The following is a 72089-nucleotide window of genomic DNA, read 5'->3' as shown; positions in this document are numbered from 1 at the left end:
AGGAGTATTGTATTGTTATATCAGAACATTATCGGGCGTCTTATTTATATACAGCCTAATTTCTGTTTTTGCTAATCTTTGAAGCTTGTGTGATGTTACAGTGATGTGTGAAGGATTTGTTAACTTATGGTTTTCTGAACCATTTGAATCAGTATCACAAAGGCCTCTTATGGATGAGATCATATGTGTTATGTTTGGTTGGTCCGTTTGTTGTTTAAAGCCGCACTCAGCAATATTCCAGCTATATGACGGCGGTCTGTAAATAATCGAGTTTAGACCAGACAATCCAGTGATTAATCTCACGAGCATCGATCCACGCAATTGGGATCGATGACAGGCATCATCCAAGTCAGTGAGCCTGACCACCTGATCCCGTTAGTCGCCTCCTACGACAAGCACAGTCGCCTTTCATGGGAAGCATGGGTTCACGGGTGTGTGTGTGTGAGTCAGTGAGTCAGTGAGTCAGTGTGTGTGTGTGTGTGATTTAATCATAAATTTTATGTACAAATGACAAAACAAGAATTACGTGTATGTATGTGTGTGAAGCAAGGCATGTGTGTATATGTGTGTAACATGTGTCTGTGTGTCTGTGTGTATGTATGTGTGTGTAAAGCACATGTGTATGTGTCTGTTTATATGTGTAGCAAGGCATGTGTGTATATGTGTGTAGTATAGCATGACTTTGTGAAAGTGACCTAATGTTTCATTTCAGATACCAACTATTATACCTTTCCTTACTGGATGTGAAACAAGGCAATATGACATATATTCACATGAGTAATCATTAAGTGTAACTATGTTTCATTGCTGATGACGAGAGAAGATTGTCATATGACATCAGCCTACTGTAAATCAAAGGATGACACGACAGTTATTGCTGATGATGAGGGAAGATTGTCATATGACATCAGCCTACTGTAAATCAAAGGATGTCATGACAGTTATTGCTGATGAAGAGGAAAGATTGTCATATGACATCAGCCTACTGTAAATCAAAGGATGACATGACAGTTATTGCTGATGACGAGGGAAGATTGTCATATGACATCAGCCTACTGTAAATCAAAGGATGTCATGACAGTTATTGCTGATGATGACGGAAGATTGTCATATGACATCAGCCTACTGTAAATCAAAGGATGTCATGACAGTTATTGCTGATGACGAGGGAAGATTGTCACATGACATCAGCCTACTGTAAATCAAAAGATTTCATGACAGTTATTGCTGATGAGGAGGGAAGATTGTCATATGACATCAGCCTACTGTAAATCAAAGGATGTCATGACAGTAATTGCTGCTGAAGTAACGGGTGTAACGATGTATGACTGGCCATTAGATGACAAATGTCCACTTTCATAACACTATTCAGAAATAAGATAATGCCACAAATTTGTGACTTATTAAGCGTCAATAAGCCTGGCGCTGTCAGGCATCCCCATTCCCCAATGCTGCACTTAGCTTACAATCAGCTTATAATGCCCATGTGTAGCCTTATACTGAGGAGGGCTAGTAACAAAGGGAGATGGGGATCTGTTACAGTGTGGCCAAGCTGATATGCATTATTCATGACCGACCTGTTTCTGACAAGCAGCATACAGAATCTTACACAGAGCTTCAATGTCCCTCTGACATGATGTGTCGGTATTTATATGCCTGAATAAACGGAAATAACAAGGAGGATATAAATAGATATTTCCCTGCTTGTGCCTTATAATGAGGTTGTAGTTTGTCACAATGTTTCTGGGTTTACATCTGACCAATAAACTCCTCCTATGTGAATTGAAGAACCTGGTGGCGATGGGGGTCCACATGGGTGGACATATTGACCAGATATTGGAGAACTGTTATTTCTTGTGTTATTTTGGCTTGTCAGTGGTTGAAGGAGGGTCTCTAGTGGTGGGATGCTGGTAGATTAAAATGTTTGGGGCAATATTTCCTCAGTAATGGGTAGGTGTGATTAAATCAGGGTGGACGTGAGTATCCAACAGCTACACGTTAAGTGCATCTGAATGCTAATCATCATTCACAAACAAATCAGTGATGTGAGAGAGGGTCTACACAGGTGGGTTAAAGGTTGATTTATTGAAAGCAGGGAAGGGATGGGAAGGCCAAAAGCCAGGAATGTCTGACTTGCTTCCATTATCTATGATTTTTTTACAACTTGACATTTTATAATTTATTTCAGTCAGGCAATGACAACATTAATTTACCTTATCACGAGGGCGTTACTGAGGCAGCAAAATAAGTTATGTATGTCCATGCATTAACTAAGGCTAGCCATTGCACTAACTGGATGCACTACCAATTCTGACATCGGCTGCAGTTATTTGATTAAATTAAAACAAATAGGCCAGGAAATTGTGATAGGGGCCTTTGCAAGTCTAGCTTAGTTGACTTACTTTTTTGACACATAGGTTTGTCACCCAGCACAGATAAGTGATGGGATCCAATGAGCTCGTTTCTTATTTGGGAATGGTATAGCTAGGGACCATCTGTACCTGATCTGGATCTCAACCAAAATTTAGGGATCTTTTCAGAAGAAACTGCAAATACTGAACTCTCATTTAGAGAGATGCCCCTGGCTCTTTTTTAAATTACTTATTTTTGCTTTTTTTCTAAATTTAGCTTAACTACCTCTGAACCATAAGCACCTGCTATATATAAATCTCGGGGCGGTCGGGTAGCCAAGTGGTTAAAGCCTTCGCTCGTCACGCCGAAGACCCGGGTTCCATTCCTGACATGGGTACAATGTGTGAAGCCCATTTCTGGTGTCCCCTGCCGTGACATTGCTGGAATATTGCTAAAAGCGGCGTAAAACCATACTCACTCACTCATTGTATATAAATCTCAGTAATTAGTGACTGAGGGATTTCCAGTGATGTTAACAGTTGTGGCGGGAGAACGACCATTAGGTGATACTTTATAATTCAGTTCAATGACTGATGATACACGTTTAATCCAGTTCAGACACAAAAAAAAGTGTTTCAAAGATTATCTGATCTGTTTCATAATATCTGGCCCCATATTTGACAAAAAATAACAATTCTCTGACAAAGATGTATACCGGTACATACCCTTGTTACTATAAATATAATATACATCCTGCTTTCTGAACATATTTAGTATGTGAGTTTTTCAAGGTAATTATGAACTGGCCACAAAATTCAAATGCAAAGAAACCCCTACTTTCAGATGTACAAATGTATTTTTATTTATATTTCTTTATCTTAATATATGTTGAATTGATAATCATAAATATGTATATTTTTTGTTGTTATTTTGGATAGTTATAAAAGCATGTTCTGAAAGCAGTAACATGGGTATTTAGATTGGATAGCCTTAAGTACAGTTACTCTAATAACCCCAAGGGGAATTGTTACTCTTAATATCAATCACTGGATTGTTTGGTTCAGATTTGAATATTTACAGGCCGTGGTCATATAGCTGTAATATTACTGAGTGTGGACATAAAAATACAACAACATTATTTCTAATGAATTATTTAAAAAACAATTGTTTTAATAGGAAAAGTTATATACTGAAATTAAAACATAATTAAAATGGTTGGTGGATCTGAATTCCCAGAATAAGAGAGTGTGGTCATGAGGTCTTACTACCTGTATTAAGAATGGCCTTTGCTAGTTCACATTGTATCGTGTATCACACGATGCCTGCTTCAATGGTGAGATCCAATATTTTGATTGAGGGTCTGTACTGATGGGTTGTGGTGAAGAGATTGATCATATGGAGCTGATGCTGGTCGGTGTGAAAGGAGTATCGATAATAAAGAGAGGGTCCACATGAATGCTTGTGTTATGAGTGAGTGAGTGAGTTGATATAATGTTGCTGTGAACAGTACTTTAGTTATATCAAGTGGTTTTATGAGTTATCATGGTGTAATATTTATACATCATTTCATATAATTAGATCCACATCAAGTGCTTTTATGAGTTATCATGATAGTTATCACGGATCTAAAGTTGTTGGTTTGTTGTTTTACACCGCACTCAGCAATATTCCAGCTATATGACGGCGGTCTGTAAATAATCGAGTCTGGACCAGACAATCCAGTGATTGACATCATAAACATCGATCCACGCAGTTGGGATCGATGACATGCATTAACCAAGTCAGTGAGTCGATCCCATTAGTCGCCTCTTGCGACAAGCATAGTCGCCTTTTACGGCAACGGATCTAAAATAACAGTTGACGCAGAAAGGAAAACCTCCACATCCCTCTTTCCTATTCTGGGTTTTCAGATCCACCAATCTATTATGTATGATATGTAAAAGTCCTTAGGATGGAACATTGAAGTGGTACTGTGGTCAGCTACCTTCATTGAAGGCCAAGGTCACTGGAATGGTCATTCTCAAGGCCATTCTGCTGCTTTGTGTACTGAACCAAGCTCAATGTTTATATGCCGTGTTTGTAAGAGAATATACCCCTGTCTTCAACTAGAAATCATAAATCATGTTAGTGGCTGATACTGTGTCAGGGTGCATAGATTTTCCATATTAAGGTAGCTAGAGGCAGGTAGAATAGGTCTTCAGCAACCCATGCTTGCCATAAAAGGGGACTATGCTTGTCATAAGAGGTGACTAACGGGATCGGGTGGTCAGGCTCGCTGACTTGGTTGATGCATGTCATCGTATCCCAATTGTGTTGATCGATGCTCAAGACATGTATATACCTGGAATATTGCTGAGTGCGGCGTTAAACAGCAAACAAACAAAACAAACAAAAGCTAGAGGCTTTTGTTTTCAAGTTGTCTTGTAGGGCTGGGATGGGTAACTCGGGTACTCGGGTCGGGTGGGTACCCACTGGGGTACCTGGACTCGTCGTTAGTCATGTGATATATTGTTTAATGACAATAACAATAAAATTCTGTCTATACACAGCAAGTTGCTAATGTTTGCAGTCTGACTGTGCACACATTTCCTCCGAATTTTATATCTTTGAGTAAAGGTAAAGCTTCAGTGTACGCATGAGCAGATCGTTTAATGCATATACTTAAATGGTATTTGCTAGGGCTGGGACAAGTCCAAATTTACTACTCGTGTACCCAACCCCCTATTACCAGACCCTACCCGCGTACCTGCTGTAGGCCTCAAGAGATAGGTACAAACTGTCCGATTGGGAAAAGTTTGACATTAGCCTGGCAAAATGTATTTAGATACACATGTAAAACAATCTGGTCATGCGTATACTGAAGTTGACTGAAGTTTTATCTTTACTCAAACAAATAGATAAGACGGAATGGGTGCATAGTCAGAAGGAAATGTGAACATTAGTGACTTGTAGTGTAAACATAGACTTTTAGATAACTTTTGTCATTAAACAATATATCATGTGACTAACCACGGGTCCGGGTAGTCCTGTGGGTACCCGGGTCCTACTCAGTATCCATCCGACCCGAGTACCCGAGTTACCCGTCCCAGCCCTAGTTTTTGCCATGGCTCTTATAAAATAATTCACAATCGAACACTTTGTACCCAACTCTTGATACCTACAGCGGGACCTACCCAGGTAGGGTTGTAAATAGGGGTCAGGTTCCTGGGAAGTTAAATTTGACTCATCCCAGCCCTTTTGTCTTGTATTAGACATATGTTTTCCCAAACCGGAATGTATGTTAAACAGAAAGTGCATTTGATTTTCTAATTAATGTAGTTACATACATAGTATTTTCTGTTTTGAAGTTTTCTTGCATTGGGCATATAATATGTTTTCTCAAACCATAAGTGATGTCATTAAGCTGTAAGAGCTTATTTTAGAGTATGTACAGGCACAGGACCTAGTATAGTTTGATAAGCATTTCTTAGAAGTTGACAGATGACAAAATAGACACAATTTATGGATAACAACTTCTTTAATAGTTTAATAGTTTAATTCTTTAATCGTGCTCTTGTCACATCATAGATGTTTACAGTATTAAAGAAGTTGTAAACCATAAATTGTGTCTACTTTGACAGGACTTAGTAGTACTGAATTTGACAGCATTAGGGATCGAAGATGAACGTGGAAGGTTATTGGTGATGTCAGCTGTCACATGATTTAGTCAAGTAGAAATGATTCATGATAACTATTTCTGGAGGGAAAGTTAGAGCATTCAGGAAAAGGTGGGTATGGGTCTGCTTCTGGTTTTGCACTAATTCAACAGCCTTGAGGTACTGACCGATCCATGGATGTATACTACTACTACTACTACTACTACTACTACTACTACTACTACTACTGTGCAGACCCGTGAAGATTCTGGGGTAGAATAGGTCTTCAGCAACCCATGCTTGCCGGAAAAGGGGACTATGCTTGACGTAAAAGGCGACTAACGGGATCGGGTGGTCAGACTTGTTGACTTGGTTGATGCATGTCATCGATCCCAATTGCGTGGATCGATGCTCATGATATCAATCACTGGATTGTATGGTCCAGACTCGATTATTTATACAGACCGCCGTCATATAGCTGGAATATTGCTGAGTGCGGCGTAAAACAGCTGAAGACCTATTCTACCCCCGGAATCTTCACGGGTCTATGAGAAAAGGCAGTGAGGAAAGGGGTAACAGAAATCAGAGACCATATACCATATCCGTATATGGTCTCTGCAGAAATTCACCAATATCCTACCTTCTTGGTTGATGAAGACACTGTGAGGACCTTGACATAATTGTCATACGCTGTACAACATATATCCTAGATGTTTACATTGTGTAGAACTAGACACACAGCTGCTTCCATGAAATACTAGCAGATATATGCCATATGTCCACATTAGTGTAACGCTGCATGTGCAGATTTTGACACAGTGGTTATACATAGAGATTATTATACGAGCATGTGTGTCATACTGATTTTCTTAAATGAGAGTCAGGATTCTTGTATATCCTGAGCAAGAGCAAAGGTAATACAAAAATTCTTACACAAGTTTTTAAAAAAATATGACACATATGCAATTTCTTCTTTACCATTATTTCTTAATCCCTTCAAGCTCCCCATTTGAAAAATGCACTGTTCATGATCGCCGCCTTAGAAAACCACAACTATTGAATGTTGTCGACATTCTTCAGCAAAGACGTTGTTTCTAGTGCGACATCATTCTGACGTGACGTCACAATAAGATTCAAGTGGTGTATCGGATGATGTAAACAATACAGTGTTTCGCGTGAAGTGATGTTTGCACGAGTGGACATACGATTTTTAGGAACTCAGTTATTTCTAACCATGTAATAAATCAACGATATTAGTTACATCTACCAACAGGACTTTCATGCATATTCATCATGGGATCTATGGCAGTTTTAATGTGTGAATTGAACACAAACAACAGCAGGTGTCCAAGTCTGCTGTACACTCACAGAGGGAAGCCTCTGACACAGGTCCTTGTTTACACTGCAATTACTATTGTGTTGCACAGTTTGTTTGACTGACATATATTTCCAGCTGAGTATTGCATTAAACTTTGTCCTGTATGGTTCCAGCTGTGGTTGTAATCTTCCATTGTGTTGAGCTGGGATCTGTGTGTAATGTGCTGGGGATCTGTGTGTAATGTGCTGGGAGATCTGTGTGTAATGTGCTGGGGATCTGTGTGTAATGTGCTGGGGGATCTGTGTGTAATGTGCTGGGAGATCTGTGTGTAATGTGCTGGGGATCTGTGTGCAATGTGCTGGGGATCTGTGTGCAATGTGCTGGGGATCTGTGTGTAATGTGCAGGGGATCTGTGTGTAATGTGCTGGGGATCTGTGTGTAATGTGCTGGGGGATCTGTGTGTAATGTGCTGGGGATCTGTGTGTAATGTGCTGGGGGATCTGTGTGCAATGTGCTTGGGATCTGTGTGTAATGTGCTGGGGATCTGTATGTAATGTGCTGGGGATTTGTGTGTAATGTGCTGGGGATCTGTGTGTAATGTGCTGGGGGATCTGTCTGCAATGTTCTGGGGATCTGTGTGTAATGTGCTGGGGATCTGTGTGTAATGTGCTGGGGATCTGTGTGTAATGTGCTGGTCCGTTGATCTGTGTGTAATGTGCTGGGGGATCTGTGTGTAATGTGCTGGGGATCTGTGTGTAATGTGCTGGTCCGTTGATCTGTGTCTAATGTGCTGGGGGATCTGTGCTGGTCGGTTGATCTGTGTGTAATGTGCTGGTCGGTTGATCTGTGTGTAATGTGCTGGGGGATCTGTGCTGACGGTTGATCTGTGTGTAATGTGCTGGTCGGTTGATCTGTGTGTAATGTGCTGGTCAGTTGATCTGTGTGTACTGTGCTGGTCAGTTGATCTGTGTGTAATGTGCTGGTCAGTTGATCTGTGTGTAATGTGCTGGTCGGTTGATCTGTGTGTAATGTGCTGGTCAGTTGATCTGTGTGTAATGTGCTGGTCAGTTGATCTGTATGTAATGTGCTGGTCGGTTGATCTGTGTGTAATGTGCTGGTCCGTTGATCTGTGTGTAATGTGCTGGTCCGTTGATCTGTGTAATGTGCTGGTCAGTTGATCTGTGTGTAATGTGCTGGTCGGTTGATCTGTGTGTAATGTGCTGGTCCGTTGATCTGTGTGTAATGTGCTGGTCCGTTGATCTGTGTGTAATGTACTGGAGAATCTGTGTGTAATGTGCTGGTCGGTTGATCTGTGTAATGTGCTGGTCAGTTGATCTGTGTGTAATGTGCTGGTCCGTTGATCTGTGTGTAATGTGCTGGTCCGTTGATCTGTGTGTAATGTACTGGAGAATCTGTGTGTAATGTGCTGGTCAGTTGATCTGTGTGTAATGTGCTGGTCAGTTGATCTGTGTGTAATGTGCTGGTCAGTTGATCTGTGTGTAATGTGCTGGTCAGTTGATCTGTATGTAATGTGCTGGTCGGTTGATCTGTGTGTAATGTGCTGGTCCGTTGATCTGTGTGTAATGTACTGGAGAATCTGTGTGTAATGTGCTGGTCGGTTGATCTGTGTGTATTGTGCTGGTCGGTTGGTCTGTGTGTAATGTGCTGGTCGGTTGATCTGTGTGTATTGTGCTGGTCGGTTGGTCTGTGTGTAATGTGCTGGTCGGTTGGTCTGTGTGTATTGTGCTGGTCTGTTGGTCTGTGTGTAATGTGCTGGTCGGTTGGTCTGTGTGTATTGTGCTGGTCAGTTGGTCTGTGTGTAATGTGCTGGTCGGTTGATCTGTGTGTATTGTGCTGGTCGGTTGGTCTGTGTGTAATGTGAAACACTGGGCAAAATCTGGTATAAACCAGTGAGAGTGTGTGAGGCAAAATGAGGCGTTAATGTTGCGATAAGGATTATTACGCTTATTTAGTTGGCGACTACGCTTCGAAACATATTTTGACAAATTATCGGTTACAAATTGAAAACCTGAACAAAAGAACATTCTGGAATGGCTAATAGATGGTCTAGATTGTATGGATTCAGTCGTTTTACCCATAACTATTGTTCGGAATACTCCGTGTATAAAGTTTTCGAGGTTGCATGGTTAGAAATCACATTCTGACTGTCACTTTCATAATCTGGTAAGCGACGCTCTGGTTAGTCGGCTGAAAGGTCGTTCTGACATGACCCCATATGGGATGTCTTCAGATCTTTGCTTAGCGGTAGCGAGAACTAAGGTCTGATTTTAATGAGGTATATTTTGGGCTCCTTGATCAGCTAGTTACAAACAATCCCCCAGGGCTTGGCTCTCTTATTGCCACCCTTGTTTGAGTGAGTGAGTGAGTGAGTTGGGTTAAAAGCCACTTTTAACAGTATTCCAGTTATATCGCGGCGTGTCAGCTTAATGTGGGAGGAAAGCCCGAAGTGATGCAGGTCTCAGACGTTTCCCACTTCGGTGAAACCCAAGAGCACGGGTATGGTGCTGACAAACCTAGAAACATAATCGGGGCGAACCGGGATTCGAACCCACAATCATAGGTTTCTGGCGTGTCCAAGGGACGCAGCTCTGCACAGCGAATTGCGGCGCCCCACCCTTGTTTGAAGAGGAGGACAATGGGGTTAACGTTCAAGATTATTACACTTGTATTATATGCATGTGTGTGTGTGTGTGTGTATGTGTGTAACTGCTTGTAATAGTTCAGACTAATGCTGTTTTCACATAGAGGTATCCCACTGAGAAACCATGCCGCAGTTAAACCTGCATACCCAAGTCAGACACAGTATGGCGACTCTGAGGTAGCCAGTCCTTGTTTTATCCCCTTTGGACCAAGCGCCAGGCAGGGTAACTACAAGTACCATCTTTTAACTTGGTATGACGTGGCTGGAGAACGAACCACCGACCTTCCAGGCGAACTCTCTATCCACTAGCCCACATAGGCTGTAAAGTGATATAGGTCATAGTTGTTTGCAGAACACACAAGTACAAGTATAGTTCTGACAAAGGATCTTGACCAGTGACATATTAAACACAGGGGTATATATTGTGCTCATTCATCAGCTGTGTACAAAGAGTACCCCAAGGTTGTTTCTCTCACTGAAACCTTTGGTTAAAACCTTGTCATGAGAACCTGCTGTTCTCTGATTTAAACAAAGAAGATTCATCCTGTATTCAGTGCAGCTTTTGATGCCTGTTTGTTTATTTATATCCTGCTCAACCACAGTGCAGAAAGGTCAATGTATGGACTTTTGATGAGAGAGGGTCCTGATGGGCGTGGCACCCTTTTTGAAATGACTATTTTGGGTAGTATATACTAATCAAATTTTGATAGGGGTATTTATATTTTTCCATTATGCAAAAATGATTCTCATAACATGTCTAGTGTAAATTTATATATGTCACATCTGATTATCCCTATCAAAAGTTGAGTCGTATAATTTTTTTGGTTAACTCAGCAGTATTTCAGCTCTGTCACACAGCATGTAAATATCCAGACAAACAGGTGATTGATGTTATGAGCAATGTTAGGTATACATGACAACACCAAGTTAGAATGTTTTTACGCCGCTTTTAGCAATATTCCAGCAATATCATGGCAGGGGACACCAGAAAAAGGGCTTCAAACATTGTGACCATGTGGGGAATCGAACCCGGCCCTTTGGCCTGACAAGCAAGCACTTTAACCAATAGGCTTCCCCATTGCGCCCCCAATTCTGCGAGGCCGATCAACCATTAAATTTTGTTGCCTTGTATGACAAGGCTTGCTGACTGGTCACCTACTCTTAACTCGGATCCTGAGGTTTGGATACACATATATGTAGTGATGATTTCATTTATCTACTGTAAATCTTGAAATTAATGCATCTCCAAATTAATATGACTGCTGACCCGTCGCCAAAAATGCGACTTAATATCAATGCGACTACCCCCACCCCATCCCTTGTGGAACAATGCATATCCTTACCTTAATACAACCTCACCTCAATCCAATCAAACAGCAATAAGCACCACTTATTAGCGCTGAGTAGAGCACTTCCGTAAAAACAATTTACAGTGTTTTCCTAAAAACAACACATAGTTTATATGTTTCTTCTGTTGACTGGCAATAAGGAAGTTCAAAGGCAAAAAAAATAATTGAACCAACAACAGTTCACTGATTGGTATGCGGAGAAGGTGGTCAATGATGTCTAGTTTGGGTAAAATTCTTGACCCCTCACCGGAGGCCTATTGTGTAATTCCTATTCTTTGAATGACATTGTTATATACTTGTTACAACTGCTGCTTAATAAACCATGTTTGTGTTTGCATTCAAGATTTGTACTTCTGCTATCCAAAATCTGCAGTGAGGCTGTCTTATTGTTGATAGTCATTTTAGAGGCATAAATGCGAAGTTTCATTAATGCGAACAAAGACCACTTACATTTTTCGCATTTAATTCACGCTCACAGTAATTTTAAGATTTACGGTTTTTAGAGAAGGGTGACTGTAACTTTGGGAGGGATGAGACTAAGGATAGTCCTGATATTAAAGTATCCCATTATCTGTCTGATTATACAAACAGTATTGTGATACTGTCATGGTTCAAAAACGTTTTACAAATGATGAACCACGACTGTCTGAATATGGTTTTAAATCATCTGGTGTCCCAGATCAGATGAAATGGGGTTTAACGTCTCGTTCAAAATTAATATGGCGAATACGGTAGTTCATCTTAGACGAGACAGGTAGATATTTATAGAAACATCCCACTCACCAATGATTGATATACGATTTTAAGATGAAATGGGGTTTAATGTCACGTTGAAAATTAATATGGCGAATACGGTACTTCATCTTAGACGAGAAAGGTAGATATTTATAGAAACGTCCCACTCACCAATGATTGATATATACAATTTTAAATAATGTGTATGCTTATCAATGAAATAGCAACTGCACCATTCATAAATATCCGTCTACAGATCACCCGTGAATAACGAAGTTATAAGTGTACACAGGTTAGAATATTTGTGGGGAAAATATTAATTAAGAACCCCAAGTGCACCATCCACTCAGTGGCTGAGACATGTATTCTGCCCCTGGTTTAATCCTCAGTGCACAGGGAGAATGCACTCTGTCCAGGGTTAGCCTCTGTTACTCACACCTGAAATCAATAGAGAGAGCCTCCACTTTCCCTCGCTCTCCCTGGCAGCCTCTGTGTGTAGGCAGGGAAGGGAGACAACTCCATGTCAACACCAACTTCTCTCATGCTGCCCCATAACACAATGTCCTGCCTTATAGCCTTGCAGATCCCAGACTTAAAGTAAAATTCCGACTCAAGTCTGGAATGATTTGGCAAGTTCTGAAATTAAGCATCCATTTGGGTTTAATTTTTATTTTTGTTGATATATACTTTTGATGATGGTAACTTTATTTCTGTGACTAAATATACTTCTCCAACCAAGGACAAATAATGCTGTTAATTTGCATAAGTACAGGTAGTGATGTATCAGCTAGAATGTAAGTGAAAGGATTACAGTGAGCCATTGTAGTCAGACGTCCGTCAGCATAAGAGGGAGAGAGAGAGAGAGAGAGAGCACTTGTATTTACCATGCACTGGCAGAGAGAGAGAGAGAGAGAGAGAGAGAGAGAGAGAGAGAGAGAGAGAGAGAGAAGGAATGAGTGGATAACAGCACGTATGTGGATAACAGCACATTATGCCTGCAGCATGGCCTAGTTTCTGCAGTCAATGCATTATTGCTCTCTATAGACACATGCCTGGTGTTCAAAGTCAGTATCATTTGCTAGTGCTCAACCTAATTCATCATGCATTTAAAGGTCATCATGACTTATGCAGAGTTGGGGCTCAAGATAATATTAGAGCAAACAAGAATATGTACATGTCTGGTTGGAGTACAACACTCCAGCCAGCTGACTGTAAACATGACATCCAGAGGGGCTGTAACTGTTGACAAAACTTGCTGACCTTGAAAGATACAACCCTCTTGATGTAACACGATGCCACTGAGGCATGCACCCCTCTCAATAATGGACTCTTCCTAGGACTGGTTTTAAGGGGTTTTGAACACACAGTTTGTGTGACTGATGAATAAATGGGAAAAAATATTGAAATCCAATATTTGCCATTTGATCAAACATCAAAGTTAATTGTTCTGAGCAACATTTCATATTCTGTTTAAATGTATGATTGCATGTTATTATTTTCTACCAAGAATGGATGTTCCTGATTGGTTGGTTTGATCATGTTACAAGAACAAGGTGTTTTTTCTACGACACAAGCATAAACATCAGCAAGTGCACAACTGGTGACAGATTCTAAATTTGCACGATGATAAGTGGCTATGTGCACAATGGCTGCTAAGCCAAGGCTGATGCATCTAGGTCATATCATCTCAGTTGTGGTAATCTTAAGGGTGGAATAGGATCATGTAAACGAGAATTTGTGATTCTTTATTCTTGTTTTCTTGTTTGTTGTTTTTCGCCAGCAATATTCAAGCTATGTCATTGCGGTCTGTAAAAAGTCCACTCTGGGCCAGACAAACCAGTGATTGATAGCATGAGCAACAGTCGGTAAACACAGAGAAGTATTGAATCAGAGTAAAAGACCGGATTTTGAAGAGACTGAATGAATCATGGTCAACAAGGTCACTAAGCCTTTCCACCAGAGCCACCGCCTCAGTGGTCTAGTGGTAGAGCGTCCACCGGGAGAGTGGAAGGTCCGGGGTTCGATCCCTGGGCCGCGTCATACCAAAAGACTTTAAAAGATGGTACTTGTTGTTACCCTGTCTGGCGCTCTGCGTTAAGGGGCTAAAACAAGGACTGGTCGGCTCGGAGTCAGTATACTGTGTCTGAGTTGGGTATTCATGTTAAACTGCGGCATGGTATCTCAGTGGGCTAGCACTATAAATCGGCATCAGTCTGGACTAGTACAAGCAGCCACACAAACACACACACGTACATGCACATCGCTATATAAGTGCAATAATCTTGGATGAGACATTAAACCCAATTTCACCTCACCTCCACCAGAGTCAACTTAGGGACTGATCATTTATCATCAGGGGGAGGGTAGGGAGCAAGTGGCAGTGGGATTGGTCTTGGGAATAAATCATATTTTGCCGACCCCCCATTTTATGTAACATTGCTTCAGGACTTCCCCCTCCCTATGATAAATGGCCAGTCCCTAAATAATTTAATTATTTAAAACAAATAAAGGAAAAAAATAGAAGTGTCATTTTTTTATGGCGCCCACATATATAGTTGTGATTACTTTTTGTGACCCCCTTTTTTTCTCTCATTTATTTCATGACCCCATCCCCTCTTCATCTCACCACCCAATGTCTGCAAATTCTGATTGGTAAAAGAATTCCATGTGATGAGGTGAGGTGAGGTGAAATGGGGTTTAACGTCGCATGCACTTATATAGCGACATGCATGCACGTGTGTGTGTGTGGCTGCTTGTACTAGTCCGGACTGATGCGGATATATAGGGGTAGCCAGCCCACTGAGATACCATGCCGCAGTTTAATATGAATACCCCACTCAGGTGCAGTAGACTGACTCCGAGCCGATCAGTCCTTATTTTAGCCCCTAAATGCTGAGCGCCAGACAGGTTAACAATAAGTACCATATTTTAATGTCTTTTGGTATGACGCGGCCAGAGACCAAACCCCGGACCTTCTGCTCTCCAGATGGACGCTCTACCACTAGACCAAGGAAGCGGTCTCCATGTGATGAAAAAAATGTTACAATAATGTATGTTTTGAACAAAAATAATTATAAGCCAGAATAAAGCATATGCCATTTTAAATCGAAGGCTCTTTACTTTGCACATAGTGTGATAATACAACCATTGTATTTCTTACAAATTTAGCTGACATATAGCTGGAATATTGCTGAGTGCAGCGTTAAACAACAAACAAACAAACTAAAAATTTAGCTCTACATATTCCCAGCAATAAGAACTTCAGATATGCTGCTTTGATTGTGAAATTGTTCCGAAAGTTCCGAAATTAAGCATCCATTTGGGTTTCATTTTTATTTTTGTTAATATATACTTTTGATGATGGTAACTTTATTTCTGTGACTAAATTTAATGTACTTCTCCAACCAAGGACAAATAATGCTGTTAATTTGCATAAGTACAGGTAGTGATGTATCAGCTAGAGGAAATGGAGAGAGAGTGTGTGTGTGAGAGAGAGAGAGAGAGAGAGAGAGAGAGAGAGAGAGAGAGAGAGAGAGAGAGAGAGAGAGTGTGCGTGTGTGTATGTATGTATGTATGTGTGTTTGAGAGGTAAAATCATACATTTTATGTACAAATGACAAATTAAAACAAGAATGACACCAACATGTCCTTTCAGAATAATATTGCTGTCCAACTTAGATAAACGACCAGGTTCAGGGTACATGGCTTGAAAACTTTGGCCCTAATCATGGACATGCATATCAAATAATGAGCCGACAGTTGTGCACCGAGACACGTCCTCTGACCTCTGCATGACTTCGTCTAGGACCCGGTAACGGCTACATGTTAATTCATCAGCCTAGCAACTCTCAAACATTGTTTATTTATGTGATCATGGTAATTTGTCAAACCACACAAGTTGCAGCGTATGCATTATAAAATACAAAAATCATATTTATCTGAAATATTTGGGAATATGACAGGCAGGTTCACTGAAGGCAATCTTTTCAATCCTTAAACACTTAAATAAATGGATCATTCTTGAGAAATAAAAATGAAATGTATGCTTTGTTGAATTAAAAATCTTTGTCTTTAAGATAGCTATTTTGGCAAGCTTTGTTTACAGAACAGTTTAGGCCGTGATGCAGCCTCAAGGTAAACTGAAATACAAACTGGGGGTAACTTTAAACAAAGAGCTTGTCATACATCATTTTTTCAGCCAGTTTAATTTTTAGCCTACGAATTACCAGATGTGATGTTATTATTATCGTTACAATTTTTGTGATGGCTATAGACACTTGCTTCTGTCTAACACAGATAATGGCCAACATATTCTCTCGTTATCTCACAAAGGGGGAAGATGTTACCATGATATATCGATACAAACAATAAAAAAATATTCATTACGGCTGGGATGAGCCCAAATTTACTACCTTGGGACCCGACCCACCTGACCATACCCACATACCGGGCTGTAGATCATGTGTACACTGAAGTTGACTGAAACTTTATCTTTACTCAAACATATACAAGTCAAAGGAATGTGTGCATCGTCAAAAAGAAATGCGAATATAAGCGACTTGTAGTGTAACCACTGAGCTTTAGTGAGTTTTTGTCATTATTAAAACAATATATCACGTAACCAACCACGGGTCCAGGTAGTATTGTGAGTACCCAGGTCCTACGCGGGACCCCCCTGGCCCGAGTATCCGAGTTACCCGTCCCAGCCCTAATATTAATATGTCTTCATGTTCTTCCAACTTCAAAATGCCTATGAAAGATAAGATATGTAATTTTGTGTTTTGTGTGAATGACAAGTTATGATAAGGACCTTCTGACCCACAGGGACCGCATGATATTTAGAAATGAGAAATGTTTGGAGATTTATGTAAAAGTTATGTAACAGCTCACAACTTATCAGGAAACACGTAGGCAAATATAATTTGATAATACCCTTATTTTGCGTAATGACGGGCTGTTATCAATCTTGTTGACATATTACATCCTTGCAAATGTACATACTAACGGGGGGCATGGGTGGCCCAGTCGTCTAAGGTGCCACGATTCGCTGTGCAGAGTTGCATCCCTTGAGCACGCCAGAATCCAATGATTTTGGGTTCGAATCCTGGTTCACCCCAATTATGTTTCTAGGTTTGTCAGCACCATACCCATGCTCGTGGGTTTCACCAAAGTGGTAAATGTCTGAGACCTGCATCACTTCCGCCTTTCTTCCCACATTAAACTGACACGCCGTGATATAACTGGAATACTGTTAAAAGTGGCGTTAAACCAAACTCACTCACTCCCATACTAATGTAAACAAACATGGCCTATGTGCTGGTACGGCTCTGTTCACTTGCATGATTGAGTGGCGCCTCACAAATCAGCTGATGATATGTGGGTCAATGATGCCACATGCATATATATTAATAAATAAAACATCCAATTCATTCCACAACAATTACAATGGGCTCATGAACAAAATCATGGTAAGGTTTGTGTTGGTGTTATCGAGAAAAATGGCCATAAATAGCTTTTTCAATATGACTGCCATGGCGGCCATATTGAAAATCAGATTTAAACATTCTTGAAAATGTTCATCTTTTATCATTATTGGGAACAATTCTGTGAAGTTTCAGCTTCATTGGTCCAGTGGTTTATGCAGAGGTCATGTGTACAGTGTGAAAAAATGCATTTTCAGAGAATCAAAGAGCAAGGACAAATGAAGGAAAAATATATATGTATCTCCCAAAATAGAACATATATGTTGAGCCTCACTACGAACTTAACATGAACCAAATTTCATGACATTTTGATTCCCTTGAAGATCCTGGTTGCTGTAAGAGGCAACTTTCAAGATCAGGTGGTCAGGCTTGGTTGATGCATGTCATCGTATTCCAACTGAGTAGATTGATGCTCATGATGTCAATCACTGGATTGTCTAGTTCAGACTTAATTATTTTCAGACCACAGTCATATAGCTGGAAAATTGCTGAGTGTGGCATTAAAAAACAGACAAACATTACATTTCACTTGGCAGCCATCTTGAAAATCAGATTTGATCCTCCTGAACAAATCGAGATGTCATCACTGATGGGAACAAGTATGTCAAATTTCAGCTTTATTGGTTCAGCAGTTTCTGAGGAGGGGTTAATGACGGAGAACAGATGATGGACAATGGACAATGGACACACATTCCATGAAATAAGCTGACTTGACTTTCAGTTGGCTGAGCTAGAAATAGGCAAGCCCAGCCAGCCATATTCTGCGGATGAAATCGTGTGTTAGGGTAGCCTTGTGGTCAAAGCATTTGCTCATCACGCCAAAGGTCAGGGTTAGATTCCCAACTGGTTCAATATTTTGAGCCCATTTCTTGTGTTCCCCAATGGGATATTGCTGGAATATTACTAAACATGACGTAAAACCAACCTAACTATCCTATGAAATCAGCATTTGAAAAAGTGAGTGAGGGAGTTGGGTTTAACGCCACTTTTAACAGTATTCTAGTTATATCGAGGGTGTGTCAGCTTAATATGGGAGGAAAGCTTAAGCGATGCAGGTCTCAGCTTTTGAAAAAAAAAAATCAGAAAAATATATTCTGTAATAAAAAATTCCATAGACCATGACTTGTAGTGTAACATCTACAAATTGATATGTACTCATCCTGTTGTGAATCACAGGACTAGGATTAGCACTGATAGGACAAGGAACTACCGGCAGCCGACCAACTGATCTCGGTCTGCTGTACTCCACATGATCGGAGTGACCAGGAAGTCTAGGGCTGGAAACAACAAACAGCTGCTATTACCTGGTTATAAATAACTTCTTCAGTCTACAGACTCTGATAGAGGGTGATGATGGATAGCAATACTTGCTTCTTGAACACCGCTACACTGTTCAATAATCAATGTCAGAGCACAGGATTAGAGTGTGTGGTCAGTGTTCGATGCCCCACTCAGAAACATTTTGAGCTATGTCACAGTGATCTGTAAATATTCAAGTCAGAACCAAACAATTCAGTGATTGATATTATTTTTGTTTTGTTAATTTGTTGTTTAACACTGCACTCAGCAATATTCCAGCTACATGGCGGTGGTCAATAAAAATATCGAGAACAGAAAATCCAGTGATTGACATCAGGAGCATCGATCCACACAATTAGGATACGATGACATGCATCAAACAAGTCAGCGTGCCTGACCACCCGATCCCGTTAGTCGCCTCATACGACAAGCAAAGTCGCCTTTCATGGCAAGCATGGGTTGCTAAAGACCTATTCTACCCTGGATGTTCACGGGTGATTCATAATAAGAGTAACAATTCCCACGGGGGGTTATTATAGTAACTATTATATGATATCCAATCTAACACCTATGTTACCTTTGCCATCTTGGAATGATGACACCCATTTAACAAAGTCACCGAGTCCGACAATCTGATCCCATAGCTTTCCGCTTAAGACCAGCTGAGGTGATGAGGTGAAATAGGGTTTAATGTTGTGTCCAAGATTATTGCACTTTTATAGCGACCTGCATGCACAGGTGTGTTAGTGTGTGGCTGTTTGTACTTGTCCTGAGTAATGCTGATGTTATAGTCCGAGCCCACTGAGATACCATAGTTTAACATGAATACCCCACTCAGACGCTGTAAACTGAGAGAATCTGACCTGACCAGTCCTTTTTTTAGCCACGTAATGCCGAGCACCAGGCAGGGTTACAAGTACCATCTTTTAATGTCCATTGGTATGACGCATCTGGGGATCAAACACTGGACCTTTTGCTCTCCGGGCGGACGCACTACCACTAGACCACGTAGACGGTCAGAAGTTGCTGGGGACTTTTCTATCCCAGAATTCCCAGGGGGTGTATTCATGTGACAAGCCAAGCTTCAACCACTATGCCATCCCACTGACCCAGTATCCGTCACACTGGTTCAAAATTCAAACACATGTGAGATTTATTTCGTCAACTCTCAGTATTACTGCATGACTGTTAGAGTGAATGAGTGAGTGAGAGAGGTGGGTTTAACATACAAATTATTTCCCTCATATCACTGCTTGTCAACTTGACGCCTGACGTTCTGCAGACCTTTACCGCTTTGGTTAAACCACAATCACGGGCATGGAACGGACAAAGTTACAAACTTAGAGTGAAGCAGAACTGGAACCACAATCATAGGCTTCTGCACTCTGCACAGGGATTTCTGGCGCCTTAGACAACCTGTGCACAAAGAATGAATAAAGATTTATATCCACCTGGAGACACCTGAAGGGGATTAGGCCTCGGCCAGATGGCAGTCCAAGCAAGTTTGCTTTAAGTATGACAAGGAGTGTTATCATACCTCCATGTCAGAATGATGAAATCTGATTGGTCCATGTGATCTTGATAAAGTACTGTGTAACCTACCTTGGAGGGGAATAAATTTCTCAGCGGGGAAATAAATCTCTTATACCCCGCCATGAGCATATCAGGCTGCACATGGGATTTCTGAGAGAAATTAATCTCTTACAACCCGCTCCAAAGCAAAAAGCTGCATGCTAATCCAGTTATATCTTCTTGTGTTAACTTCATGTTTGAGGAAAGCCTGAATTGATGCAGGTCTAAGACATTACCACTCTGCTGAAACACACGAACACGGGTATGGTGCAGACAGACCTAGAAACATAATCAGGGCGAAGTGGGATTCGAACCCACAACCATAGGCTTCTGGTGTGCCCAAGGGATGCAACTCTGCTCAGTGAATTGCAGTGTCTTAAACATCTTGGCCACCCATGCTCCTCTAATAATGTGAGGAGGTTCAATACAGCAGTTAATGTTTACTCAAATCATGTTGACTACATAGAGACAATGTCTTGGTTTCACACACTAAATAAGTCTCCACCTTCACTGGAGATTGGCATCAGATTGTTGTGTGGAGTCCCCCACAACCAAAACAAATATTAGAAACAAAACTATCGACATCAATTTTATTCATTGTATGTTATTTATTGAAAGTTATTTGGTGTCGCTGCCAGCAGTTACATAATTGTTTGGGCCAAGATTCACACCCCTGATCACAGGTTTCTTGCATGCCCAAGGAACGCAACTCTGCACAGCGAATGGTAGCACCTTGAGACGACTGGGCCGCCCGTGCCCTGAATCATATTGTGACTTAGGTATTGCAATATATACTTCATGAGGTGGGCGTACCATGACAACTTTAGTCAACTTTCTTCTTGTTCTTTTGTTGTTTAACGCTGCACTCAGCAATATTCCAGCTATATGACGTCAGTCTGTAAATAATTGAATCTGGACCAGACAATCCAGTAATTGACATGAGCATCAATCCATGCAGTTGGGATACGATGACATGCATCAACCAAGTCAGCGAGCCTGACCACCCAATCCCGTTAGTCGCCTCTTACGACAAACATAGTCGCCTTTTACGGCAAGCATGGGTTGCTGAAGACCTACTCTAACACGGATGTTCACAGGTCCTAAGTAAACTACACAGGCAACAATCCTGTCTGGGTAAGATGTCACACAGTCATCATGTCAGACATTGTAACCAACCAAACCTCACCCAAGTCCAATCTTTAAACATTCCACAAAAGAACAAAGACACCATTGTGTTGTATGAATTATTTAATAGAAACCTGTCTTGCTGATAGACTTTCTATATGTACAAAATGACAACACCAACTGGATATCAGCTTAGCAGAGCAGACAGAGCATAGTCCTGTCCTCACAGGCAATAGGAAATGTACAGGCTGGTGTGCAAATATATACAGACATGATTGAAGAGTTTATTGTAACATCACACAGTTTGCATAAGAGCACAAAGTTGCATCACAGAGAAGATAAGATCAGTGGGAGGCTGGAGGATTAGTGAATCAAAACCTTAACAATCATTATAGACGAGTACAGATGTAGGAGTGATCAGAATAGTTGGTCATTGTTGAGATCGGGGACGGAGCTGACATGAATTTCTTCTTCATCATTGCTTCAATGTAACATTTGAGTACAGGTGCTACTATCTTCATTAGACAAGAGGTCACTTGCTTGATGAAGGTACTACCACCTGCATATAGAAATGTCACGTTGAAATAAAGAAAAGGTGAAATACATGTCACCTGTCTGCATTGATTGTACAGATTCTAACTTCATATTTCAATTTTAGCTTTCCTGAAATCTCCATCTGACGTACATCATCTCATGGATATATTGCAAAGAAAAATTAGTTAATCGTAATGTTAAGATGGCTTCAACTGGGAATGAACAACACATACTTCTAACAGTAGAAGTAACATTGAATTTCACACTGCAAAACTCTCATCACCATGTTTAAGAGACTTAAGGGACTGTTTAAAACTTCAAGCTTGTGATAATGGAGAATTGTTTCCCAAACCTGACCAGCTGTTGCCTTCAACACCTGATTTTACTTATCATGGGACAGTGTATGGCTTGAACCATTCTCTTACATTACTAAACAATTGAATGTCTGAACTGAACAGAGAAAAAAACCAAAATGTTTGTACCGAGTCCATATCAACTGTTTCCTGTACAGATCCACGAAATCTTCACAGACCATTGCCACAAGCAACACAATGGGAGCAACGTTTCTAATCATAGCACAATAAGTACATAAACTTAACAACTTTTTTGTGTGGTGTCCTGATTTAAAATCGCACCAATCAACCACAAGACTACAATGTTATCATAAGAATCCATGATACTCTAACATGAAAGACAAGTGTATACACGTCTATATGAAACGGTGACAAGCTCTTGCAAAATAAACACATAAAATAACAAAAAGCAGCCATCCAACATGCTATTGTAAAAGTGTAGTCAAAGTAAGCCCAAAAATATTCTTTCATTCTGTTTGGGTGATTACAAGATGGGAGAAGGTCATGCAGCATGTGATGTAGTAGTAGATGAGTCAAATACACTGAAAATACTAATATACTAATTCTAAACCATAGTCAATAACACTTGAATATTAAAGAAAGAATTCAACAATAGATAATGTTTATAACTAAATTTGATGTTGAAGACTTTCGAAGAACATTGAAGAATGGGAAAAACATTAATTACTAAAAATTCTCTGAACATATATGCTGTTAACTTGATGATGAAGACTAGTCTGTAATGTCGACTGAAGTTATTGCTAACTGGAACTTGTGTATTCAGTGCGGTCAAGGGGAGATAATTCAGCCAATACAAGAAGAGTCTAATACAGCTTAAATTGAGACTAACATGAAAAGACAATGACCATTAGCTCCTTACTCATTTGATAACATTGCAAATCTAATTTACTTTCAAAATTAGTCTAATGCAATCACTTTATTTTCAGATTATGAAAATAGACTACTATTTAACAGCTATACATGAGGTTTATTCCAAATGTATCTTCAAGCAACGAGAGAGTATAAAACACATTTCCTTCAACTTTTGATACAGATCACAACATATGTGAGTGTATTAAATCCCCAAAGAGTCCCAGTTTGTCCACAACTGTCACTCGAAAGAGTTCTCTCCCCTAGCCGTATCCCATCATGCTCAGCGCCACTGTTGGGCAGGTGGAGGGTATCCCTGTTGAGGGTACCCTGGCTGGGGATATCCTGGGTACTGCCCTTGGGGAGGCTGGGCCCCATACCCGGCTGGCGGCTGCTGCCCTGGGTACTGAGGGGGTTGCTGTTGGGGGTAGCCCTGTCCGTAGGTGGGCTGCTGAGGGTAGCCCATGTAGGGATTGTAGGGGTTGTAGGAGCCAGGCATGGCAATTGGAGGCTGGTACTGAGGGTAGGGGGCCTGCCAGCCCTGGGGCTGCCCTGCCGCTTGGGGAGGGGGTGCTCCACCGTACCCCGCTGGAAATACATGCACAAATCTTAGGCTGTAATCAAACAGTGGTAGTGCCGGTTTATTACATGATACAAATAACCAATCAAATTGTAAAGGTGAATTTTGTATAGACCTCCATTATAGCTTTCCTAAGTGGTAAGATGGCAGAGGGAAGTAGTCCACAAGGTACAAGATGTCCAGCTTGTATTTGTGATGAGACGAGAACTGGTGAAATCACTGCAAGCTTTATCGTGAAAGAACATTGTAATTTGATTGGACATATATTTTTAGCCTTCAAATTTGCCTCAGAACGACGTTAAGGTGGTGAAGGTTACAGATCTCATCATAATAGAATAATGTGATACACTGGATAATCAAGGATCACATCTTACCAAGGATGGTTTACACCAGATATTAAACGTAATAAATAAATAATTGTGCAAAACAATGACATCTTGTAGATGTTGTACCATACATTGGGCTCACCTCCCGAGTTGAATTAGAAAAGACAACAAACATACTGGTTAGTTATAGATAGTCAACAAGGGTTATTTGTTGCTGAACTGCTGGGTTCACCTGGAGCATGCAGGCAGACAACATGAAGAAGCAAGTAGATCAGCAAGTGCGATACTGTGAGAAGAGGTAATAAAGGAAGTGAAACCAGTGGGACGATCTCTGTCCTGGCTGCTGTCATGTTGGAGGGACCATACAGGCAGGGCATGCAAAGACAACGACCCATCACCACCTTGCATTAATGCATTAATGCATCAAGCATCAAGATTGAAGCAATTTTCAGGCATGCATAGAAAGAACCATCACACCAAGCCACTAATACTCTGGACTGAAACCCTTCAATTGCTCAGCGAGTTGGTGCAAATTGGAATTAAATGTATTCCTAAACACAGTCACACCTATTCGTGTATTACTTGTTTGTTTGTTTGTTGGTTAAGGCTGGACTCGGCAATATTCCAGCTAAATGACGTCAGTCTGTAAATAATCGAGTCTGGACCAGACAATCCAGTGATTGACATCATGAGCATCGATCTACGCACTTGGGATACGATGACAAGCATCCACCATGTCAGCGAGCCTCACAACCCGATTCCGTTAGTCGCCTCTTATGACAAGCATAGTCACCTTTTACGTCAAGCATGGGTCTTCATAAGTGTTGGGAATCAAGCATGGAAGTTAAGGGGTCTTGTCATGACCCTCATGTTACACAATCTAGGGAGACCTAGATTCAAATGCTATAGCAGCAAATACCAAAGGACACCCATTAATTTTGAACCATGCACCTGTTATATCAAGCCTGTGAAAAAATACCTTAAACGGCACAACAAACTGGGGCGCACATTGACACAACAGCAGGTTCACAGGAAGCGTAACATTGCAACAAGGGGTTAGTATCACTGCCACAGCACCCCGGAGATGATACATGATACATGATCCTGAAGCCTGGAATCTCTGGACCAAACTTGATACTAATGTGCACAATATCAAAACTACTGTCATGGTCATGCAAAGCTCAGCATGGGTTCTGCTTCACAAAGCAATCTTAGCTCTTGGACTTTCGTAGACCCATAGACCACACAGACAACAATAGTAGAAGCGCTAAGATTTCTTTGTGGAACATGGCCCTGGTCATGTTACTGCAGGCCAAGACACCAACTGGCTGGAAAAGCCTGATCCAGGTGTCATGACAGCAACCACATGTGAGGGTCAAATCAAGCTCAAAGCCTGGTTATGGGGTCATGTCATGCCAAGACACCAACACGCTTGTACAGCTTGACTCGTGTGACCTTGATGAGGGGGAAGCAACCACATGCAATGTCAAGGTCACATCATGGGGTCAGGTCTTGCCAAGACACCAACCACTTTTACAGCTTGACTCGTGTGACCATGTTGACGGGGAAGCAACCACATTCAATGTCAAAGTCACATCATGGGGTCTTGTCATGCCAAGACACCAGAACCCTCATACAGCTTGACCTGGGTGACGGGGAAGCAACCACATGCAATGTCAAGGTCGTATCATGGCGTTATGTCATGCCAAGACACCGACAGGCTCCTACAGCTTGACAATGGTGACGGGGAAGCAACCACATGCAATGTCAAGGTCACATCATGGGGTCCTGTCATGCCAAGACACCGACACGCTCGTACAGCTTGACCTGGGTGACCATGGTGACAGGGAAGCAACCACATGCAATGTCAAGGTCACATCATGGGGTCTTGTCATGCCAAGACACCAACCCACTTGTACAGCTTGACTTGTGTGACCATGACGACAGGGAAGCAACCACATGCAATGTCAAGGTCACATCATGGGGTCTTGTCATGCCAAGACACCGACACGCTCGTACAGCTTGACCCAGGTGACGGGGAAACAACATGTCATGCCAGGGGCACCTACCATAGTTCTGGGCCGGAGGTTGCTGGTAACCTGGGGCGGGGTAGGGGTTCTGATGTGGGGCGGTGCCAGGAGGGGCACCTGCTGGGGGAGGTGCTGACCCTGGAAAGTTTGTATCAGACGTATGTAATTCGATACAATCAACAAAGAGCTCATTTAGTGGTACATGCCATGCAGAATATGTGGCAAAAAAACCACAGCATTCTAGATAATCAAACGTAAGTGAACATACATTTGATTGAAAGACATCACGCCAAGGTTACATAAGGTCTGATAACATGACAAATCTGGGAAGAAGGAAGTGACTAGCTGATGGCAAATTCTCCTACTCAAGGTGGTAAAACACTTTTTGGAATTCGTTGTTAAAAGCAATACACAACAGTATTGAGCATGTCATGTCTACATTATGCTCAAACAACCATGCATTCAAACGTAAAGAATCTCACACTAAAACACAGGATCAGATTTTAATGAATTATGGGAAAGGCATGTAAAACTACCAAGCTCCATCTGAACTCATGACACCAGTGTGCAAACAATCATTGCAAGAATCTTGAAACTTGCTATCTAACCCCAAATGTAGAGATATATTTATGTTATATTTTGGTGTATATGTCTATTGGTGAACTTTGTGAACTTTGAAAAGGTTTATGACTGACTTACTTTTTCCCAGATGAATTTTCTTTTTGTTGTTTGGTTTAAGACAGCAGACTAACGGAAAAGCACCCAACTTCCCCCTTACATTCTTATTAAACCATTTACATGACAGTTGAAATGTAATAGAAATTCAAACTGACAAGCTAAGAAATTAATTTAGCTGCAGAAACAGTATTCGGCATCACGACAGTCATCATTTGTTTTTAAACTGTTTGTTCCGAGTTAACTCCGTGCATTGTTGTGGTTCACCTTGCACTGTGGGGAGCTGTGAGTGATGGCAGTGATAGTATTGAGAGCTCAGCAAAAGGGGCAAAAGCTTGTAAAATTACAGTCAAAGGAAGACAAGGATAGCACTTAGGTTTTAACAGCCATGCTTAACTTTCCAGGCCTAAACCTATATCAAGTAATACACCAAAATTCTTTTGCCCCCCAAAATCCTCCATACCCTTTGTAGCAATATATACAAGGAAGTGATGAGCTGCAACCTCCTCTGATGATGAACAGGCATTTGTATCAGTTTTGTGTTAAGTTGCAAGTCATGTAAAAACCTTTCCATAACAAATATAGCCACAAGTAAGTAAGCTAAGTACCTCTAACCCAGCAGTCATAAGACATTACACACCAAGTACCATTTACTACATCTGACAAAATACAGACACAGTAGTGTAATTTAAAAAAAATTAAGCATGAAATAGAAAGAGAAAAGTATTGGGGAAATGAAATGAAGAGGTTCGTACCCGCAGCGGCGGGACCAGGAGGAGCTGATGGTGCACCAGGCTGCCCCACCCCCAGGGTCGGAGGAGGGGGGCGGGGCGGGGGGACACGGTTAGCACCTGAACTGCTGGAATCAGGAGCTAACAACAGAAGCAACACTCAAATAACACACAGAAAAATCACAACAAAAGGTAACTGAAGAAGGAGAGATACGTTATGATCACAAACAAGAAAACAACTTCTGTTTCATTCCTGTCTATCTTCATCTGGATAATGTGGACATCTCAAAATATTTTTGTAGAGAAATGATGCAATGTAACCATGGTAGAGTATGAAGGCAACAAGGTTTTCTTCCAGTTTGCAATGCTCCTATACTAGCTGTTAATTCAAGGAAAAAATAGTGGAAGAAGAACAATATTTTTTGCAGAAAGTATTCGATTTTTGAATAGATTTATCATCAGTGTATGACAGTCAAATTAGTAAAATGATGAACAATATGCTGTCTTCAAATTCTTACCAGGGCTATACTTGGAGGTCTAAATATTTTTTTAACTTAAATTATAAGTTCATTTAGATGGACTACAAGTAAGTAGTGTCAGATGCTTCAGGATCAAAATTCAATCTCTAACCATGGGCTGTAGTGGTCATGAACCAACATAGACATCTGACATCAAAATATGATGAGGCTGACGTTTCCCTTTAGACGATATGAACCCATCCGAAAATTTTACAAATTGTAACCCCTTCAATGAGGAAACGACAGATAAACAAGGAATGAATGAGAAGTCATTTTGTTAACACCTACAGAACATGTGTGTGGATGTACTAGTTGAGTTACATGAAACTACAGGTACATTCTAAACTTGACATAATTATCACTGTAGTAAGAAGAGGTGATAGATAGTTAGTACATCATGCCTGCAAATGACAGAATTTGGATAAAAATAAATGATGACAAAGTATATTTGCAATCAATAACAATTCTAATTCATTTTTATCTGATTTAAAAAAAAAAATGATTTCAAACTGCAAGGTAGCCTAAACATAATTGAATGTGGTAGGGGTTAGGTTAAGTGCCACTTTGAACAGTATTTCAGTTATACCACAGCATGTCAGCTTGATCATGTTGATGTGGAAGGAAAGCCCAAAGTTATACAGATCTTAGAGGCTTTGGTGCAGACAAACCTAGAAACATAATCAGGGCGAACCAGGATTCGAACCCATGATCATTGGTTTCTCGGATGCATCAGGGACACAGCTCTGTACAGCGAATTGCAACACCTTAGATGATTTGGACCCTGTGCCCCCGCCTTAAACACGACAAACTGGTGTTGATGGAAACACAAGCAGATGAAAAATAACACTATAAATGAAATAGAGCCATTCCCAAGGCAGTATTGGATACTATTACTCAAATACTATTAGTATGACAACATTTCCACACAACCTGTCCCACACTCAACACTGACAAGTAGCTTATGAAAGAAACATGTTCATCTCTGAAATATTTGCAAATCTTCATTAGAAATTCTACTGCAACAGAAACATTTGGCTTCTTCTTTGATAAGTTACGTAGTGTGCATATCACCTAATGAATGGTAGTCAATGTAAACAGATAAATTTCAACAGATGAAAGATCAAAGAAACAAAACACACTAACAAAGAAATGGAACTTGAAGACACTATCCAGAGTTGCCATGCTTGTTACTGGTACCCCACAAATACCCATCTATATCTTCAGTTACCATGTGCTATTAACATTACAACTAACTATATAAAAAAAATATCAATATTTCTGTTTAAGATTTATATGCACTGAGGAACATGATATAACATTCATTTTGTTTAGTAACTATTTTCATTTGTATTATTCTTAAAATTTCTCCCAGAACAAATAACATACATACTTGCATATGCAAGATTAATGTGCAAGAATATAATATGTCAGATCACTGGATATTGCTTCAGTCCATGATACAGAAGAACACATCCAGGGGAGACAACACATGGTGAGCCTACCTGCAGGGGGCGCTGACTGACCAGGTCCTCCCTGGTATGTAGGGGTGGGTGGGGCAGGTTGGGACTTGGTGTTGGCGATCTGCTTCTGGACATCTTGCATCAACTCGTCCTTCTCTGTCTTCCTGGCGAAGCAGAAGTCCATCACTCTGGACTGTAACTTGACTAGCAGTGGAGTCAGGTCATTGTAGAACTGGAACAACAGACAGGCTTATGTGGAGAACATGTTTCGTTCTGCCTTACTACCTCTCGGATGTAGGATACTCAACTCTACTCAGGCATTTTTTCTATCCGCCCACCTGTGGCTTTCCATGGCTCCTGAGTCCTCAACACAAGCCAAGCAGACTCTTTATCCCCTATCAAACACATGTATATGTTGATGGTGGGGCAGTGGGGTAGCCTATTAGCTGAAGCGTCTTTCATTTCTGGTGTCATGATGTTGCTGGAATATTGCTAAAAGCAGCATAAAAACACACTAACTCACAGATTTATGGCACTCATCTTTACTCAGTCTCCTCTTACTACCACATTGATCCACGGTACTGTAACCCAGCACACTGTTTCTACCCTCAGTACCTCATGGGCCCATGACACCCAACTCTAGCCCAGCAAAGTCTTTCTCCCTTCAGTGCCATTTTTCTTCTTCTGTTGGGAGATTTAACAAGCACTTCCGGTGGGTCTGATTTCGCAATCGGGACCCAATGTACCTACCCATGACACCCAAATTTAACCCAGTACACCATCTCCACCCAGTACCCCATTGACCCACAATACCCAAGTTGAAACCAGCACAGAATCCTGTGGCATTATGCCACCTACCCTGACCAAATACAACCCCATTGATGGAGTGCACTCTGCCCTGGCCAACACACCCACCTTGGTTCCTTCCTCCAGATTTCCCTTGAGTTCAATGTACATGTTGTATGCAGCCTGCAGCTCCTTCAGTTTGGCTTCTCGAGCGGCTGCTGACTGATTGGAGGACCGGGCATTGCTGAAGTCTGTGTTGGCATTCTGAAAGTCAAACACAAGAATAAGAAGCATGAATACTCATTTCCCCATCTCATATCTGGATGTGTGCAAAACAAGAAATAGTGTACAGTTTTCAAGACCTGCTCCGGAAACGAGCACTACTGCCATTTTAAGTCTATGTCAAAGTCATTGCTTTGGAAACTCAAAAATATATGTTTCAAAAATTCCAAACTATCAAAAGGCAGAAGTTCACCACTAGACCTATCTATGTGCCAAGTTTGGTTAAGATATCTCTCATGGTTTTTGAGTTCTACTCTAGGAAACAAAACGTGAGGGATGGACAAAAGGACATATGGACAGCACCCATTCCTAGGATTCAAACCCAATCAGAGGATCCTGCCACTGATGATGCATTCTTCAAAATTCATGCTAGCCCACTAGCCCGTGACTACTACATTGTGCTGAGGACAAGTAAAAATCCAGTGACTGGAGTCCTCACTGACTAGTAGCATTTGAGGGCTATAATTTTAAACCAGTTCTCAGTGTTTTAATTTTGCTACAAATTTCAACTGAATAAAACTGACAGAAAATGTAAACACAGTAAACAGTTCTGTCTCATTCCAGCAGGACTAAGTACAAACTCTGGAGACTAGTGAAATAAGATTTCCACTTGTCTTCTAGACTAGTCTGAAAAATAATGAAATTCTAAGGCTCGGGTACCTGTATCCTGGCCTGCAGGTTCTCCTGTCTGTGGATGCTGTCTGACACCTGTTCCCGCAGAGGGCCGTATACACGGTCCAGCTCCTCTACTGAGATGCTCTCTTCATTCACCAGACCCTCGCTAGCCAGAGCCGACATGAAGGACGACACTGTTAGATGGATACCACAAGGAATATGTACTGACTATAGTAGATCATTCAATAAAAACTAACGTCTTTAGAAACATTCCTTGTCCACATGGGTTTATGTTTTCTGGCTAGTTGAGGTATTCATAAAATTTGTTTTAACTTAAAACAACCATTTAACAGTCAGGATGACCTCATGTTTTAGCAGCTTTTAAATGGGTCAATGTCCATAACTTTGTTTTGGAATTCAATCAGAGCATAGTTATTAAAAAAGAGCTGACAAACCCAAAATCAAAATCAGGGCAAATCTCAGATTTGAACCCACTATCATTACATCCAGGCACAACTAAGGGATGTAACTCTGCTAAGCAAATCACAGATGAATGAATCTACAAGGAAGGAAAACAGTGACGTGCAGCCTCACCCATGTCAAAGCTGGCATCCTTGATGCTGCTTTCAATGGCTTCTCTCTCAGCTTTGATTGTTTCCACCTGCTGCATGAGCGACCTCAACTCCTTGACTGGGGGGCTGGTCTGGAGGCTGCTGCCACCACTGCCTGCTGGGAGGGAGGCCTCAAGCTCCGTCTACATCATCATCATCATACATAGATTTACTTACAGGATTCAATTATTGGAAAAAATATCTGCTTTGTTTTGTTTGTTGTTTAATGCCACACACAGCAATATTCCAGCTATATGGCATCAGTCTGTAAATAATCAAGTCTGGACCAGACAATCAAGTGATTGACATCATAAGCATCAATTAATGTACTTGAGATATGATGACATGGATCAATCAAGTCAGTAAGTCTGACCACCCGATCCTATTAGTTGCCTCTTGAGACAAGCATGGGCTGCTGAAGACCAATTCTAACCCAGATCTTTAAGGGAGAAAAATATCGTTTAAAAATGTGGGGCATATCATGACTAGCCCTGTAGAAAAGAATGTGCTGGTCAGTTGACCCTGCTTAAAAATGACTAAAATCATAAACTGTTGTCATATGGATTGTAGATTGGTCTCTTACCAGAGGCTTGGAGAGCAACACAATGCCTTCCTTGTGTTTGTCAAACTTCTCCCGAACAACAGCATCAGCCTGGGTGGCTGTAGACAGGATAGTGCTATACTTCGTGGCCTCTTCTCGAATGGGTTTTGTCAGCTGGGCGGATTGTGTTCGGGTCCATTTTTCTTTGAACTGTTCTCGCAGCTGAGTGTCGGACTTCTCTTCACTGTCCATTTCAGCTACAGTCTGAAAAACACGATGGCATTTGTGAGTGAGTGTGGCTTTATGCCGCTTTGATATATTTGAGTATTTCAATTTTATCACAGTGTGTCAGCTTCCTGTGGAAGGAAAGCAGGTACTATACATTCACCACTGTTGTGAAACCCAAAAGCACAGGAGAGGTGCCGACAAATCATGAAACAAACAGGGTTAACAAGCAATCGAACCCATGATCACAGGCTTCTGGCACACCTAAGGGACACAACTTTGCAGCATCTTGCTTGACTGGGCCACACCTTGTTATTAAAGTGACACTCTCATCATCGTGAAATGTCTCGCTGCAGTCTGAACACAAACTTGGCATATGTATGTCACAGCAAGTCAGATACTGTCTGTAGTCAACATCAACACGGCCATTTAAAAAGCAGTGCAATGGATTTGATAAGCATGCAAACTTTCATTCATGTAACTACAGAAGTTTCATAGAAAACTTGTCCCCATTTCACGCAGTATGCAATAAGCTGAAAAGCACGGGGCAAGGGCCATAATTCTGTAAAAATTAATTTACGACACCAATTTTTAAATTTATTTGAGATCATGACAAGTAACATCAGTGTGTAAAATTTTATTTCTCTGACTTAAATAGTTTTCATAAAATTTGTCGCCTTTGAGACGGAAGGATGGACAGGTGGATGAACTCCGTTCTCATACCCTCTTCTGCTATGGGGGGGGGGGATAATAAACAGAACTTGTTTGGACAACATGGCCAAATAAATACAGTAATGATACCAATCATACAATACAAACACGCTTCATAACTGGAGTTCCCAAAAGCATGGTGCAAACGCTATTCTGAATCGGGAGGGACTGTGTGGAATCATACTTTCCACAAACTGTTTCTTCATCCTGAATTAACACCCCATGTGCTTAGTTCCAAAATATAAATAGAGGTATTTTATCTACAGTTAGACTACCTCAGATTTCCAAACATGGTAGGATTTTCTCCTAACTGCACCCCATGACGTGAGCACCAAACATCATACTCACAGCGTCAAGAATCTCCCTATTACGGGTAAGTAGAGCTGGCAGCTCATTCATGAGCTTGGAGATGTATGAAGCACCACCTTGTTCCTGCATCTGTTGAGCTTTCTCTGTGAGAGACTGAGGCACTTTCTCACCAGCCAGATCCTCGATGGAAGCAGGCAGGTTGAGGGACGTCAGCACACTGAAACAGATCAGTTTGTATGATCCATATGGAGAAGTAATGTCAAGTAATAAATCAACAGATGAATTCTCGTGAGGGAGATGACTTAGTGCTGCTTTCAACAGTATTTGAGTGATATCATGGTGTGTCAGGTTGATGTGGGAGGAAATCTCGAAGTGGAAGTAAATATTTTCGCAGGTCAAGGTAAAACCCTGGGTACATGAGACATTGTAAAAGTGGAACACACCCATTCAAGAGATTTGTAGATTCTCGCAACCTCCCAATCTCCATGTTGACAATCTGGGCCTTTCTATTCTCAAATGCTGTCATGGCATCATGGACAGCTAAAGGCACTAGTTTCTCAAAGAGGTCTGTAACACAGAATAGAAAACATAATTCACTTACATATACACATATATATATAATGTCTTTCCTCAGCAAGATATCTGATGAATTTCTAGGAATTAACTTCAGATTGAAGATAATCTCTCTTAGTCAGAAATCTATTTTTAACAATTCTATCCTGACGCAAAGGAGAATTTCAATAATTTGAATCTATAGACAACAGACCTTTTAGCCACCTGTTCCTCATTTTATTGTTTTTATGACTTTCAATGAATTTATGAAACTAGCATGAACAAAAATCAAATCAGGATCATATCATTAAAGGTCACTTGAAATTTTCTTGTTTTTCTAATCCTTCTCAATGATCACTTACTTGTTTGACACAAATGATTAATGAGTACACAGCAAAGCACACATAATGTTTGGCTTATTTGTCAGTTGTATAATGAGGCACACAGCAATGTTCCAGCTTTATGACGGCATGCTGCAATAATTGAGTCTGGACCAGACATTCCAGTGATAGATATTGCAAGTAAACAATCCTCACCATCAGGAATGATGTCTTGCAAACCAAGGAACACTCTCTGACAACCTGATCCATTTGTTCGCCGCTTACGACAAACATACATTGCTGGGGACCAATTCTAACTCAGAATCGCAACTTGGGCATGAACAGAATTGTCCTATGTCCCAAGAAAGAGCAAGGGCAATAGTTTCATAAACTCAGCATGACTCACACACTCTTGTTATAAACTAACTTAACTACCTGTGAAGTTGGTGGAGAATTTCTGTGGAACAGGTAAGGGTTTGGCCACAGCAGCCTTGCCTATGATAGGGAGAGTCTTCACGTCAGGCACCTTGTCGTGGTAGATGAAGTTGTTGTCCTTTACAGCTTCATCCATCTCCCGCTGCACCTTCCCCTGCTCATTTCTAAAGCAGAAGGTCTGACCGCCGCGGGACTGAGCAGCACTCAGCAGCTCCTGGGCGTGCTGTAATGGATGAAACAATTGTTATGCAATTGTTTGTTGTTTAATGCTGCATTCAACAATATTCCAGCTATATGATGGCGGTCTATAAATAATCTAGTCTGGACCAGACAATCCAGTGACTGATATCAAGAACAACGATCCACGAAATTGGGATACGATGACATGCATCAACCACCTGATCCCTTAGTCGCACCTTAAGACAAGCATAGTCACTTTTTTTACGCGAAGCATGGGTTGCTGAAGACCTATTCTAACCCAAATGGATGAAACACCATCAGTGCCTACTTGAGAATGAGATCGCCATAAGGATGAGTTGACATGGATTTCAGCATCCTTATATGCTGCTCAAAACAAGTTAAGGACAGATTAACTATTGTGATATGAAAGATACAGGTGGTCCTTAGCTTCTTTCGAGTAGTATACATCAATACAACATTGGTGCTATTACGTTTGTCAAACAACTTGTCAAGGATACCGTTTTCATTGATACTACAGCTTGTAAGGCATCACTAAAAGATACTGAGATCACCAGTTCAGAGAGCGTTAATAATTATTCATAACGGCAGTTCAAAACAAAAGGGGGTTGTGGGTTCCTTGAGATTTCATGCTATAGTATTTGAATCTAGGGACCACAAAATCTTGAACTATTAACGTCAGGGTTATAACATGGACTCCTTGACCTTCAGGCTTCATTTCCATCACTGCAAGACATTTTGGTTGTCTGACATTGAGACTGGACATCCATTGCAAAGAGGTGAGGTGAGGTGAGGTGAAATTGGGTTTAACGTCGCGTCCAAGATTATTGCACTTATATAGCGACATGCATGCATGTGTGTGTGTTTGCGTGGCTGCTTGTACTAGTTTGGACTGATGCCGATTTATAGTGCTAGCTCACTGAGATACCATGCTGCAGTTTAACATGAACACCCCACTCAGACACAGTATACTGACTCCGAGCCGACCAGTCCTTGTTTTAGCCCCTTAATGTCGACCGCCAGACAGGATAACAACAAGTACCATCTTTTAGTCGGGAATCAAACTCCAGACCTTCTGCTTTCTCCGGGCGAATGCTCTATCACTAGACCACGGAGGCGGTCTCCATTGCAAAGATCTGAGAATCTGGAAATTGAATGTAATGTACATACCTTCAGCCTTGCAATTTGTTCTCCATAGCTCTTGTTTGCTTTAGCCACATTGCTCTGGTAGAACTCTGCCAAGCCATGGAAGGCTGCTTGCTTCATCACTACACACGGGATCCACTCCTACGATGTACAAATTTTAATTTACTACAAATACATGTCAAAGGCAATAATAAATTAATTAGTAGATGTTAATGCCTGACCATCACACAATCAAACACCATGCTTCACATCATTCATCGAACCCCACGTACCTATACCAAGAAAATCGTTGTTCTTATTTCTTTAAATGGTAAAATTAGGAGATCAACACTATCTGTTTTGTGATACATGGAAGTTGACATTGATCATTATGTGATGCCTGCATATTCTAACATTTCATTCCCATTCATTTTATAATACACAATAAATGTCGTCCCACCAAGTCATGCTTTACGTGAAATACAAGTGTTGACCTTCATAATGTACACAGATAACTGTAACAGTTTGTTTGAAAACATTTAACATAAAACAAATACAGTGCCTCCTGACTCACTTCTTAATATTTTTGGAAGAAAATCTGATAGTCTACTGTGGCCTTATGCAAGGGTAAATTCTGCAGCGTGACACTTGTTGTCTCAGTGCCATACAGCATACACATACATAATGTCTGGGGAGGACTATTGGGGCTATTTTCACTATTGCGATTCTATTCCAATAGAAGTCCACACTATTGCAATCTTATTGCGAGGGTAGTTAACCAACTTGAAGGCTTGATAATTATATTAATCAATGTCATAGAAATGAATAAATTATAGATGACAATCTCAAAGTCGGCCATTTTCCTCCATTGCTACTCAAACCCAAGGGAAGTAACTCTAATCTGAAGTTGTTGTAAAGCTTGCTCAGCAACACACAGACAATTTTGAAATTCTCATAATATATGTATTATTTATAACTAATTTGAAACTATCAATTGTTATGCATATGATTGATGATACTGTTGGCATATTAAATTCCGATTGATATATTGTTACACTCCTAATAACGTCTAATAATCTTGCTGAACAGCTTTACATAATTTTCCAAATATCAATTAATTTGCTGTAGATGAGTCAAGATGTGTATTTGGACAACGGAGGAACCCTGACAATAACTGCCAAAGGGAGGTAAGTCTGCATTATGAACTTGGCTAGCTTCTGACCTTTGGCCACAATTCTTTGATGGAGTGTAGCTGCATCAGCTTCATGGCATCAGCATACAGCTCAGAGCACTGGTAGGCCAGCTTGGCCACCATAGCATCCTTCATCCTATCTGCAACAAAATCACAAATTGATTGAAGTAAGCATTATTGCTGCAGTCAGCAATATTCCAACTAAATCACAGAAGCCTGCACATTATAATGATAAAATGAGCACTCACAAGTGTTGCAACTTATGGTAATGTCAGAACAAATGTTACATTACTGATCACAAATTGAAAAGGTAGCAAATCTACAAAACAATACCTTTAAATTCCAAACAAAGTAATTTTATCTGATAAACTCCCGGTACAAAGTGTTCCAACATACCTGAGGTAGCCTTCCTGTATATAGCCTCTTGTGCTTGGGCCAACATGAGTGCACTGAGTGCCCCAAGAGTGTCGGGGTTAAGGTCAGGGGTCGGGTCTTGCTGCACATGTGACAACACAATGTCCTTCATGTGGGCAAATATTCCACTTGATTGCTGCACAGAAATGTAACATCACATATATATATGATGTAGTAATATACATGTAATTTCAATACATATAAAATAGTTTTATGCAAGTTTTTGACATTTTTGAGCTGAGAAACTCCTTGTATCAAGAAACAGCAAGGAGGGGTGGGGGTGGGGGGGGTGGGTGGGGAAGAAGGTTAAAATAATGTCTTTACAATAAGTTGATGCCTTGTTTATTGCTAATCACCAGTTGCGATTATTACAGCTTTAAGATGGTGTCCTGTTATTAATCGACTTTGGACCATGACAAACAAGTGATTGATGTTACGAGCACCATCCCATGCCATCAGTGTATGATGAAATACAATCAACCAAGCCACCAAGCTTGAACACCTGATCAATTTGTTTGTTTGTTGTTTGACGCCGCACTCAGCATTTTTCCAGCTATATGACAGTGGTCTGTAAATAATGGAGTCAGGACAAGACAATCCAGTGATTGATGTCCCATGCAATAGGGATACAATGACATGCATCTACTAAGTCAGTGAGCCTGACCACCTGATCCTGTTAGTTGCCTCTTACGACAAGCATAGCTGCATTTTACAGCAAGCATGGGTTGCTGAAGACCTATTCTACCCCGGATCTTCACAGGTTCTGATCAATTCAGTTGCCCTGTGTATGACAAAAACTGTTGACTCAGAATCCCAAAGGGACACTACATAGTCATTTGTGATTTCTTTTGTTTGTTTGTTTGTTTGTTTGTTTGTTGTGTAATGCCGCGCTTAGCAATGCTCCAGCTATATGACGGCAGTCTGTACATAATCGAGTCTGAACCAGATAATCCAGTGATTGACATCATGAACATCGATCATGCATCAACCAAGTCAGCAAACCTGATCACCCTTTCGCCTCTTATGACAAGCATATCTGATGCATGTCATCGTACCAAAATTGTGCAGATTGATGCTCATGATGTCAATCACCGGTTTGTGTCATTCAGACCGGCTTATATACAGACAGCTGTCATATAGTTGGATTATTACTAAGTGCGAAACAAACAACCAAACAAACAAAACCAATAAGCATAATAAATAAGTTGCCATGTCATCATACATATTTCCTACTTGCCCTACCTGAAAGAGTTTGGCACAGGTTTTAAGTCCATCGTCACTGTCCTGGTTTTGTACTGCACCAATTTGTGTTTGCAGAGCGGCAATGTTGAACAGCATGCATATCTTCTCATACAACCCAGAGGCAATAGCTGAAAACAAAAAGAGTATTTAAGAACAACCCAACACATGGCTACTCAAAGGAAATGCTTAATACATGTATCAACATACATTAAAATCAAATAGGGTGATGTGTGCTTGTTCAACTTGCAAAGTGAATCAAAATTTGAGGAGAATATATTATGACACCTCAATGTCCAGGTGACTTCTTAAAGTGTGTAAACAATTTTTGTGTACTTTTAAATATTACCAAGTGTTCTTTTCCCAGCCAAGAAACCCCCTTCATCAAAGGCATCTCTCCATTTGAACTGCACTCGGACCTGAAGTACACATATATTCATGGGATTACAAATGTATTGAGTCAAAGGTTATTGAAAATATCAGCTGTTAACTTGAAACAACATGAACATGGCAAAAAGTAGGTAGGGCTCACTAATACCCCTGACATCGACCCAAACATATTTCTAAGTTCAAAACATGGAAAAAGCAATATTTTCTCAGAATATCTACTTAACAAAATCAAACTTTGCACTGCACCTCTCCTATTGTCATAGAAACTGTACCCTCAGTTTGAAAAGAACCCATGAAGTTATAGGTCGCAGAAATGTTGAAGTTAAAAACAATTCGAAACATGTAAAAATTCATATTTTCTCAGAAAATCTGCACCTGTTCTATTAGCTGGAAACTGTTTGCTTAATTTGAAAAGAATCAGTAAAGACATAAATGGGAATGCAAATGTTTGTGAACTGATGGTACTTGGACATCATGTTCATCTACTAAAATCAGATCTTCTACTGCGATAAATTCCTCTTGGCATCAGCATCTGACAAGCCCTCCTCAGTAGTGGCTGACCATTGGTCACTTCCAACTAGTCTACAGGTTATCATTATGTAAAATAACTAGATTTTAGGATAAAACAAATAGCCTTCCAAGAATTTCACTTGTCTCACACCAACGGACTAGTGGTAGTGTCTATGACTGCACAGGAAATTACATCTGGTGAAGCCTAAGTGAACTTTGTTAAATGAAGGATGCGTAGGTTTTTGAGCCAACCAAACGTCACATGTCTAAAACAATATGGGTTCATTTCTCTATCACCTCAATTCAGGAATTTTTAGGATTTTAATAGCCAACATCTACACCAAACAACAAATACTCAATCCTTCACTTATTTAATGTCAATGCCATCACAGGGTTTATTGATACGGTTTATTACTTGCCTGTGAAGAGATCACCTGTTTAATAAACATAGTATACAGCTGTATTACACATTGTGTAATAACAAAGCATGTGCTTGTGTACTGCGGGAGCAAGTTTAACATATATTGAAAACTCCCAACATCTCTGGGCTTATTCATTGACATTGCATGTAGGGATGTAGATCACTGAGAGGAGCTTATGCACACTCAATGACCCCCTATTGCTAGGATGATGTCAGATGGCATTGTTTCGCTGGTGGATCTTGCAACAAATTTCCACAAATTACATCATTGGGTATTGTGACGTGATTGTAGACTTTGTGGTGCAGGCGATCATAGCATAATGACAGTTGTAAGTCTATGCAATAGTATGTGAGTTACGATAATCGTAGCGCTATGTATACGATAGCTTTGAGGAACGGACCCCTGAATTCTAAAGGTACGCAGTTGTATGGCATTAGATTAATATAATAATATGTATCAACTTTTTACGTGTTTTAAGTGGTATGCTGTTAAACTCTACTGGAAAATCTGTGAATCGGTAGATGTCTGCCAATGCACACATGACAGTGAAATTTAAAAAAGTCATTGTGTGTAATACCAATTTTATGAAACTTTTGCTTGTCAGATACCAGAAATATTTACTTGCTTTCGAAAATTTGTATTACTCAGGAGCTCGTTTAGTATTCTATATGCATTTAATATCTACAAGAATATTAACAACTCAGTGTTTATTATTCCATTCAGAACCAGCAATTTATATTCGGCTTAGAGAAACAGATAGTGATCCCTCGCTACAACACTATCTTTGGGGTCCAAATAATTGATGAGCGTTATAGATGATGAGTGGTTTAACTGAGGATGAGTCGGAGAGGGTAGATGGCCAACACAACAGTACATGCTCTGCTACCTAACACAATCTAATATGCAAATTTCAGAGTTTGGAAGAAGATTAGAATAGTAGTTGTTTTTTATTCATAACATAAAAAAATATTTATCAAGTGTTATGTGCTTTAAAAAAACCCACATTGTATCCCTTCAGCGAATTCTGGTGTTATGTACTCACGGTGATCAGCCGATAATATTTTTTTGAAATGGGGAAAAACATCTAAAATACTGAAGTTCATTAAAAATGTAAGTAAATTTTGGGAGCCATGCGTTACCACGCGCTATAACAGAGTTAGAGCCGTATTGAGGGAACACTGTATCAGATATGATTGGATCACTCGCTCAAACTGAGAACTAAGAAGCCAAGACACTGATTGGCTGATCAGAAAATCACATGACACAGCAGCCTCAAATCAAATATGCCAATAGACATAATGGAAGTTTTGTCAGATCTTCATGCATAGCGGCAATTAAATGAGGTTGATGGACATATTGGAAATATTGTGTTGGGATATCGACTGAAGTACTGATTCTATTTCCACTCCAATATCATATTTCATGAATATCAACAGTGTTCTGCCTAATGTGCTAATGTGCTAATGCGCAACTTTCCCCAAACAATATTTAGTGAATTCTTTAATTTACATGTGATTTCCTTATAGTTACCTGGTTTTCTGTGATAGGCAGTTTGCTCTCAATAGAAACAACTTGGTCATAGTACCTGAAAAAAGAAAATGCCAGTCAGACCAGTTCAAATAGTTTGGAGTCTGGAAATACATTGAAGTATGCCTAGGATTACAGAGCGTCAACAGTCTACTGGCGCATACAAGATGCACTTCAGTGATTCAAATTTCAACCAGATACATAAACAAAAACAAAGTTTGCTCAAAAAACATTGAGCGGGTGTGGCGTAATGGGTGAGTCTAACCATCATTTTCATGGTTAGTTCGGAAAAAGGGGAACCTTGGTAAATTTTTAACCACCTCGTTCTGTTTCAATTCCTAAGTGAAATGGCAAAGTGGTACTCAAGTAGGTCACAGGAGAAGAAGGCATTTAAAATTATGAGTATCACAGCAACTCTGCATTGCTCCCTATCAACTTGTGTCAAATACCTCTGACATGTATCATGTTCATGATAAGTACCTTGTGATGTCATGTAAGGGACCAGCAAAATGCTTCATCTTATCATACCATCGATAAACTGATACATTACCTTATTTCATGGACTTTGATATGATTGAACAACTTCTCATAGAAAGTAACCTAAAAAGTCTACAAGCCAGAGTAGTGATAACATATAGGAACACCTTAAAAAGATAAAAATTCTACAAGCCCTGAGGATACCTTTAACATTTGAGAATTTGACTCGGCCTAGCTGGCTAGTGCTAATTTCTATCCCTTTCAAGGATAAAGATATTTTAATAGTAATTTTTAATAATCTGAACTTCAGAAGGATTCTGCTGGGAGCGGGTCTGTCATCAGAGTCCACCCAAAAGCCTACTCCAAAAATTAGAAAATCGTTATGAAAACCATTATTAATCTTGCTTTAACAAACAAGGCAACATGTTATCATGGTAGGAAATGCGCATACAAAGTGTCATCAGATGCTACCCCCAGAACCCCTCCCCTAGATCTGCCAATGAACATACATTGATAGAACCAGGGTGAGGAGTCGATTTAACTGCTGGCCCGTTGGCTTGCTGAAACGTATAGTAGATGGATCTTCTGGCTAGTCAGAATCACCCCTTCTCCCTTAATGTTTAATCTTTTAATTGGACACTACTTGTGAATCATGTAATTTTGATGAAAAAATATTTAGGGGGGACTCAAAGAAAAATATATGTCAATCATCTTGGTAGAATGACAACATTTTGTAATGTTGTGTACAAAAACATCTTTATTTGCTCATAAATCACCATGAAATGAGGCAAATGAAGGCAAAGGTTTAAAATATCTCAAAGTGTAGGAAAAGGCGTTTCAGGGGTGAGGATTTCTAAAATCTTCAGAGCCCCACTAGATGGTTATGTGACCTCAGGTTCGACCACGACCTTCACCATGTTCACAATTAAGTCGTTGGCCAGTAAGTTTGTCGAAGGGCCAGTAACATTTAAACATGTTAAAAGGAGCAAGCCCTGCTGGCTACATGCAATGTTAAATCTAACCCTGAGGGTGCAACCTGGCTTTGTCTGGTACAATTAGGCTTTCATGTCAACATGCACCTGGTTCAAGTGCCTGGGTCACAAAACATGAGAAATCATGTCAATGTTTTTATTTTAATATTATGACAAAGGACCCCTTGATTTTCTCTCTTTTCCTTTTGAGCATGTTGAGTGATAAACAATGCCAAATGAAATGAACCAATATATGGTGATCAAAACTAACCTTGTGTGAACATGTGTAGTAAATGTGGTTTTAAAATCAGTCAACCAACACAGTTTAATCAAAGGTAAAAAAACTGGTAATTGAATTCAGCTGAGCAGCACTATCAAAGTTTCCACCATTGTGAACGTAATGAATATATTTGTAGATATTCAAACAAATGAAGCAAGCCTCATCCTCTGACATTAGAAAGGTAGATCTTCTGTAGTTGAGTGATATTACAATCATTCAAGTATACTATTCAAACTAGGCACAATTGTCAGCAATGACAGCTTGTACTAAATTGTCACGTCACAGAATCACTGAAGTGGAGCTAGCTAAACTCCACAGTCTGATGCCCCTTTCTGGTAAATCTTTAGACATTGTGATTAGTAATTGTGTTGAAATGAATCCATGTTCTCATATAACTATAGTTACAAGACTAGCTATATTTACACGGAATCTCATCATAACACTCAAGCTGCATCATTTCAAAAACATATCTCCTGAGCACAAAAGTGAGGATGGAGGCAGGGCTTTTCAATAAATAAATACAGATGAGGCCGAAGTCTGTAAGTTTGTTAAAATAGAAGATTAGGTATCCTGGTCCTGTATATCAAATAAATCCCTGTAACCCTGTTCAATTTTCAAAACTCAACGGATAATGAATACAATACACTACCAATACAATACTATCATACTACTATAATTAGGCATACTACATGAACAGGAAGTTACTACTATTTACCGTCAAACCCAATTGTCTCCCAGTGAGAAACAGTAGAGAGGCAGATCATCATGTTTCCACCATGTTCAATCACATTCATACATACTAACATCTAAATATTCACAGATTCAAACAAAAATTTCAATATTCTGATCATGCTGACAGGATGTTCAATTTCATTATCTCACCCACCATTCTCATATCTTTTCTTAAGATTTGATATGTTATCGTAATGTATTCCAAAATACCACTACATTAACAAGCTAGTCACATTGATTTCCTGCAAGCACCCTCTGTCGTACAGACAAGGTCTTCTGTGCAGATTAACCAACCGACTCGACAAGTACGTTCAGGACATCAAATGTATCAATTATTAATTGAATTCTGTCATGTGAATCAGATGCTGTGTACATGATGGACACATTTATGATAAATGTCATGCTTACCTGGGGCTAATGAACAATTACCTGATTACGAGTATAAAGTCTTTGGACACTATGTCAGTTGAATAAATAATCAAACCGATACTGATTTTATTTATTGTGTGTGTGTGTGTGTGTGTGTGTGTGTGTGTGTGTGTGTGTGTGTGTGTGTGTGTGTGTGTGTGTGTGTGTGTGTGTGAGAGAGAGAGAGAGAGAGAGATCATTTGTACGTTTACCTGGAGCAGTGATTTCTGTTGTCTATCACTATCTACCCGGTCAAGAAATATGTGCATCATATTGGTAAGGCCACATGTGAAAAACAGATAGATTGCATCAAATGCATTGAACAAACATTCTTTTACTGGATGTGAGCAGGGAATCCTGAACAGGTAAAATCAAGTTCCCTTAATCAAGCCTGCCTAATAGGGCTGGGACGAGTCCTGGGTACCAACACCCCTATTACCCGACCCTTCCCGGGTACCCGCTGTTCGTGTCAAGAGATAGGTACAAAATGTCCGATTGGTAATAGTTTGTCAGTAGCCCTTGCAGAATATTTTTAGATGCATGTATAAAACGATGTGGTCATGCATACACTGAAGTTGACTGAAGTTTTACCTTTGTTCAAACATATTTAAGTCAGAAGGAACGTGTTCATGGACATGAAGAAATGCGAACATTAGAGATTTAAAATTGTCGTGTAACCACGTACATGTAGTTATATTGTGATTTTTTGTCATGAAACAATATATCACATGACTAACCACGGGTCCGGGTAGTCCTGTGGGTACCCAGGTCCTACTCAGTACCCACCCCACCCGGGTACCCGAGTTACTCGGCCCAGCCCTACTGTCTAAGTTATCATGATGATGAAGAAATCTTCAGTACAGTTTTCCTTTCATACTTATATTAATCATGGTATGCCCGTAAGAAAAAGAAGATTACACAGTGAGATTAAAGGGGCACTGATCTAAAGCAATTCCCCGGGACTGGTTTTTGCCTTTGTTATTGTTTTTTCCCTGTGAGTACCCGGATGATACGCAACGCAACTGAGCATGACAAGAAACTGGGCTACCATCTGCAAGGACAGCAAAATAAACTTGGACATGTTGGAGGCAATATTTGTTTTACCCATTTTTGAACACTGATTGCTTAACCGTGATCTATAAAGATTTCGACAAAGTGCGCATGTTAATTAATTTCTTCAGCCTAAACCAAAAACCAAAAAGAACGATGGAGCTCATCGGTTGTCGTCATTTGGAAACACCCCTGATTGTTATAGTTCTAAAAAAAGTACCAATGCAGTGAAAGCATTTTCGGATTTCGGATTGCATCGATAATACGATTACTTCTCCCTTGTTGTCATCCACATTTTCTGGTATAACCCTACACAAGTGTATTTGTCGTCATTCACTTGATGCTCAGTTAATGAATTTATTACAGGTGCAATTGGTAGCACCACTCCGAATACCTGACAAAGGTTCCCATTTGGCATTTATTGTGTCTGGGGTAATTATTCAATCTAAATCCAGGTTTGAAGTGAGGTGAAATGTGTGTTATGTAATATGCACGTGGCAGAGATGAATGATCAGTTGATTTACTTTTTTTCTCAAATCAGTGGATCGTTTGTAGTCATCAAAAGATTAACAGAAAATACATTGATTGATTAATCACTGTTATCTTGCACGGCAGATATCTCAAAAGTGAGTGTTGACATGTCTAGGTATACTAAAACAAAGGGAACACACTCATATCCTTGCGTGAAGTGCCGATGTAAACAGAGATCCAGATAAGCTGCGTATCTGCGTAAAATACGCATCAGAAATGCAGAAATATGCAGTAAAATAATATCCAAGCGTATCAAATACGCAACGAACATTACAGATACGCTACAAAATAAAACTTGTGCGTATCATCAGAATATTGTGAAGTAACCCTGCGTATTCGATTGGCAAATCAGCAACTTATTTTGAAATTATAAACGGGCATTCCGTCAACCTTGTCCAACTCCACGATGACAGTTACATCATGATCATTTGCCATCACACTTTCTTGTGGAAGTATCGTGGTATTTTTAAGTCCTATAAAGCTCTCGAACCCACACACCAGTTTGCGGGGACTAGATGAATAGTGTTTTTAAATATTTAACTTCAATACCCACATGTGTAAAAACTAGTGGGTAACAGAAATTTGAATACCCAGATAGTATAGCTGATACGCAGTGATTTTAAAATGCATGGGTAAAATACCCACAACACCAAAAGCTTATCTGGAGCTCTGGTAAAAACAGCATACTTTGTCCAACATGTTCAAAGGATTAACCGATAATACGCAGATTAATTGCTCATTGTTATCTAACTCAATGGATTTTTTAGGAACCGTGGACGTTATGAAAATAGTTGTCACGTGGGCTTTCTCAGCCGACCTTTGAGACTTGACACCTACGTGAAACACCTGAAACAATCTAAGTGATCAGTTGAGAAACGAACACAGGTTTTAATATTTCCCGAAACGATGTATATATTTTAAAATATTTGATTGTTACAGAGACATGTGACATAGAATACATTTCTTTGAACATCTGCAGACGTTTGGGATATTGTTCCTTTGTGTGGATATTCACGGATACATTCCTCGAACAATGAAGCTGCCTAAAATTATACACCTATATTTGGTAGGTTGTAATTATGATATTCGCATTTTGTTTTCCTTCATTTGCAGAAGCATTGGGCAGATTCATTCTTGTTCCTGTACGTCTTGGTTGGGAAATTCTTCGATGCACGATAGAAGTTGTTTTCAAGAGTCTTTTACTTGGTATATTACAGTCAATTTGCAAAATGTGATTCTCTCAGGAAATTTATAAAATGTGTAAATATTTTGACTGAAAATCTGTCCATTTCCTAACAGATTGACAAAAATTGAATAAGACGATCAATAGGGCCTAAAATCATCACAATAGAGTATTATGTAGGATTAGAAGCCAAACAATATAGAAACATACTTTTCATCGTAACATGTTCAGTCTCTTGGTGATGATATTAAATATAAAAATGTTTGGAATTCGTTGTCATAATACAGATGGACATATTTTTCACTCAATTTGTAAAATAACTGAATATTCAGGCGTTTAATAAATTTCCTGAGTGAAAATTTTGCACATTTTGACTGTAAAAACATTAACACGATAAAATAAGCAATGCTCAGGAGAAATATTTACTTTGTGTTGCAAGTCAAAAAAGTGTAAACAAAAATCGCACAATTACCAAGCAAGTGACTTATCAAAACCTTGTCACCATGACCGATGCTACCCACAAAGATACCTACATTTCCTTTTTATTTCCAAAACTGTCTTTCATTTTGTTGATCAGTGTGACCATACGTCCTTATACTATCAATCAAAGGGACAAATGCGCTTACGAATTGTGCAGCACAGGTTGCGAACTTGTCTAGGTTTCTGCTATATCATCCGGGTACTCACCTTTAGAATACAGTACCACAACTTCTCGTGAGGATGATCTCTGCCGTAGGTCACACGTCTCAAGACAAGCAACCAGTTTTTGTGAGAATCCGTCGGACGCGAAACCCGCGACCTTCGGATTGTTAGCCTGACAGCTAACCGACTGAGCTACGTCCACACTGTTAAACTTAGTGCAAATTTACCTAGTCATGCCTATGACGTCACAGAATTGAACGAAAAGGGTCGAATAGGTGACGGACACTTACGAAGGTTACGGGTAGGCATGGTGTCTCGTGACTTTACGAATGATCCCGATGCCATTTGGCACACTCGTCCCATTCCGTAATCTACAAGATCCCGAGTGGTGAGGAATGATCTGATATGCCACAAACTGAAAACGGCTTCAGGCGTCAGACGTCGAACTCGCGAGTACGCATGAATGATATGGTGATATTTGTGACAGAAAAGTGTGATAGGGAACACTGTAAGGATGATGTGGATAATAATAAGGAACGAGGGAGGAATAAGCATGACTAGTGACGACACAATGGTGAGTTCGCTTTTGAATCAGTACTGAAAAAATGTAGCCGGTGAAATTGGCTTGTGTGAATGTTCCAGGACAGTTTCCAGTAGCCTACTTTCCCCAAAGTATTCGACACAAAACCATTTCATACTTTTTACTCGACGTTTTTGTGTGAAGAATATAAGGAGTTGAGATAGAATCTATAATAGCCACTAAACGGGTAGATTTACCTAACCCTAATGATCGTAAAGGGATGATTGACCGTAAAGGGGATCCAAGGGCTAAGGACAGAGTTCGGGTAATCTAATAGCCACTAAACGGGTACCTAACCCTGATGATCGTAAGGGGTGAATGATCGTAAAGGGGATCCAAGGGGTAAGGATAGAGTTCGGGGTAACCTACCCTAACACTAGCGATATTTGGATGTGTTCAGCGCCAATATAATATCCCTAATAAACTGTGTTCTTGTGCATAATAATGAAAATTAATGAACCGAAAAATAATATATGTATATTAGTTCCCCTTTATAACTATTTACCCACTCTCAATTACGAGAAAAACGAAATAAAAAATAAATAAAAAATAAATGCGCCGCCACAGGCTATATTTAGTGAACAAATATTCAAAACTCCCCACACTGCTTGGCGTATTCAATGGCATTTCATGTAGAGATGATAGATCACTGGGAGGAGCTTACACACACCGAAGACCCCTGACGTCACAGGGCATTGTTTCGCTTGTGTGACTGGCAACAAAATACTACAAATTACGTCATCGGGTATGATCACGTGTTTGAAAAGTTTGTGGTCCGGTATTATACAGGTAGGCCGAAAAAACAATAACACAGGAAACAACCAGTCCCGGGGAAATGCTTTAGACCTGTTACATCAGTGCCCCTTTAATTCTGCTAGTCACGCTTGTCGTGGACCGTAGTGTCGAGAAACATGAATACATACTAGTATTCATAAACTTTCTTGCTTAAGTAGTGGCAATCACGTTTGAGGATTTTGACATGGTGATGTCGTTAGGTCATTGTGGAAAAAATAATCATAGGGACATGAAATACTTCCTTTATCAGGTCTAGAGATCAATGTTAGAACATGGAGGAAGCTATAAACATTGATAAATAAACAAACAATATTGATTACTTACCTTATTTTTAGATCAACCACCACCAGACAAGAAGCGTTAACGACCTCAGAGGTGGTAGACACAGTAACAGTGACGATTTTTTATAATGTATATGTATTATACACAGGACATTTTAGGCCTACTTGTCATCTGAATGACACAGCAACTAAGTAAACTCAATCATTTATTATTAATGTAGATTCATTCTTATACCTTTCTAATCACAAAGTTATCTGTATTTCTTTTAATGGAGTTGCTATCAGTTTTCAAAGACAACTTTTGACAAAGACACCCCATGACAGTGAACAACAGTGGTTGTTTATTTTCATGTCACTTCCGCCTGTTTCAAATCAAAATAACGAAATATAAGCATGTCAACTGAAGTATTTTCCATATCTGTCGGCATAAATTGGCACCTTATTTAATATTTCTGCGCACATAGAGATACATCTGGAGATATTGCTTGTTGCATACGTTGATCGACAACTATTTCACAATATTTGATACTGAAACGAGAAATGACTTACCGGTACAGCACTTCTAACGCTGATTCGTGTTTGTCTACGGATTTGTTTATCATCAAATTTCGGAGTTTGTTGAACTCGCTGAGAGCATTGTTGTAGTCGTCGGGTTCAGCTGACGAAAAGGTGTTTTGAATGAAATTTCTGAGAGGTTTTACAAGATCAACATCATAGGTCTTTTTCAACGGAACTGCCAAGAACGCCGCCATCTTGGATAAGTGTGATCACATGTTACTGTGGACTATTTATAACTTTCGCAGTGACGTCACTTCACGAGGTACCTGATTCACAAGTGCGTGGACAGAGGTAATACTATTGAGAGCAAACTGGAGCGGTAGATATACGTGTCTAAAGTGTCTGATGCTATAATGTAATGTGTATTTTTACCCATCTAGTGAATCACCAGTCAGAGGCAGGTGTTTCTCACCGAATTTGGCTAAATATTTATAACTATAAATTAAGTTACATAAGGGAGTCTATGTGATTTATTTTGTTGATATGAACTCCCTGGTAAGGTATATATATACGTATACCACCTAACAACCTCTGTAATTATTTTGTTTTTTCTCTCTCTCACAAAATAAACAACGAAATCTTTATTTGATACGGGTATAATAGTTGTGTATTGGACCTTAGTTTGCAGTATTTCGGTGACTGTTTTCAGCCTAGTAACGTTTTGATAATGTTTGTAATTGTTTTGTCAAATCCATTATCAAGTGTACACTTTCGTTTGCTCGGCAAATTACATGTTCATTGAAAAACATGTTATTTCTTATCAGCAGCAAAACCCATCCCAGTGATATATGGCGATATCAGATATTTTCTAATAATGACCTGGAGTGAGTGAGTGAGTGAGTATGGTTTTACGCCGCTTTTAGCAATATTCCAGCAACATCACGTCGGGGGACACATGGGCACATTGTATCCATGTCGGGAATCGAACCCGGGTCTTCAGCGTGACAAGCGAACGCTTTTACCACCTTTATTGACTACCCTCATCGACTTTGTGTGAGTTGATTGTTTCCGTTTAATGCCATTTTGAACAGATCTATCTATCCTGTGGATAATCTATCTATCCTTCTCTTGATAATCGAGGATCTATCTATCTATCTATCTATCTATCTAACTATCTACACTAGATTATAGAGGATGGTACAGACGTTCACCAATGTGGTGAAACCATATCATAGACATTAAAAATATTAATTGTTCATGGTGAAACCCACGAGCGCGGGTATGGTGCTGAAAAACAAAGGACAATAATTTGGGCTAATATGGGATTCGAACCCATGATTAGCCCAAATTATGATTCGAACCCAAGAGTCCAGCGAAGATCCGTGGGTAGAATAGGTCTTCAGCAACCCACGCTTGCCGTAAAAGGCGACTAACGGGATCGGGTGGTCAGGCTCGCTGACTTGGTTGAAGCATGTCATCGATCCCAATGGCGTAGATCGATCCTCGTGATATCAATCACTGGATTGTCTGGTCCAGACTCGATTATTTACAGACCACCGTCATATAGCTGGAATATTGCTGAGTGCGGTGTAAAACAACAAACCAAAAATCGGACCCACGATCATCGGATTCTGACACAAATTTAAGGGACGTTACTCCCTTAGCGCCTTAGGCGACGATTTTCATCAAGATGGGACCAGAAGCTTCAGGGTTGAAACTAAAATTCAACTTTTTCATCAATAAGGATCTTTCTCAAATGTTTTACAGGGTAAAACAGTAGATGTCTGCATCATAACGAATGTAGAAATATGTTTCCAAAATTTAAGTAAACAACAATTAAATAACGGTACATTTTGTAACAAAAGCTTCGTTTGTTGCAAAGTGAGCGAGCTGCTTTGAATAGTATTGTAGTCTCCTGTCGGTTTGATCACGTACGTCACGCCAGCATTCATCCATTAACACGTACGGATGAAATCCTTTGGGATGAGTAAGTGTGGCAACATCCCACGTGATGACTGTCAACCCGGATCCGGCTGAAGGTGTGTGAGTTCGTCAGTGTGCAATTTACTGATTTTCACCAGTTGTAAAAGTCATATTGTAAGCCAGTGGATACGTACATCTTATTTAAACAGGAAACTGACCACTTATATATATACATATATACACCGTAATGTATCATACCTCGGGAATATAGAGCGAATAATATCCCAAGTTGGGTCACATTAGTGGAGACGAGAGTTATATTCGCCCATGCATATGCCATAGTACAAACCGGGGTCAGAGTGCGACCCTTGGGCATGCCAGAACCCAACACTCGTGGGTTGGAATCCCCGTTCGCCCCGTTTGTTTGTAGGTTTGTCAGCACCATACCCGTGTTCGTGCGTTTCACCAAAGTGGTAAACGCCTGACACCTGCATCACTTTAGGCTCTCCTTCCACATTGAGCTGACACGGTGTGACATGATTGGAATACTGTTCAAAACAGCGTTAAACCTAACTTGCTCACTCACTTTTCGAGCAACAACTTCAATAGAGTTCTTTGCAATGCAATAATTGTTTCAATATGTTTCCAAAGTGCACCGAAGTCTTATGTCCTTTGTCCGTTTAATGTATTCAACAAACATTCGGCGTATCCCTCTTATCATAAGCACACTCCGGGTAGGACCCTTCATGCCCGGCGCTACCTATAAATGTCAATTAACACCTCCTTACTTTGCCGGATGTTACGTATGTACATGTACGTGAGTCACTGACCTTGCAACACGTAGTGTAATTTGTCTATTTACAAAACCTGACTGACATGGTCAATCAAGGAGATGGCCCAGGTCATCGGCAGAAGCGGACGAATTGTATGGCTAGTCGTGGCGTCTGCCAAGGCAGCCGCCTCACAGCGACTACACCAATGATGACGAAATTCTGTCCTTCTTCCTGCCTGTGAATGACGTAGGGGGTCTCCGCACTGGCAACAATGTCTACTCGGTCCCGGTGTGCAGTCTGTTATGTGATTACTATTATTTGTACCATTTCGACCTTTTGCAACTTGCAACAGAAAACGTGGCTTCTAAACGTGGCTTCTAAAACTTCACCTTTGAGTTTTGTCTTTCGCCGTCCACCCTGAGCTACCAAAAGGAGTGAGTGAGATGTGTTATATACATTGAATCATGCAATAGGTGGATGTGCGGAACTATGTGATACAAGGATATCAAGAGTCAGAAGCAAGTGATAAATTAATATATTGAATAATGCAATAGGTGGATATGCGGAAGTATATGATACAAGGATATCAAGAGTCAGAGGCAAGTGATAAATTAATATATTGAATCATGCAATAGGTGGATGTGCGGAAGTATATGATACAAGGATATCAAGAGTCAGAAGCAAGTGATAAATTAATATATTGAATCATGCAATAGGTGGATGTGCGGAAGTATATGATACAAGGATATCAAGAGTCAGAAGCAAGTGATAAATAATATATTGAATCATGCAATAGGTGGATGTGCGGAAGTATATGATACAAGGATATCAAGAGTCAGAAGCAAGTGATAAATAATATATTGAATCATGCAATAGGTGGATGTGCGGAACTATATGATACAAGGATATCAAGAGTCAGAAGCAAGTGATAAATAATATATTGAATCATGCAATAGGTGGATGTGCGGAACTATATGATACAAGGATATCAAGAGTCAGAAGCAAGTGATAAATTAATATATTGAATCATGCAATAGGTGGGTGTGCGGAAGTATGTGATACAAGGATATCAAGAGTCAGAAGCAAGTGATAAATTAATATATTGAATCATGCAATAGGTGGATGTGCGGAAGTATGTGATACAAGGATGTCAAGAGTCAGAAGGAAGTGATAAATTAATATACTGAATCATGCAATAGGTGGATGTGCGTAACTATGTGATTCAATGATACCAATGGTGAGTGAGTGAGTTGGGTTTTAATGCCGCTTTTAACAGTATTCCAGTTATATCACGGCTTGTCAGCTTAATGTGGGGCGTGTCAGCTTAATGTGGGAGGAAAGCCTGAAGCGATGCAGGTCTCAGACGTTTACCACTTCGGTGAAACCCACGAGAACGGATATGGTGCTGACAAACCTAGAAACATGATCGGGGCGAACCGGACTTCGAACCCATGCACAATCATAGGTTTCTGGCGTGCCCAAGGGACATAGCTCCGCACAGCGAATTGCGGCGCCTTAGACGAGTGGGCCAACCGTGCCCCCTACCATCAGAGCACATGAAACATGTACATCGGGGAGAGTCAACATCCAAACTCAATACACATTCATGAAGAAATATGATGATTATCGAACTTATGAATCAAACTTGACGTACAATATGACACGCGAAGATCCGGGTCTTCAGCAACTCATGCTTGTCGGAAGAAGCGACTAACGGGATCGCGTGGTCAGGCTCTCTGACTTGGTTGATGCAGGTCATCGTATCTCAATTGTGTGGATCGATGCTCATGATTCAATCACTGGATTGTCTGGTCCAGACTCGATTATTTACAGACCGCCTTCATATAGCTGGAATATTGCTGAGTGCGGCGTTAAACAACAAACAAAACATGTAAATATATGTTCAGAGATCAGCCAACAGAGATATACGAGGGGTTACGGGTTTTCTGTGCCGAGTGAATGAAGTATGTTGATCTCGAGCCTTTGGCGAGGGACTTACGGCATTCATTTACGAGGGACAGATAATCCGTCATTCCGAGTTTCGAGTAGGTTATTTTACATGTATATACACTCTTCAAAAAAGGAAACGCACAGGTAGATTTTAGTAAATGTATTGTACCTAATAAAGTCGATATATTTAACTTAATACCGTAGATACAAATATGAAATTGTGGAGCTCCATAGTCACACGTGGTCGTTGTACAAAGGCATTGAAAACTGTTCATTGTCATGTCACATAAGGCCACAAGGGTGCGCTGAACTCAGTATCCCGTGTGATCGCCCCGGGCAGCAATCGCGGCTCTGCATCTCCTCCACGGGCGGTCTGGTAGCCTAGTGGTTAAAGCGTTCGCTCGTCACCCTGAAGACGTGATATTGCTGGAATACTGCTAAAAGCGGCGTAAAACCATATTCACTCACTCACTCACTCACTGCATTTCCTCCGCACTGACTGGATAAGTGTACGAATTCTGTCCTGCGGAATTCTTCGCCATTCTGCTTATTACGCGATGGCCAGTTGTAGGAGTGTCTGTGGCGTGTTTTGACGTTGACGCACTCGTCGATCGAGTTCATCCCAGAAGTGTTCGATTGGGTTGAGATCTGGAGATCTCGACGGCCAGGGCAAGCCGTTGATGTTGGTATTATGAAGGTAGTCTACCGTGACACGTGCTGTGTCCCGTTGAAACAGTTCCTCTGGTGGTCAATGCTTGGAAGAAGGTGAGGTTGAAGAATTTGATTCATGTAGCGATTTGTTGTTAGATTTCTCTGAACCACAACCAAGTCAGATCTCCTGGTGTAGGATATAGCCCCGACACCATGACACTACCGCCACCGAAATTGTCGAATCCACGTACACAAACTGGGGCAACCAGCTTATTTCGACGACGAAAAACACATTGTCTTCCATCTCGCCGGTGAAGAAGAAATCGTGATCCATCGCTAAACCACACTCGTGTAGAGTTTCTCAAATTCCAAGGCTGTAAGGCATGGCACCAACGCAAACATCGCTGTCGATGGATCTGTTGCAAAACAGGAACGATAACTGGTCTTCTGGGTCGGATTCCAGCCTCGCATACATAGTTCCTGACAGTCTGGTCCCATATCCTCCTCAAACCAGGGATGCGCCCTGCACTCTCCGTAGCTGTGGCATTGCGATGACGTAGGTGGAACAGTCGAATGTAGCGATCCTGCGCAGGGGTGGTAACTCTTGGTCGACCGGTTCTCGGATGGTCTGCAGTGGAATTAACTCTGTGTATAGGTCACAAAGGCGGCAAATGGTGTTGTGGTGGACGTTGAAGTGGCGTGCAACAAGACTGCGATTCCCCTCTTTGGATACGTCCTATGGCGATGTTCCGATCGGCAGCGCTGAGTCTCGGCATTTTCGAACTTGAAAAATGTTGACAATTGAATGACAAAGTATTGGCTTATGCTTGCCTTTTTATAGCCACTACCACGAGTTACGAATGTCATAACTTGCACGTGCAAATTTGCTTTACTGTTTTCCTCCATGACATGTTTGAACACGTGTGAAAACAATGACGTTGAAGAAATTGCAAATCGACAATGGCTGCGTTATGACGCACCGTTTGTTGAATATCAGGCCACCAACATTTTCCAATAACATAATTATATCCAATTTATATACCGATTTTTTGTGTGTGGCCTGTGTCAATGAACTACATACTACCTGTGCGTTTCTCTCTTTTTTAAGAGTGTATTACTCATTGACATTTTAAGAAAGAAAATGAAGGAATAACTTAGGCAATGGAAAGGTGAAGTGAAATGGGAAATGTGTGTTTGTGTGTGTGTTTGTGTGTGTGTGTGTGTGTGTGTGTGTGTGTGTGTGTGTGTGTGTGTGTGTGTGTGTGTGTGTGTGTGTGTGTGTGTGTGTGTGTGAGACTGCTTGTACTCGTTCGAACACATACCTCACTCAGACACAGTATACTGACTCCGAGGCGACCAGTCCTTGTTTTAGCCCTTTAATGCCGGGCGCCAGGCTGGGTAACAACAAGTAGCATTCTTTTAACGTCTTTGGGTATGACGCAGCCAGGACATTACGCTCTACCACTCTCAACAATTAAGAATTGGGACGTCAGATGACTTTAAATGTGCTTAAATGCAAATGTGCAAATATCGAAGAGATCATTTTGCACTATAGTATGCGTAATATATATCGATTTTGAACGCTACACGACGCAGCAGTTATCCTGGATGATTTACAGTGAGATAACTGATGCGTAGGATTACAGTGGCAGACTTCTGCAATGCAGTTGGAACCCGGCTGAGGGCTGACGTATACTTGAGTTACTCTCTCTGTCACCTTCTCAGTCTGTGTGTGTGTATTTCTCTCTGTTTATGTCTCTCTGGCTCCCTCCCTCCCTGTCTCCCCACTCTCTCTGGCTCCCCACTCTCTCTGGCTCCCCACTCTCTCTGTCTCCCCACTCTCTCTCTCTGTCTCCCCACTCTCTCTCTCTGGCTCCCCACTCTCTCTCTCTGGCTCCCCACTCTCTCTGTCTCCCCACTCTCTCTCTCTCTCTGTCTCCCCACTCTCTCCCTCTGGCTCCCAACTCTCTCTGTCTCCCCACTCTCTCTCTCTGTCTCCCCACTCTCTCTGTCTCCCCACTCTCTCTCTCTCTGTCTCCCCACTCTCTCTGTCTCCCCACTCTCTCTGTCTCCCCACTCTCTCTCTGTGTCTCCCCACTCTCTCTCTCTGGCTCCCCACTCTCTCTGTCTCCCCACTCTCTCTGTCTCCCCACTCTCTCTCTGTGTCTCCCCACTCTCTGTGTCTCCCCACTCTCTCTCTGTGTCTCCCCACTCTCTGTGTCTCCCCACTCTCTCTGTCTCCCCACTCTCTCTCTGTCTCCCCACTCTCTCTCTCTGTCTCCCCACTCTCTCTCTCTGTCTCCCAACTCTCTCTGTCTCCCCACTCTCTCTCTCTGGCTCCCCACTCTCTCTGTCTCCCAACTCTCTCTGTCTCCCCACTCTCTCTGTCTCCCCACTCTCTCTCTGTGTCTCCCCACTCTCTCTGTCTCCCCACTCTCTCTGGCTCCCCACTCTCTCCCTGTGTCTCCCCACTCTCTCTCTGTGTCTCCCCACTCTCTCTCTCTGTCTCCCCACTCTCTGTGTCTCCCCACTCTCTCTCTGTGTCTCCCCACTCTCTCTGTCTCCCCACTCTCTCTCTCTGTCTCCCCACTCTCTCTCTGTCTCCCCGCTCTCTCTCTCTCCCCACTCTCTCTGTCTCCCCACTCTCTCTCTCTGTCTCCCCACTCTCTCTCTGTGTCTCCCAACTCCCTCTGTCTCCCCACTCTCTCTCTGTGTCTCCCAACTCCCTCTGTCTCCCAACTCTCTCTGTCTCCCAACTCCCTCTGTCTCCCCTCTCTCTCTCTCTGTCTCCCCACTCTCTCTCTGTGTCTCCCAACTCCCTCTGTCTCCCAACTCTCTCTGTCTCCCAACTCCCTCTGTCTCCACTCTCTCTCTCTCTGTCTCCCCACTCTCTCTCTCTGTCTCCCCACTCTCTCTCTGTGTCTCCCAACTCCCTCTGTCTCCCCGCTCTCTCTCCCTGTCTCCCAACTCTCTCTGTCTCCCAACTCCCTCTGTCTCCCCCCTCTCTCTCTCTGTCTCCCCACTCTCTCTCTGTGTCTCCTTCCCTGTCTGTGTGTGTGTGCGTGTCCCCCCCCCCCCCCTCTCTCTCTCTCTTTGTTATTTAACGCTGCACTCAGCAACGATGGAATCCCCACAGGATGTAATGCCTATGCTTAGGTGAAATCTCTGTAGACCAGCCCTCGTTAGTCTCTCTGGCTCCCTCCCTCCCTGTCTCCCCACTCTCTCTGGCTCCCCACTCTCTCTGGCTCCCCACTCTCTCTGTCTCCCCACTCTCTCTCTCTGTCTCCCCACTCTCTCTCTCTGGCTCCCCACTCTCTCTCTCTGTCTCCCCACTCTCTCTGTCTCCCCACTCTCTCTCTCTCTCTGTCTCCCCACTCTCTCCCTCTGGCTCCCAACTCTCTCTGTCTCCCCACTCTCTCTCTCTGTCTCCCCACTCTCTCTGTCTCCCCACTCTCTCTCTCTCTGTCTCCCCACTCTCTCTGTCTCCCCACTCTCTCTCTGTGTCTCCCCACTCTCTCTCTCTGGCTCCCCACTCTCTCTGTCTCCCCACTCTCTCTGTCTCCCCCACTCTCTCTCTCTGTCTCCCCACTCTCTCTGTCTCCCCACTCTCTCTCTGTGTCTCCCCACTCTCTGTGTCTCCCCACTCTCTCTGTCTCCCCACTCTCTCTGTGTCTCCCCACTCTCTCTCTCTGTCTCCCCACTCTCTCTCTCTGTCTCCCAACTCTCTCTGTCTCCCCACTCTCTCTCTCTGGCTCCCCACTCTCTCTGTCTCCCAACTCTCTCTGTCTCCCCACTCTCTCTGTCTCCCCACTCTCTCTCTGTGTCTCCCCACTCTCTCTGTCTCCCCACTCTCTCTGGCTCCCCACTCTCTCCCTGTGTCTCCCCACTCTCTCTCTGTGTCTCCCCACTCTCTCTCTCTGTCTCCCCACTCTCTGTGTCTCCCCACTCTCTCTCTGTGTCTCCCCACTCTCTCTGTCTCCCCACTCTCTCTCTCTGTCTCCCCACTCTCTCTCTCTGTCTCCCCACTCTCTCTCTCTCCCCACTCTCTCTGTCTCCCCACTCTCTCTCTCTGTCTCCCCACTCTCTCTCTGTGTCTCCCAACTCCCTCTGTCTCCCCACTCTCTCTCTCTGTCTCCCCACTCTCTCTCTCTGGCTCCCCACTCTCTCTGGCTCCCCACTCTCTCTCTCTGGCTCCCCACTCTCTCTCTCTGGCTCCCCACTCTCTCTGGCTCCCCACTCTCTCTCTCTGGCTCCCAACTCTCTCTGTCTCCCAACTCTCTCTGTCTCCCCACTCTCTCTCTCTGGCTCCCCACTCTCTCTCTGTGTCTCCCTACTCCCTCTGTCTCCCCACTCTCTCTCTCTCTGTCTCCCCACTCTCTCTCTCTGTCTCCCCACTCTCTCTCTGTGTCTCCCAACTCCCTCTGTCTCCCCGCTCTCTCTCCCTGTCTCCCAATTCCCTCTGTCTCCCCACTCTCTCTCTGTCTCCCCACTCTCTCTCTGTGTCTCCCAACTCCCTCTGTCTCCCCACTCTCTCTCTGTGTCTCCCAACTCCCTCTGTCTCCCAACTCTCTCTGTCTCCCAACTCCCTCTGTCTCCCCTCTCTCTCTCTCTGTCTCCCCACTCTCTCTCTGTGTCTCCCAACTCCCTCTGTCTCCCAACTCTCTCTGTCTCCCAACTCCCTCTGTCTCCACTCTCTCTCTCTCTGTCTCCCCACTCTCTCTCTCTGTCTCCCAACTCTCTCTCTCTGGCTCCCCACTCTCTCTCTGTGTCTCCCTACTCCCTCTGTCTCCCAACTCCCTCTGTCTCCCCTCTCTCTGTGTGTGTCTCCCCACTCTCTCTCTGTGTCTCCCAACTCCCTCTGTCTCCCCCCTCTCTCTCTCTGTCTCCCCACTCTCTCTCTGTGTCTCCTTCCCTGTCTGTGTGTGTGTGTGCGTGTCCCCCCCCCCCCCCCCCCCTCTCTCTCTCTCTTTGTTATTTAACGCTGCACTCAGCAACGATGGAATCCCCACAGGATGTAATGCCTATGCTTAGGTGAAATCTCTGTAGACCAGCCCTCGTTAGTCCAAACATCCCACATGCCGGACGATCACTTTACGGAACGCCTATGTATACAGACACGCCGTGATATAACTGGAATACTGTTAAAAGCGGCGTTAAACCCAAGTCACCCACTCACTATACAGACAAAGGACCATGACTCCGTACATACTGCCGTTAATTCGGACTCTTCTTTTGGGAAAGGTACTGATGTACAAACTCCAACTATTCATGCATGCATCAAAGAATACAAGTCTGAACAACAACACGTATTTAGCTTTCCGGGATGTAGCATTTTATTGCTAGTATTTCTTTACAAGGGTGTAGAGTTGAAACAGGTCATGAAGATTTACCCAAAAGGGTTACCGGTGCTACTAGGGCTACCGAACTGGATCAGGTGGTAATTGTCCGCATTGCCGACGTAGCCATTATTTTGACTTTTTGTGAGGCTCACGTTGATAGGAGGATGGCCACATAGCTGGGTGACAAGCTGAAACGAGAGAGCTGATTGGTCAGGGGACATATGTATACCTTCATCGCTATATTCGTAACACTATTGTCATAAAGGAGGTGATTAAGTAGGAGACAGATGTATGTCTTCATCGCTATATTCGTAACACTATTGTCATAAAGGAGGTGATTAAGTAGAATACAGATGTATGTCTTCATCAGTATATTCGTAACACTATTGTCATAAAGGAGGTGATTAAGTGGGAGACAGTTGTATGTCTTCATCGCTATATTCGTAACACTATTGTCATAAAGGAGGTGATTAATTAGAATACAGATGTATGTATTCATCGCTATATTCGTAACACTATTGTCATAAAGGAGGTGATTAAGTGGGAGACAGATGTATGTCTTCATCGCTATATTCGTAACACTATTGTCATAAAGGAGGTGATTAAGTGGGAGACAGATGTATGTCTTCATCGCTATATTCGTAACACTATTGTCATAAAGGAGGTGATTAATTAGAATACAGATGTATGTATTCATTGCTATATTCGTAACACTATTGTCATAAAGGAGGTGATTAAGTAGAATACAGATGTATGTCTTCATCAGTATATTCGTAACACTATTGTCATAAAGGAGGTGATTAAGTAGAATACAGATGTATGTCTTCATTGCTATATTCGTAACACTATTGTCATAAAGGAGGTGATTAAGTAGAATACAGATGTATGTCTTCATCAGTATATTCGTAACACTATTGTCATAAAGGAGGTGATTAAGTAGAATACAGATGTATGTCTTCATCGCTATATTCGTCACACTATTGTCATAAAGGAGGTGATTAAGTAGAATACAGATGTATGTCTTCATCAGTATATTCGTAACACTATTGTCATAAAGGAGGTGATTAAGTAGAATACAGATGTATGTCTTTATCGCTATATTCGTAACTCTATTGTCATAAAGGAGGTGATTAAGTAGGATACAGATGTATGTCTTCATCGCTATATTCGTAACACTATTGTCATTATGGGGTGATTAAGTAGAATACAGATGTATGTCTTTATCGCTATATTCGTAACACTATTGTCATTATGTTTTATTGTATTGTTTTTGTTTACCATGCTTTACTTATAAGAGCACGGATACAAGTGAATTTAAATCAGTGATTCTCCCTGAACTGTCCCATAATTCAATATATTCATTTATCACTTTAATTGCTTCTGACCCTTGATATCCTTGTATCACATAGTTCCGCACATCCACCTATTGCATGATTCAATATATTCATTTATCCCTTGCTTCTGACTCTTGATATTTGATATCCTTGTATCACATAGCTCCACACATCCACCTATTGCATGATTCAATATATTATTTATCACTTGATTCTGACTCTTGATATCCTTGTATCATATAGTTCCGCACATCCACCTATTGCATGATTCAATATATTATTTATCACTTGCTTCTGACTCTTGATATCCTTGTATCATATAGTTCCGCACATCCACCTATTGCATGATTCAATATATTATTTATCACTTGGTTCTGACTCTTGATATCCTTGTATCATATAGTTCCGCACATCCACCTATTGCATGATTCAATATATTATTTATCACTTGCTTCTGACTCTTGATATCCTTGTATCATATAGTTCCGCACATCCACCTATTGCATGATTCAATATATTATTTATCACTTGCTTCTGACTCTTGATATCCTTGTATCATATAGTTCCGCACATCCACCTATTGCATGATTCAATATATTATTTATCACTTGCTTCTGACTCTTGATATCCTTGTATCATATAGTTCCGCACATCCACTTATTGCATGATTCAATATATTATTTATCACTTGCTTCTGACTCTTGATATCCTTGTATCATATAGTTCCGCACATCCACCTATTGCATGATTCAATAAATTATTCATCACTTGCTTCTGACTCTTGATAACCTTGTATCATATAGTTCCGCACATCCACCTATTGCATGATTCAATATATTATTTATCACTTGATTCTGACTCTTGATATCCTTGTATCATATAGTTCTGCACATCCACCTATTGCATGATTCAATATATTATTTATCACTTGCTTCTGACTCTTGATATCCTTGTATCATATACTTCCGCACATCCAACTATTGCATGATTCAATATATTATTTATCACTTGCTTCTGACTCTTGATATCCTTGTATCATATAGTTCCGCACATCCACCTATTGCATGATTCAATATATCATTTATCACTTGCTTCTGACTCTTGATATCCTTGTATCATATAGTTCCGCACATCCACCTATTGCATGATTCAATAAATTATTCATCACTTGCTTCTGACTCTTGATAACCTTGTATCATATAGTTCCGCACATCCACCTATTGCATGATTCAATAAATTATTCATCACTTGCTTCTGACTCTTGATATCCTTGTATCACATAGTTCCGCACATCCACCTATTGCATGATTCAAATAATATATTTGAATTTATCACTTGTTTCTGTGCCTTGAAATACATGTATCGCATTTATCCGCGCATCCACGTGTTGCATGGATCGGTTTATTGTTATATGTTAAGTTTATATATGTAGGTTATTTGTAGGGATCGTCAGTAGTAGTAAATGATTGAAGCACCGGTAAAATGACAACGGAATACGAGTTACCTCCCTTGGTTGTTGCAACAAACACCACAGCATTCGTGACCATCTGTGTTATTCGGGGAGAAGCCGAACAGGCTACGGAAAGGGACGAGCGGTGACCAATGACACCACAATTTGAATGTTCGAGACTGGTTGTACCTCTGAGAGCAGCATGATGGGGAGTCGATGCCTTTTTACGACCTGACCTACATCTTATCTGCTTGCGGTCAAGATACTTGACTGAAAACACCGTATCCATTCACTCCAACACTATTCGAAGTGAACAACAGAGACAGACCTATGTCAAAAGACATTAAATCCTAAAAACCTCTGGAATTTTTTGAGTGCGCCGACATATATCGTGGGTCCTATTATCCCCGTGTTAGGGGTTTTCGGACGCTTATAAAAGAACATTTTATCTTAAAATCAAGCCACCATGTGAGTATTTACGACGTCTGTGTGACGCCACAACCCTCGTTATAAAGCGGGTGTACTCGCTATAAACATGGCCGGCCGAAAACGTATGATGTCCGAAAACATCTGAGCTGACGATACTTCTTGCTGCTGCCACCATTGACTTTTGTGATTGTAAACCTAAAACTGTGTCTCAATATAATATATTGATCATTCATTGATCTTGCGTGGTAATTTTTTGACTCCAAAGTTAGTTCTCTATACGAACCTATTTCTGGGTTAATATGTATCATGATTTAGCCAGGAACCACCCTGATAAGCAAATATACGTTATAGATCAGGAAAATATACATCCCTTTAGCACTCAATCAGTTACTAAAGTACTGTCGGAAATGGTAGAAAAATGCTTTTCTGGCTTCATTTAATAAATACGAGCCATAGGGCTATGAAAAAAGCAAATATCAAAGTAACGCAACTTGACCTAATCTAGCCTGTCCTAACTGACACTGTGATTACCCTTAAAATGTACTTTTACAGGTAATATGATGATTAACTTGGAAAATATTCGTGTGTTGTCATGCATGTATGAAACGGCCTATAACCTGAGTTGATTACCTGACACCTGTCCCGAGGTGATGACCTCACACCGACCCGTGCATTCTCACAGGTGCAAATATCACCCGTGTTGGGGGTGGTCTCAAAATATTGCTGTTGTTGTACTTAATTGACATGTGCGTTGATGGGGTAGCAATTAAGGATATATACTGGATTATATTTGCTTGGATAAATGATGGAATAGTTAAAAGCTATGAAACAGGATGTGTACTGGAAGGTTGCGGTTTTGGAATCAAGAAGTATTTGTTTTTCTATAGATGATTTCTTGAGGTAGCATCTATCTCCGCTGATGACGTATATGAATCTGTACTATCACCCAAATGTATGATAACTAGTTAAAAAAGGCTAATATCTAGCAAAGACTGCGTTGATCCACCCTTTGACATGTGTGAGTTTAAATGTTGTGTTATGTCTTGCCACGAACCGTGTACAGTCAGCCAAGATAGGCTCAACAGGGTTCAATCTTATTAAAATCAGATCTTAGTTCTCGCTACCGCTAAACAAAGATCTGAGGACATCCCATTACGGGTCACGTCAGACCGACTTTTCGCGAATTTTGACCGACCAATGGAATGAATAACAAGAAGTCGACAATACCCAATCAGAAGGCAGCTTAATCGAGCTTTACGGCACGAGTTTCGAACTGGCGACTACGCTTCGAAACATATATTGACATACACTCGATTACAAAATTCAACACTGAACAAAAGAACATTCTGGAATGGCTAATAGATGGTCTAGATTGTATGAATACAGTCATAGAGTCCATAACTGTCGTTCGGAATACCCTGTGTTTTTATTTTGAGGTTGAACGATCAAACATCACATTCCAACTGTCACTTTCATGACTTGATAAGCGATGCTCTGATTGGTCAGATGAAAGGTCGTTCTGACATGACCCGTAATGGGATGTCCTCAGATCTTTATTTCGCGGTAGCGAGAACTAAGATCTGATTTCAATGAGATTGAACAGGGTTGAACTCGCGACGTCTGACTGGCGTACGTAAGACAACGTGACCGTGTTGTGCCGCCAGTCTTGTACTTTACTGGTTTCTTATTAAGCCGAATTATCTCGATGAACTTGCGTTTCAGATGGTCTGAAGTCGACAATGTCATATATTCCTGTATGGTCGCCTTCAGACAACTCATGGTTTGGGCGACAGTATCTGGTTCCCGGGCGTTTTATTAACTCGCGTTATCCATGACTATGACACTGAGGTTGTTTAAAATGGGCAATAGCTGATGTTCCAACCAGTCTTTGGACATATCTACTCCTATAATGTCCTTATGGAAATCACCATTTTTCTTTTTCACCTCGAAAACTAGCACACATCCATCAATACGCCCCAGATCACGGGTTGAGGCGTGCATTACAATGACACGATTACCTTTACCTGATGGTACCATGGGTGTTTTTTTGTCCATCTGCCGATAGCCACGTGTAATCAGTAGAATGATTCATCGAGGTAAATGATCCGGAAACCCTGACTGTGTTATTTATGAATGGTGCGGAGATAATGTGATGTCATAGACAGGATGGAATGTTTCCCCCTGAAAACTGCTTGGTCATCGGGGGGTACTTGCTCTGCTCATAATGCTTGTACACTATACACCTAGTCACTCTGTATCAAATATCCTTTTACGTTCCGGTTTTGTTTTCGAGACCGAAATACTGCAAACCACAGGTAGGTCGATCGGTAGTTATTCGATATTTCAATAGCAACAGTCTGTGAAAAATTCTTTCCTTTTTTTAACTGCCATTTTTAACGGCATTTCCGACAGTACTTTATAAAGGCAATCATGGACAAAACGTAGTATGACGACTATGTTGTTCTCATCCTAGCATCGCAGTAGTGCTTGAACAAAAACATGTGTGTACCTCAAATCCTTGGTCGGTGCACCCCATGAAGACGCCGGCCATCCCGCGTTCGTCTTGCACAAAGAACCCGAACTCAAATGTCGCCACTGGTGTGTATTTAGGGATCTGACAGCATATGTCTGTCACCTACAACAGTAAAATAACACGTGGTGATTCCTGGTCCGAGTTGCTCCCCATGCTCGTCTTTCCATCGGGAATCCTGGGTAGAATAGGTCTACCCCTGGAGAATCCCGGGTCCCCAGCACCCCATGCTTGTCTCCCCATGGATAATCCTGCCCCCCCCCCCCCCCCCCCCCCCCCCATGTTTGTCTCCCCATGGATAATCCTGGGTCCCCACCACCCCATGCTTGTCTTACCCAGGAGAATCATGTGTCCAGCACCTCATGCTTGTCTACCCCTGGAGAATCCCGGGCCCTCAGCACCTCTTGCTTGTCTACCCCTGGAGAATCCCGGGTCCTCAGCACCTCATGCTTGTCTCCCCATGGATAATCCTGGGTCCCCAGCGACCAATGCCTGTCTTACCCTGGAGAACCCTGGGTCCCCAGCACCCAATGCCTGTTTTACCCGGTTTAGTTGTTCCCCAGCTTCCCTTGCTTATCTCCCTGTGAAGATGCTCAATGCTTGGCCCCAATTGGGTATTCCTGTGATTTTGTCACCAAAACCAGAAATAATTTAAAAAAATATTTTATACTATTAGCTTGAGGTTTTAAAAGAAAAACACCTAGCATCAATGTATGTTTTTGTGGCAGGCAATATCTTGCAACAATCTGAAGCTTAATTACTTTTTTCGATGAAAACCCAGCCATCCCTCCCACCGCGAGTGTCAAATAGTCGGTCCCCAGCCATTGTCCCAGCTTAGTGTGTGGTAAATGTCGCCAGCTCCCGGCAAATGTTAACTGTTCAGGGTGCTGTTGCACAAAGCGATCTTAGCGCTAAGGTGATCGCAACTCCCATACTTTAACATAGGCTTACTATAGTCGTAGCACTAAGATCGCTTTGTGCAAGTGGGCCCTGGTGTATGCTGGGGCCTACCATTTAGAATTATCCCTATATCAGAGAACATTGACGAGTGTATGTAGACAATGTGGTAGTGCAGCAGCAGCAGGATGTGTTGACTCACCTTTGGCCCCGCTCTCCAGCCTGCAATATCTGGGGAGGAGCAGAAGTTGAACATAAGGGCCTCCGACCTGCCAGCAATGCCATTGGGACAATTCCCAGCCTGGGAGTTGTTCACAGGAACGTGGCTATTCAGGGCCGCCAATACTTGAGTACCGTCGCATTTCGGGACAGATCCCAGGAGAGCTGAGACAATGATAACACAACTCCATAGTCGTTATTGTCTTCACGTAACCAACCTTGCAAGGAGAGATTTTGTTTGTTTGTTGTTTAACGCCGCACTCAGCAATATTGCAGCTATATGACGACGGTCTGTAAATAATGGAGTCAGGACCAGACAGTCCAGTGATTGACATCATGAGCATCGGTCCACGTAATTGGGATCGATGACATGCATCAACCAAATCAGCGAGCCTGACCACCCGATCCCTTTAGTCGCCTCTTACGACAAGCATAGTCGCCTTTTACTGCCAGCATGGGTTGCGGAAGACCTATTCTAGCCCGGATCTTAACGATTCTGCAAGGAGAGGTGAGACAATACGTCAATGACATTTCAATGTATAGAAATATACTTTTTGTATAGAAATACACTGTGTTTACTTCGAGTTTTGACATTAGATAATGATTACTTGTAAGTAATATCTCAAGTACCTATAATTAGCAAACAAACAAAAAGCAACACAAAAATAAGTTTAAACCTTGTCCCAAAAGGGTTATCAGGTTTTTATGCATTCAGAACGCACGAAGGAAACATGTTATTTCTTTTTTTCTATATTGTTTTTATAGTCATATTGGATAGGTTGGTTAGAAATTTATAATCTGAAGATGAAAGATGTAGTAAATTTATACTATCTCTTTCTGTCAATCTAAATCGAATTTTTTCATTAGTTATGAATTAAATCTGTGTTTTGTCACGCCAGCAAAGACATGCATTATTATTCAATGATATATTTCTTGCAGTAGCGTCACGACGTAGATAGGCGAGCCATGTTACAAATATCATTTCAAAACTGGTAGACAATTCAAACATAGGTTAACTAAATACTTTTCACAATCTTACTATGAAGAGACACATTCTCTGTTGTCTCTTGGGTAGAGACAGAATCAGTCAAGAAGGCGATGTTGCAGTAGTAGGTAGTGGCGTCGTCGTCAACCAGATGCGTCAAAGTAACGTCAAGGGAGCCTGATCTCCCGGAGATAGAGCCTGTGACGGTCATTCGAGACTTGAGGGTTTGGTCGACGATGGTCACCGTGGATGCCAAGACGGTGATGCGGGAGATGGCGGACTTGATCGCGCCTGCCTTCTTTCCGATCTCTAATGCAAAGATCTGCGTTATTCCCGTCACGGTGGGGCGACAGCTGAGTGACAGGGACGGCGTCTGACTGCTGCCGCACATCTCCAACTCCCCGGGGTTTACGGCGAAAGATTTGGCATTACCTGGGCAGGTGAAAGAGTGAGTGACTTTGGGTTAACGCCGCTTTCAACAGTGTTTCAGTTGTATCACGGCGTGTCAGCAAGCAGTGGGATGACAGCCAGAATTGAAGCAGGACTTACCAGTATTATGCGGGGTTGGGTATGGTGCTTTTCTATAGCCTTTTTGTTGATTTTGAAAAGGCCTTGGACTCTATAAGTATGAAATGACTTTGGTATTCTATTATGAAACTCTTATTTCAAGACATATGTAAACAAAAAATAAGTCCGCACTGTTCATATTATACATATTGGCCGCCTACGTGGTATAGTGGACAGAGCGTCTGCCCGGAGAGCAGTAGGTCTGTGTTCAACCCCGACCGCGTCAAACCAAAAGAGGTTAAAATATGGTAATTGTTGTTACCCTGCCTGGCTCTCAGTCAGGGCCTAAAACTAGGACTGGTGGCTAGTAGTCAGTAAACTGTGTCTTTCATGTTAAATTGCGGCATGGTACCTCAGCGATCACGCTCAGAACTCGCGGTATAAAACCGGACCGGACACAAGGCCGGACTAGTACAAGCAGCACACACGCGCACATACACATACAGACACAGACACACGAGCATGCGCGCCGATATATAAGTGCAATAATCTTGAGTCAGTTTCACCTCACCGCCTTCATATTATATAGTGTATATCCGTACTGATTTCGACATGGGCCGGTGGTCTACAGCCGCCCGAATAAAAACACTTGCTAACCCCCTCTGGGCAGGACCCTTATGTCTCTAGTGTTATGCATATATGTCGGATATTGCGTACGTACGTGTACACGACTCACTGACCTTGCCCCACGTTATGCAATACATCTTCCTACGAAACATGAGCGACAGGGAAACAGGCAACATTAGCCACGCGGGCCTGGTGTGCGTTCTGTTACGCGCTTACTATCATATAGATATTCGGCCGTTTTTCACTTCACACCTGAGTTTAATTTTCCATCGCCCGACTGAGCTAGCAACCGAGGGCAACCCGTGCCGTGAGCACTTCCGTGAAGCGATCCAACACTGTGGTCCGGTTGTACAGACCGTTTTAACGTAATTAAAATCAAGGTCACCATACAATGATGTGTTATTTCAAGAAAACAAATATACTGAACAACAAAAGTTCCCGTGACATTGAATAAGATTTAATGCAAAGTTATGTTTTTTTACCAAATCTGTTACAATTTCGGTTTGCAGCAGATAAAAGACTCCTGTAAGTGTTCAAATGATTTAATTTGCTATACTGACTTCAAAAAATGCGTGATTTCATAAAAAAAACATGAACATGCCAAAATGCCAATTTACAAATCGATAGCGTGTGTATCCACCTCTGGTCGCGATGCAAGCAACACATCTTCACCTCATGGAATGAACCAGGCGTCGCACAAAGTCCTGTGGGATATCCAGTTGTCTTGTCGATTATTGGTTACGCGTAGCCCGCCACTCCGAGGATGGTCTCTGACTGCATTCGTCTGTTGCCAACGTTGCCATCAACACCAAATGGTGTTTCTGTGGACGTTAAATTGTCTTGCAACATCACGTTGACTCGATCCTGCCTCAAGCTTACCAATGGCTCGCAGACGCTCATTTTCGGACACGCGTGGCATTTCGTAATGTTGAATAATTGCGTAATTTTGATGTTTCCCGAGTGGTTGTTGTCAGCGCGATGCTAAACAATGCATATGGAATCCCGTTAACGCACATGTTTTTATACCAGTTCTTTGGTAGTGAAATGCATGGGGCTTGCATAAAAGTCAACTTTTGCATGGCATGCATGCTTTTCTGTAGCAGTTGCGATTTTGTGACTACATGTACTACAATATTGAAAATCAAACTTTACTTGTCTGAAAAATGCACTAAATATTGGTGTCACAGGTACTTTTGTTGTTGAGTATACCTGTTCTTTTGTAAGGCTTGCAATGTTATACACAGCTCAACCTTAACACTGTTAACCCTAAAAAGTTATTCATGAATGTAACCATTATAATACAGTCGGGACAAAAGTAAAACTGCCCACTGCCAATAAGCAAATGCCGTGTCCCCGTAAAATCAGACAAGGCTAGAAACATGTGCTGAGACATACTCCCTCTATATGTCACGGCTAGACAAGACTAGAACTGTGTGCTGAGAAGTACTCACCTATAAATCACGCCTATACAAGACTAGAAATGTGTGCTGAGAAGTACTCACCTATAAATCACGGCTAGACAAGACTAGAAATATGTACTGAGAAGTACTCACCTATATGTCGCGGCTAGACAAGACTAGAAATGTGTGCTGAGAAGTACTCACCTATAAATCACGGCTAGACAAGACTAGAAATATGTACTGAGAAGTACTCACCTATAAGTCACGGATAGACAAGACTAGAAATGTGTGCTGAGAGGTACTCACCTATAAGTCGCGGCTAGAGAAGACTAGAAATGTGTGCTGAGAAGTACTCACCTATAAATCACGGCTAGACAAGACTAAAAATATGTACTGAGAAGTACTCTCCTATAAGTCACGGCTAGACAAGACTAGAAATGTGTGCTGAGAAGTACTCACCTATAAGTCACGGCTAGACAAGGCTAGAAATGTGTGCTGAGAAGTTGTCACCTATAAGTCACGGCTAGACAAGTCTAGATATGTGTGCTGAGAAGTACTCACCTATAAGTCGCGGCTAGACAAGACTAGAAATGTGTGCTGAGAAGTACTCACCTATAAGTCACGGCTAGACAAGGC

At 41.4% G+C, this 72089-nt stretch overlaps 2 protein-coding genes across 5 annotated transcripts; both read right to left on the bottom strand.

Moving 5' to 3' along the window:
- Window positions 1-21641: 21641 nt before the first annotated feature.
- Window positions 21642-50707, bottom strand: LOC139465744 (programmed cell death 6-interacting protein-like). Of its 4 annotated transcripts, XM_071247582.1 has the most exons (18): window positions 50491-50707; window positions 42015-42069; window positions 39512-39581; window positions 39166-39293; window positions 37906-38059; window positions 37540-37649; window positions 36363-36479; window positions 34995-35217; window positions 34131-34254; window positions 33727-33904; window positions 32485-32706; window positions 31885-32044; window positions 31336-31484; window positions 30523-30657; window positions 29650-29839; window positions 27654-27770; window positions 26263-26361; window positions 21642-23875 (listed from the first exon to the last, which is right to left on the bottom strand). In XM_071247582.1, the coding sequence occupies exons 1-18, from the start codon at window positions 50691-50693 to the stop codon at window positions 23571-23573; spliced, it is 2739 nt and encodes a 912-aa protein (XP_071103683.1). In that variant the 5' UTR covers window positions 50694-50707; the 3' UTR covers window positions 21642-23570. The 4 variants fall into 4 exon arrangements, with proteins under 4 accessions (XP_071103683.1, XP_071103685.1, XP_071103686.1 ...); XM_071247584.1 differs by lacking the exon at window positions 26263-26361; XM_071247585.1 differs by lacking the exon at window positions 27654-27770.
- Window positions 50708-61045: 10338 nt separating this feature from the next.
- On the bottom strand, window positions 61046-69349 carry LOC139465232 (uncharacterized). The gene is made up of 4 exons (XM_071246904.1): window positions 68974-69349; window positions 67918-68099; window positions 66798-66923; window positions 61046-61263 (listed from the first exon to the last, which is right to left on the bottom strand). The coding sequence occupies exons 1-4, from the start codon at window positions 69308-69310 to the stop codon at window positions 61123-61125; spliced, it is 786 nt and encodes a 261-aa protein (XP_071103005.1). The 5' UTR covers window positions 69311-69349; the 3' UTR covers window positions 61046-61122.
- Window positions 69350-72089: the final 2740 nt, after the last annotated feature.

The sequence above is a fragment of the Haliotis cracherodii genome, unplaced genomic scaffold, assembly GCF_022045235.1.
Source record: "Haliotis cracherodii isolate W230 unplaced genomic scaffold, xgHalCrac1.p SCAF_18, whole genome shotgun sequence".
Classification (NCBI taxonomy): Eukaryota; Metazoa; Mollusca; class Gastropoda; order Lepetellida; family Haliotidae; genus Haliotis; species Haliotis cracherodii.
Note: the sequence above shows the minus strand (reverse complement) of the source record. Positions and strands in the feature narration are given on the sequence as shown.

Bases quoted from the DNA above. Each gene is read 5' to 3' on its own strand.
- LOC139465744 (XM_071247582.1), bottom strand. From the start codon at position 50,693: ATGGCGGCGTTCTTGGCAGTTCCGTTGAAAAAGACCTATGATGTTGAT. The intron at 35,218-36,362 runs GTATGTACATTA...CATCCATTACAG, and splicing joins AACAAATTGCAAGGCTGAAG to CACGCCCAGGAGCTGCTGAG. The intron at 32,707-33,726 runs GTGAGTATGATG...CGTGTTTTTCAG, and splicing joins ATAGGGAGATTCTTGACGCT to ACTGTAGCTGAAATGGACAG.
- LOC139465232 (XM_071246904.1), bottom strand. From the start codon at position 69,310: ATGTGCGGCAGCAGTCAGACGCCGTCCCTGTCACTCAGCTGTCGCCCC. The intron at 68,100-68,973 runs GTAAGATTGTGA...TCATTGTCTCAG, and splicing joins AGAGAATGTGTCTCTTCATA to CTCTCCTGGGATCTGTCCCG. The intron at 61,264-66,797 runs GTACACACATGT...CTCTCGTTTCAG, and splicing joins GCACCGACCAAGGATTTGAG to CTTGTCACCCAGCTATGTGG.